Source organism: Helianthus annuus, chromosome 4 (genome assembly GCF_002127325.2).
Source record: "Helianthus annuus cultivar XRQ/B chromosome 4, HanXRQr2.0-SUNRISE, whole genome shotgun sequence".
In the NCBI taxonomy this organism is placed as follows: domain Eukaryota; kingdom Viridiplantae; phylum Streptophyta; class Magnoliopsida; order Asterales; family Asteraceae; genus Helianthus; species Helianthus annuus.
In genome coordinates this window covers 145,857,333-145,929,421 of record NC_035436.2, presented here as the reverse complement: position 1 = coordinate 145,929,421, position 72,089 = coordinate 145,857,333, and the positions used below count along the sequence as shown (strand labels likewise).

The 72,089-nt window shown below is 42.3% G+C and overlaps 2 protein-coding genes and 1 non-coding gene across 3 annotated transcripts; all 3 read left to right on the top strand.

The window, feature by feature from the left end:
- The first annotated feature begins 44,356 nt into the window (after positions 1 to 44,356).
- Positions 44,357 to 44,462, top strand: LOC118491769. Its single transcript, XR_004892214.1, has one exon. It is a non-coding gene; the product is annotated as a small nucleolar RNA R71 (small nucleolar RNA).
- Positions 44,463 to 51,590: 7,128 nt separating this feature from the next.
- LOC110933616 lies at positions 51,591 to 55,010 on the top strand. The gene is made up of 4 exons (XM_035989421.1): positions 51,591 to 52,178; positions 52,221 to 53,822; positions 54,194 to 54,352; positions 54,402 to 55,010. Exons 1-4 carry the CDS (start codon positions 51,591 to 51,593, stop codon positions 55,008 to 55,010), a joined length of 2,958 nt encoding a protein of 985 aa, XP_035845314.1.
- A 707-nt stretch (positions 55,011 to 55,717) lies between these two features.
- LOC110933617 lies at positions 55,718 to 56,410 on the top strand. The gene has a single exon (XM_022176831.1). It carries the CDS (start codon positions 55,718 to 55,720, stop codon positions 56,408 to 56,410), a length of 693 nt encoding a protein of 230 aa, XP_022032523.1.
- Positions 56,411 to 72,089: the final 15,679 nt, after the last annotated feature.

The window sequence follows — 72,089 nt, the reverse complement described above, 5'->3', positions numbered from 1 at the left end:
TACACCACACTCAAAGCCAAAAACCCACTCTAAATCTCACAGCAAACCACCCTCAACTCCGTCTAAGCCTAAGAAGGACGACGATGGGCACTCATCCAATGAGAATAGTGTCCACCCTAAGAAGAAAGTGGTCGATGACGCACCTCGCGCCAGGGGTTGCATGTATAAGTATTTTGTATCTTGCAAACCCCGAGATTTCACTGGGGAAAAGGGCGCGGTGGATTGTATGACCTGGTTAGACGAGATGGACACTGTTGTGGACATCAGTGGTTGTGCCGAGAGAGACTTGGTGAAGTTTGTTTCACAGTCGTTCAAGGGAGAAGCCCTAGCGTGGTGGAGATCTCTGGTTCAAGCCTCTGGGAAGGCTGTTTTGTACAGCATGACATGGGAGGAATTTATGGCTCTCATCAAGGAAAATTACTGCCCTCAGCACGAGGTTGAGAAGATAGAGTCTGACTTCTTATCGTTGGCCATGATGAACCTGGATTGCCAGGCATATCTCACAACTTTCAACACTCTGTCGAGATTGGTTCCGTATCTTGTGACACCGGAACCCAAACGGATTGCGCGCTTCATTGGGGGTTTGGCCCCAGAAATAAAAGCTAGCGTAAAGGCTTCTAGGCCTGCTACCTTCAGGTCCGTGGCAGATATATCTCTGTCTCTCACGCTAGATGCAGTGAGGCAGAGATCGTTGAGAAATGCCGATAGCGAGAAGAGGAAACGTGAGGATGATGATTCACGTAGATCCAGCAAGAAGCATCGGGGCAATCGTGACCACAAGAGGGGGTCAGAGAACAAGAAAAATGACCGACAGTCAGGCGACAAGCCCTTGTGCAAGGTTTGTCAGAAGCACCACTTTGGAAGGTGCAGGTTTGAAAAGAAATCCCCACCAAAGGCGTGTGGGATATGCAAGTCCTCTGAGCATAGGACTCTTGAGTGCAAGAAACTCAAGGATGCAACTTGCTATAGTTGCAACGAGAAAGGGCACATCAAGACTAACTGCCCGAAGATAGCAAAGAAGGCTGAAGAAGGTAAAAAGACCAATGCGAGGGTCTTTCAGATGGATGTTAAAGAGGCTATCCAGAACGACAATGTCATAACCGGTACGTTCCTTATCAATGATGTTTTTGCAAGAGTATTATTTGATTCTGGAGCAGATAAATCCTTTGTGGATGATAAGTTCTGCGAGTTATTAAAATTGCCTGTTAAAACCTTGAATGTAAATTATGAAGTAGAACTAGCTGATGGGACTATGGGGACAGTTTCAACTGTTTTAGATGGATGTGTTATATCCATTAGGAATCACTCATTTCCTTTATCCCTGTTACCCTTTAAACTCGCTGGTTTCGACGTAGTATTGGGTATGGATTGGTTATCACATAACCAAGCCCAAATCATGTGCAACCAGAAACAAGTGGTAATCAAGACTCCGTCTGGAGAACAACTTACCATCCAAGGAGATACTTGACATGGATTGCCTGCACATGTATCTATGCTAAAGGCATCCAGATGTTTGAAGAAAGGATGTGTCATTTATATTGCACAGGTAATCATCGGTGAGGAGAAACCCAGAATTGAAGACATCCCAGTCATCTCTGACTATCCTGAAGTTTTCCCAGAAGAACTGCCTAGTTTGCCACCAGACAGACAAGTAGAATTCAGTATCGACATCATTCCAGGAGCCGCACCTATCGCGAGAGCGCCTTATAGATTGGCACCCACGGAAATGAAAGAATTGAGGACACAGCTAGATGATCTGCTGGCCAAGGGTTTTGTTAGACCAAGTTCATCTCCTTGGGGAGCGCCAATCCTGTTCGTCAAGAAGAAAGATGGTTCGATGCGTCTATGCATCGATTACAGTGAGCTGAATAAAGTTACGATCAAGAATAGGTATCCTTTGCCCAGGATCGACGATCTGTTCGATCAGTTGCAAGGAGCGAGCTACTTCTCCAACATTGACCTAAGGTCAGGGTACCATCAATTGAAGGTCAAGGACGAAGACGTGCATAAAACTGCATTTAGGACTCGATATGGTCATTTCGAGTTCCTAGTGATGCCTTTTGGGCTCACTAATGCACCTGCCGCATTCATGGACCTCATGAGTCGCGTTTGCAAGCCTTATTTGGATAAATTTGTCATTGTCTTCATCGATGACATCCTTATCTACTCGAAGAGTCAAGCTGAACACGAAAAGCATCTTCGATGTATTCTTAAACTGCTTCATCAAGAGAAGCTTTATGCCAAGTTCTCTAAATGTGACTTTTGGCTACGAGAAGTCCAGTTCCTTGGGCATGTAGTCAGCGAGCGTGGTATCCAGGTGGATCCCGCTAAAGTTGAAGCCGTCATGAACTGGCAGGAGCCAAAGACACCTACGGAAATTCGCAGTTTCCTAGGTCTAGCAGGATACTACAGACGCTTCATCGAAAATTTTTCAAGAATTGTTGCACCCCTAACTTCTTTAACTAGAAAGAAGATAAAGTTCAATTGGGGTCCCAAGCAGCAAGAAGCTTTTGATATCCTCAAACAAAAGCTGAGCAATGCTCCAGTGTTGACATTGCCAGACGGAATGGAAGAATTTGTCGTATATTGTGATGCATCGCACACCGGTATGGGTTGTGTGCTTATGCAGAGGGGCAAGGTGATTGCCTATGCTTCGCGACAATTAAAAGTGCATGAAAAGAACTACACCACCCATGACTTGAAGTTGGGTGCCGTTGTATTTGCACTAAAGCTTTGGAGGCATTACCTTTATGGCATTAAATTTGTGATCTATTCTGATCACAAAAGCCTTCAGCATCTGTTCAATCAGAAAGATCTGAATATGAGGCAGCGACGTTGGATGGAAACTCTGAACGACTATGACTGTGAAATAAAATACCATCCAGGCAAGGCCAATGTAGTCGCAGATGCCTTAAGCAGGAAAGAAAGGGTGAAGCCAATAAGGATAAATGCCAAGAGTATTGAAATCAAGAACAGTCTGAATGAGCGATTGTTAGCTGCACAGAAAGAAGTTGTGTTGGAAGCTAACTATCCAAACGAAAAGCTGGGGGTAACTGAAGAGCAGTTATCTTATGGCAAAGACGGAATTTTGAGATTGAATGGAAGGATATGGGTTCCTGTTTATGGAGGTCTTCGTGACGTTATTCTTCAGGAAGCCCATAGTTCCCGATATTCCGTTCATCCTGGTGCTGATAAAATGTACCAGGACTTAAAGGCAAATTTTTGGTGGATAGGCTTGAAAAAGTCTATAGCCACCTATGTAGCAAAGTGCTTGACTTGTGCACAAGTGAAAGCCGAGCATCAAAAGCCGTCAGGCTTGCTACAACAGCCCGAGCTTCCCGAGTGGAAGTGGGAGATGGTGACGATGGATTTCATCACCAAGTTGCCAAAGACAAAGAAGGGAAATGATACAATATGGGTAATAGTTGATAGACTGACCAAGTCAGCACATTTCCTACCCATAAAGGAGACTTATAGCTCCGATATATTAGCCCAGTTATTTGTAGACAAGATTGTAGCCCTTCATGGAGTGCCTGTGTCTATCATCTCTGATAAAGATACCAGATACACATCACACTTTTGGAGAAGCTTCCAACAATCTTTGGGTTCACGTTTGAATTTCAGTACGGCTTACCACCCTCAGACAGATGGACAGAGTGAGCGTACAATCCAAACGTTAGAAGACATGCTTCGTGCATGTGCAATCAACTTAGGTGGTAGTTGGGATAACCACCTACCCTTGGTCGAATTCTCCTACAACAACAGCTACCATACAAGCATTAAGGCTGCACCTTTTGAAGCCCTATATGGTAGAAAATGTAGAACGCCCGTTTGTTGGGCAGAAGTTGGAGATGTCCAAATGACAGGACCTGATATAATATTCGAAACAACGGACAAGATTGTCCAAATTCGCGATCGATTGAAAGTTGCCCGAGATAGGCAGAAAAGGTACGCAGATTTGAAGCGTAAGCCTTTCAATTTCGAAGTAGGCGACAAGGTACTGCTAAAAGTATCACCCTGAAAAGGGGTGATGCGATTCGGTAAGAAAGGAAAGCTAAGCCCGAGATATATTGGACCCTTCGAAGTAATCGAACGTGTGTCGGATCGGTTGCCTACAAATTAAACTTACCGGAAGAGCTCAGTGGTATCCACAATGTGTTCCACATCTGTAACCTGAAGATGTGTTTCGCTGACGAATCACTGGTTATACCGCATACAGATGTACACATCGACGAGAGCTTAAAGTTCGTTGAGAAACCTGTGTCGATCGAGGATCGACAGGTTAAGAAACTTTGCAGGAAGTATATACCGATTGTGAAGGTGAAATGGGATGCCCGTAGAGGTCCCGAGTACACGTGGGAGGTAGAGTCCACGATGAAGGAGAAGTACCCTCATCTATTCCAATAAATCTCGAGGTCGAGATTTCTTTTAAGGGGGTGAGGATGTAACACCTCGAAATTTTGCGTCCAATAATGTATTGACACGTGTCTTGAGTTTACACGTGGTGTTAAATACTAAATAAAGGACTAAAGTTGACAAACATTGAAAGTATGTAAAATTTGAGGGTTAAAAATGTCAACGAGGGATAAATATACTGTACAGTAACCCTAAATGATGCTCGTACCTTCAAACGGATAAATCATGGATCGTACGGAACGAAATGCGGAAGAAAGTGAGAGATTACAAGCTACAGGGGTAAATTGTGTCGACATGTTTAAGTTATACCTCTGAGTGACCCTTTAACATACCTGAGGCTTGGGTTACGGTATATAAATTACCGCTTGTTCGGGCATTAAATCTTCCATCATATGGTGGTTAATTGAATTATTTAATCGGCCCGTTTAAATACGTTTTGTTGGCTTTACGCCTTTGGGAGCTTAATGACCATGTCCCAGATATCCTTGGCATCATTTTACGAAATGGCCACGACCCCAACACAGGGTGTAGGCGTACACCCGTAATGTGTCTATATTATTAAAGGTATAACCGTTGGTTTTCCCGCCACGGCTTTATGCTTTGTGGCATGTCTATTAACCTTAAACCCGGCACGACCCGGGCGACCGAACGCATAGTGAACATGTAATTCTTTTACAAGATTTAATTATAAATTATCCCAAGTTATAAAGAGTTCGTGCCTTGTGCATTCAAATCAATTTTATCAAACATTTTACAAAAGTGTCGGTTGAATGTATTACCAGTGTAAACTAACGTATTTTCCCCAAAAAGATTAATGCAGGTTCTACTCGTAATAGGCCGGCTACTCCTTAGCATCGTTAGAGTCTCGCAAGCTTGGGATGCCAATAATCTGTTGAACAATTATTTTTCTATCTTATTTTGATCCGCTGTGGATTTGTTTTGACTACTCGTGATACTTGGATATTACATTCAGTGGTTGAAATATAATTTATCTTTATGCTTCCGCTGTGCATTCATATATTGTGTGGTTTGACTATATTGTTGCCAACTACGTCACGGTAATCCCCCACAGGGCCCACTGGTGAAACACGTGGAAATCGGGGTGTGACAAGAAATCACTCAAACTCGGCCGAAGGTGTATTTTTAGTGAATCACTCGAGAGCGGCGTGGAACTTATTTCTACCATAAGCTTGCCAAGCAATCAATCCTCCTCCTTTTTAACTTTATACCTTTGTAAATATCAAGAGGACTTTTTGGGTGAAGGGTTAGGCTTGGGCTAAAGGTGGGTGATTGGGTTAGTGGTTAGTTGAAAAAGGGCGAAAAGGCGTAAAAAGCGTTGGTTTTTGTAAAACATTTTGTTTTTGTGACCTTTTATTTTCAATGAAGTATTTATTCAAACAAGCTTTTGTTTGAGGAGCTTTGTTTGTTTATTTCCAACTTCATCATCATTCGTTAATTTTTTTTAAGAGTCACATGAAAACCAAGCTTTGTTACTAAAATAAGGAAAAAAAATGAAAAAGGGGTTTTGGTGGGTAAAAGGTTTTGGGTTAAGAAATGAAAAGGTTTAGGCTCAAAGAGGTTAAGTAGGGGGAATTTTTGGGTAGGTGAAAAGAAAAGTGAAAATAATGGTGTTGAAAGAAAAAGGGTTAGTCCTAATGCCTCTATCATTTACTTACTTGGGTTTAAGTTGGTAAGGACCGGGAATGAATTGTCGTGGCAAGTTCTAGAGTCATAAGAACCAAGCGGCTATTCACACAAGAAACGAAAAAAGAGCATTTAGTGTAAAGATATGTATTTGTATGCTCTATAAAGGCTCAAAACTCACTTTTGTGGGAATGGGTTTTTACGTGATCAAGTATATATAATCAAATTTTAACTAAGCTTGTCATGCCGTTTCATAATTTTCTTATGTTGGTTCTTTTTATCACGACGCTATCGGTTGTAAATTTGTAAAAATATAACCTTGTTAGAATTAGAATTCCCAACTTAAACTTAGACAAGTAAAAAAAATGCAAATTTTTGAAAAAAAATTTGGGGTGATTAGCGATTCCAAATAAAGTTTTGTGTAAGGCTTGTTATTAGAACTTGCAAAATTCAAGGTTTTAGCATCCCCCCACACTTAAATTACACATTGTCCTCAATGTGTCCCAAATATAAGTTTTTAGGTTGATTGAATGTGTAAAATGGTGTTAAAAGCATAATTTTATGTTACTGGCAGTCTGGACACGGCCCCGTGGTGACCGGGCACGGCCCCGTGTTCAGGTGCCAGTAACAAAAATTAAAGAAAAGAAACAGAAGCCTGGACACGGGGGCGTGTTCAGTGAACACGGCCCGTGTCCAGTTACCTGAACTGGGCGCTTTTCTGCAGGATGTTCAGCACGGGGCCGGGTTGACGGGACACGGCCCGTGCTGAGCTTACAGTAATGAAGAAATTGTTGTCGGATGGCCCTGTTTTCGTGCATGGGCCATGTTTCTCGTTTCCCTTGTTATCCTTCACCATCCAGAGTGTGTTTTATTCCTGAAAATTAAAACTAAAAGATTAGACTAAACTTAGGATAGTTCCGCGGAATGCCTCCGTGGTGCGCCACGTTTATAAGGGTCCTTGGCTAGACCCAAGGTGAGGTTATATGTTTTCCGAGCGGGATGTTTTGCATCCCATGTTGCACCGTCGGAAAGCATCATCCAAAATCGAATCAATAACCTTCATGTAATTGACCGGGTCATCGTCCTCTATTCTCTTCCCAACCCCGAACTTCACTTCCTCATCACCATATTTTAAAGTGAGCGTTCCGTCATTCATGTCTACCACTGCTTGTGCGGTGGCTAGAAATGGTATCCCTAGTATGAGGGGGACTTCAGTGTCTTCTTCCATATCAAGGATGACAAAGTCGGCCGGCGGGTAGACGAAATTATCAACTTTAACTAGCAGATTTTCAGCGACACCTTGTGGGAATTTGACGGATCGATCAGCAAGCTGTATACTCATCTTTGTAGGACTCGTCTTGCCTAAACCGAGTCTTTTGAACATTGATGCTGGCATGAGGTTGATGCTAGCACCAACGTCGGCTAGCGCATTTCAAATGGGGGAGTCCCCAATTGAGCAAGGAATTGTGAAGCTTCCGGGATCAATCTTCTTTTGGGGAAGTTTATTGAGCACGAGGGCAGAGCATTCTTCGCCTAAGTTAACTAATTGCAATGATTCAATTTTCCTTTTATGAGTGAGAAAGTCCCTCATGAATTTTGAATATTTAGGCATTTGGGTCAGGACGTCAATGAAAGGAATGTTGACATGCAATTGTTTTAGTAGACTTTCGCATTTAGCGAATTGCTCATCGGTCTTCTGGCGGATTAACCTACCGGGGTACGGAACTCGAGGAGCCTTGGTAGGCTCTGGTGAGGGAGGAGAACCCTTCTCTTGTTGGGGCGGTGTTGCGGTCTCCTTGGTAGGCGGCGGGCCTTCCGCAGGACCCACGGTACGGTTCCGTAGTGTTATGAGATGAACTTGTGCCTTTGGGTTTGTTTCGGTATTACTTGGTAACGCGCCTTGTGGTCTCTCGGAGAAATTTTGGGCTAGTTGACTTATTTGTTTTTCGATATTTTGAATACTAGCTTGTTGATTTCTAAAATTTGATTCTAATTGCAGAAACCAATCCGAGTTTTTCTTTTCAGTGTTGGAGATGAGGCGAGATATAGTATCTTCAAGCCTCTCTCGTCCACCTTGTTGTTGAGAAAAGTTTTGTGACTCATTCCTTGGTTGTTGAAAGTTTGCTCGTTGATTTAGGTTTTGTTGGTTACTACTATTGCCGGGTTCTCTCCAACCAAGGTTAGGGTGGTTACGCCATCCTTGGTTGTAGGTGCCCGTTGGGGGACCCGACGGCCTAGGTCTATTATCAATGTAGTTTACCGACTCTGTTTGATCATCTGTTTCTTTCATACAACTCCAATTTTCATGTGGCCCACCACACCCTTCACAAGCCATAACCGAGACTGTTTTTGTCATTTCTAGCTTTTTAATTTTTGAAGAAAGGGCCTCGATTTGGGCTTGTAAAGAAGTGCTTTCATCAACCTTATGGGTGCCCGGGGCAATAGATTTATTGCCTCGGGGAGTGTGCCATTGAAAATTGGTTTGAGCAATTTCCTCAATCTGATTATATATTTCTTGCGGGCGGCGATTACCTAAAAGTCCCCCGGAGCTAGAGTCAAGTGTTTGTCTAGTATGTGGCAACAATCCATTATAGAAGGTGGATACTTGTTGCCACACTGCAAGACCGTGATGAGGACACTTTCGTAATAGCTCCTTAAATCTTTCCCAAGTTTCATATAAGGATTCCCCCTCGTCTTGCGAGTATGTATTAATTTCAGTCATTAATTTAGCCGTTTTAGCGGGAGGGAAATACTTATATAGTAATTTTTGGGCTAGTTCATCCCAGGTGTTTACCGAACCAACTGGGAGGGTGTTAAGCCAAGCTTTTGCTCGGTCTTTTAGTGAAAATGGAAACATTCGAAGGCGAATGGCATCATTTGATGCTCCATTGATCAGAAAGGTATCACATATTTCTAAGAAATTAGTAATATGTAGATGGGGATACTCGTCTGCAAGCCCATGAAAGGTTGCAGAGTTTTGAAGCATCTGTATCAAATGTGGCCGAAGTTCGAAGTTATTGGCTTCGACATTCGGTGCATTGATAGCGGCGCCAAGGTTACCTACGGTGGGTCGTAGGTAATCCATGAGGGTACACTGGTCCGCCATTGGAAGTGGGTCCCCCGAAACCTTCTCTTGGTTTTTAGCTTTTAGTCTTTTTCTGAGAAAGCGTTCGGGTTCTTCTAGAGGTTCTTTTATGTCTTTATTAGAACTGGAGCTCATACACTACGTAGAGGTGGCGTCGGGTTCCAAGTTCTGCAACAAAACAGAAAAGAATGTTGGTCAGAAGGTTCACCACTGCCCCGTGCTCCGTGAACACGGCCCATGGTCGGAGTTACAGTGATTGTTTTCCAGATCCCTGTTACTAGAAAGTTGGACACGGCCCCGTGTTGCACCGACACGGCCCCGTGCTCAGCCTTCTGTAACTCGGAAAATAAAAACTGCCAGTACCAATGCTGGGCACGGCCCGTGTCCGACCAGGCACGGCCCGTGCTGAGCTCTGCAGAAGCTGAAAAACTAAGAAAATACTAAAAAAATAAAAAGAAAATAAAAAAAATGATTAGGCTGTTGATTCCTAACTTTCTTAAAATCCTTGTGTCCCCGGTAACGGCGCCAAAAACTTGATGCGTGCAAGTGTGTATATGTTTTAGGTGTATATTTTAAGCCCTTTTTACACTTTTTAGCCAAGTTTTAAATTTATAAAACACGATATTTACTAACACTACACACACATATGGGCAAGTGCACCCATCGTGGACGTAGTATAGTGTTGGTAAGATACCGAGGTCGTCCAAGGACACAAGAGCTTTTAGTACCGGTTTATCCTAAACGTCTAATCAAATCAGAATGTTAGAAAATATTTTTAAAACTAAGAAAATAAAACTAACTAAATGCTGAAAAATAAAAATAAAAAATAAAAACAGATAGACAAGATGAATCACTTGGATCCGACTCATGTATAGTGTAACCTTTGATTATTTTCGCACTTTTGCACTTGTTTAAGAGATTATCTTAATTATTGTAGTAGTCCCCTCTTTTGAAGGTGACGTTACCCTCAACCTAGTAGTTTGGGTCAACAAGGATACAATCCTAAAGGTCGGATTATTGAAAGATAATTAATTAAGTTATTAATGCAAATTATGGTAGGCCCCTCTTATTGAAAGATATTTGGTTATATTATTAATAGTAGTTTACTTATGAGGGGGTCAAAGAGTTTGGATCCCCGCCATCCAATACCTTTGGGTATTGAAGGAGATCCTACTAAATTTGACCCAGGTCCCTTGCAGGACCTCTAAACGCTGAACAAGGGCAAGACTCTTACCAAACCGTTCCCTTAACCCCCGACCAGGTAGCCAACATACCTCCATATAGACCGTGGAGATATGAATGGTGAAAATCTTTTATTTTATATAGACAGTAAAATAATGTCAAGACACTACGGACAAACGATAAGGAAGAATCACCTTCAACATAAGAAACTAGTTATTAAAGTCATTAATACAAAACCAAATAAAAAGTGCAAAAGATTAAAAATAAAAAGTATTACACTAGACACTTGTCTTCACCAAGTGATGTAAGAGACTTAGGCAAACATGGCCTTTGACTGTCAAGAACTCTTACGATCAATCTTGGATACCGAGACGACTCACACACTCTATGATGGACAATGGATGATAGTGGTGGATGATGGTGTTATGGTGGTGGTGGGTGGTGGGTGAAGTGTGAGAGAGGTGGTGTGCCAAGGGATGAGTTGAAATGGCTCCAAGCACTCCTATTTATAGGCTGAATAGAAGCCTGGGCACGGCCCCGTGGCCGTCTGACACTCTCTTTCTTCATTAATTGTAATTCGCAATTACAATAAATGCGCATGCAGTACTCTGACCACACCCCCGTGTCCGCTGGGCACGGCCCCGTGGTGGTCAATAGAAGCTTCTATTAGTTTGTCTTTTCTGCTGCTTCTTGGGCACGGCCCCGTGCTCGCTGAGCACGGGGCGTGTTCAGTCTTCTGCTTTCTTTGTTTTGCTTGGGAGGATGCTGTCGAGGGGTCGGGCAATCCACTTTTGTCCCTTTTCTTGTATTTATGTTAGATTTTGCTGTGTTTTTGCTTCTTTTGTTAATTTGAGCTCATTTAATCCTGAAAATACAAGAGGAAGACAAAAACACACTTTTTCCAACAGTAGTACTAAAAAAGGGTTAGTTTTATGCCATATTTGATATAATTTATATTTTGCATTTTGCGCGTATTAGTGAGTATACTCTAACCCTTTTTGCTTTACACACTTTTGGGTGTTACATACGTTACTTATTCTAAATCACAATCGACACACAACGCAAACACTATTTATACGCTGACCGTTATTGCATGCTACGTGTTATTCGATGAATGCGTGTATGTTATGTTAACACAGTGATTGTTGCCTGACACCTTAGCAACGATAGTACTATAGTTTGGACTCAGCACCTGTCGTGGACAGGGGTTGTTAAGGGCTTTACTTCATGTGTCCCAGGGGGGATATGTGTTGCGCATTCTACAACTTGCAGTCACGTCTGTGCATATTTCTTTGTCGATAACCTACTTGCCTTCACTTTGTACATGTTACATGCTGGTTATGTGTAAACGATTTTGAACTCCATTATACTATATCAAACTTGTATGCTCACCTTCACACTATGTGTATTGACCTCTATTTTTAACGTATGTAACAGGTGCCTAGGATGTTGTGCTTTACCTGCTTTTGTGGAATCAAGTAGGGTGGAGTCTAGACACAAACAAAAACAATTTATCTATTTAAATCTGAGTTGTCGGAACGTTTGATCTGTCTTTGAGAAAACAATGTCTGTAATAACTGCTTTTATTTGATATATATTATGGTATGGGACATAATGATAAATATTCGGTAATCTTAGTTGTTATGGATCTCTCCTGGACAATCTGTTTCGCTCAGTGCCGCGCCCCGATGTTTCCGTCATCGGTTGGGGTGTGACAGATTGGTATCAGAGCCATAACTATAGGGAATTAGGCAAGACTCGACCTAGTCCGGGTCAGTGTCTTAGGAACGACATAGTCTATAGTCTAAGTACCAACAGACCGACTTGTGTATGCCCTTTAAGGGTTTTTACGAGCTTACTTGCTATTTCTCATTCGCCCCGCTGAACACTAGACTATCACTGCACACTATTTTCAAAGATGAACGAGTGATTAGGTCGAGATTAGGTGTGAAAACCGCAAACTCTTGACAGAATCGCCTATTCGACCCGCATTTTATTATAAAACAAGAGAATTTGCGTTGGATTAGGAGTGAAATCCGAACTTCGACGCAAATTTTCCTCACTATTTTATCAAAACAAGAACGAAACTGTTAAGTCAGGGGTGAAACCCGAACCTTGACGACTCGTTCCGTTCTTCATTTTGGTTTTTCAAAACTCTCACCAAAGTCTCGATGGGTTCCAACGACTTGAGTTGCGTAAGTAACCGAAGGGATGCGTGCCATTCACCGTATGTCGGTGACAGAGCACAGTCCATTAGGCCAAAACGTATATTATAGTCATTGAGAAGTTGAATCACTTTGGGTAGTCACTGTCTATCAAGCCTAAGACAATCTATCCACGATTTTCAAGCTCGCAATCACTGATTTTATGTGTTTCGATTCTGAGCCCACAACTGCTGACTCTGATATTTGCCATTTTATGTGGAATTTTGTGTGTTTTATGTGATTTTACCTGTCGAGATGCTTCGATTTTGGTGATTTATACGCTTTTTGTTGTTCGCTTTGATCGACACACACAAATCGCACTGCACATCTATCTCAATACGCTAACAAATCGTTGCTACTTGTGAATGATCGTATTGCTATGTTACTCGCTTATGCTATATTACTTGTTGTGTACTCGCTAATCGCAATCGCTATTCTCGAACGCGCGAACTTTGAATAATAGGTTTCTGTGATCTGACTGCCTCATGTGCTTCTGTGCCTTACGTGCTTACGCGCTTCTACGTGCTTATGTGTTCTGTGATTATGTGCTTATATGATTATGTGTTTGTATGGTTGATGTGTTCTTGCGCTTTAGTAGTAGTACGTGTGAGGTGAGATTCGATTATATATAGCGTTTTGAATCCTATGGCACTGTCTGTTGCAGACAATGTCGTCATTTGGATCGTTTAACTCGTGCTCAGCTCGCCGCAATCACGATGACAAACGCATCGCCGCCCTCGTCGCTAAGCAAATGGCGAAAGTTATCCCAAAAATTGTTAGCGAGCTGAATGAAAATGCTAGCAAAGCTTCTGAGGAGTCCCGGGCCGATTCTCCCAAAGCTACATTTAGCTTCAAGCAGTTTAAAGCCTGCGGCCCGAAAGAATTTACCGGAGAAGATGGTCCTACGGCCATGTTTCAATGGTTCGATTCGATTGAAGTCACCCTGCGCCAGATCAACTGTCCTGAAAATTTCCGAACTATTAACGCCACCAGCGTCTTCCAGTCCCGCGCTTTAGACTGGTGGACGACCGAGAGAAACAAAAGTGGGAATGATGCAGCTTACGGATTGACGTGGGATGAGTTGAACGACCTGATGATGAAAGAGTTCTGCCCTCCCCACGAGCTCTAAAAGTTGGAGGACGAGTTCTGGCATCTGAAGCAGAAGGATGATGACAACTCTGGTTTGACTGCTCGCTTCAAGCAGCTAAGCATAATCTGTCCAGGTCAAGTCTCTACGCCTGAAATCACCATCAAAAAGTATATCCGTGCTCTTCCGAATTGCGTGGCTGATTTCGTTCAAGCTGCAAAGACGTCAACCATCGAGGAAACTTTTCTACTCACTGCTGAGACAAAACGGCAAGCGAGTTAAGGCTGGGTATTGGGAAAAAGCCTCCAAGAATCTGCATCAAGCCACCACCGCTGCAACCGCTGAAACCGCCGCTGCTCCGCAGTCTTCAAAGTCCTCTCGTTGCAAGAGGAAGAACAGCAACAGTAGCAACAAATTGCTCTGTCACCACCGTTGCCCCGCTCCAATCAATTCCAGCTCAACCGCAGCCTCAACACCGCCAAGTAGCGGCACCGGTCACCAACGCATCGCCAGCCAAGCGCGCGTATACTGGTCCTCACCCGGCTTGCCCTACTTGAACCTACCACCATCCAGTGGGAATCGCCTGCAGATACTGTGTGCATTGCAACATGTAGGACCACTTCACTGCCAACTGCCGTACAGGTCCACGTAAAGTTCCAGCTCCAGCTTAAGGTCAAGCTCCTGCTCAACAAGCTCTACTTCCTGCTCCTCAAGGCCAACAAGCGGCTCCTGCACACTCGATCCACGCTAGAGCTTGCTTTACGTATGGTGATCTCAACCACTTCGCAAATATGTGCCCGAATCGAGTCGTGAAGCAAGAGCCACAACCGCAGCAGCCCCAGCAACAACAACAGCTGCCCCAGCAACAGCAACAGCAACAGCAGCAGCAACAGCAAGCAGCTCGCGGACGTACTTTCAACATCAATGTCCGTCAAGCTCAAGCCGATAACAACGTGGTCAATGGTACATTCCTTGTGAATGGTATATATGCTTCGTGTTTGTTTGATACTGGAGCCGATAACTGTTTTGTGTCGTTTGAATTCGAAAAGCTCCTTAATCGAAGTGTCACACCCCCAAAATCCACTCGCGGAGTACCACCGCTTGGAGGCGTGACATGACCAGGATCAAGCCACCAATCATATTGAACATGTAAGTAATAAGTAAAAGTAAATGTAATTCAACCAAACCAATGTGAAAGGTGTTCATAACATAAGTGCAATATCAATGTTTAGCGGAAGCATAAAAATAAACCCAACATAAGTATGAATATGTAATGTCAAAATGTTTAATCAAAGCATTCACGATCCTTGTCCACAATGACCGCGCCTCCCAGTGCAAGCTCCATATATACCCAACGACCTGCAAGGCATGTAACAGAGAGTCAACAACTAGTTGAGCGAGTTCACAGTGGGTTGTTTAGTAATAGTGTTCATTTCATAAAACGTTTGTTTGGTTAGTAACCCATGTATCGTTTATAATTACATCGCGGCCCTCCAGGCATGTTTGCGAAGATTAGTGGGGGTTTCCCATGTATTGTAGACTAGTTTTATTTGTATTGCGGCCCTCCAGGCATGTGTGTGAAGTTTAGTATCAGTATCCCGGCCATTCCAGGCATGTGTGCGAAGATCAGTATCAGTATCGCGGCCATTACAGGCATGTGTGCGAAGAGTAGTGGGGGCTTCCCCATGTATCACTAGTCTAGCAGTATCTATAAGTGACCTTTCCTAACCGAGGTCAGTAATTCATAATTCCCAACAACAACGTAAATACAGATAATCATCCAATCCCATTCCCTACCCCGGGAATCCCATGCCTTAGTAAGGGTGTGAACTCACCTTGGTTTGCTCGGTTTGTTATTGTGCTTCTAGTGTTAATTAATGGTTAGGTCCGTTACACACGACCTAGGGTACATTGCACATAAACTCGATGTAAGTGTTTACGTTCAATTAGGGTTTACAATTCCTTGATGTCCAAACAACTGTGTTCCGTGTGATAATTGTGTACAAAATGACATGACATAGATTGTTCATACATACAGTATCATCCAGTAACATACCGAAACATATAGTAACATACATACAATGGCATGCAAGGTGTTCTTCATACAACCCTAAGAGGGTTTTAAACTTAGCATTTAAACAATAACTAATACTCAGACCCAAGGATCTTCTAATAAACTCGGATCATGTATTATTCATAAAACTCAGACCATGTATCACATATGAAACTCGGACCATGCTTCACATATAAAACTCAGACTATACAAGCATCATAAAACTCGGACCATACAAGGCATCAGAAGTCGGACCAAACACCCCCTTATAAAAGTCGGACCAAACACCCCCTTATAAAAGTCGGACCAAACACCCCCTTATAAAAGTCGGACCAAACACCCCTTATAAAAGTTCGGACCACCCATACTTAACAAAATTCGGACCTTACAAGCTTAACAAAATTCGGACCATTACAATCTAAACAAAATTCGGACCATTACAATCTAAACAAAATTCGGACCATGTATCAATGAAAAGTCGGACTATACAATTATCAAAAGGTTGGACCATACATTACATCTCAAAAGTCGGACCATGTTTTCCCTTCACAAAATTCGGACTTGTGACTTCACAAAGCCCTGACACAAATCTCCGGACTAACAATCATGCGTAATTTTCAAAAACCAAATCACAGTTTTCAATGGAACAGTTATGCTGCAGGTTACGATCAAAAACCCTAATTTTCATACATTGGCAATGCTGTAATCTAATCAACAATCAAACACCTCTAACATATCAGGCATCTTAGTGTAGGCAAGTGATTACACAACTAATCATAAACCATTTCACAATAATCAGAATGATCAATAAACACAGAAACATTGTTTGGAGAACTAGGGTTTGCATGAATCAAATAACCAATGATTAACTACAAATAATCATTAAACGTTTACCTTAGATTGATTCTAGATGAAGAGAGAGATCAAAAGTGATGATTGAGAGCTTGTGCCACCAAGAATGATGAAAAGATGATTGCAGGAGATGATTGTAGAGGAAGATTGAAAATGCGTATAATGATTTGTGAGAGAGATTAGGGTTAGGGGTTATTAAGGTTTCACTAACTACTCTACTCACCCTTAAGTATCATCTTTTACATAAAACACCACACCACATATAATTTACAGTTTCATCATCAAGTTCATGTATTTGTCAAATCATATGTAAAATAACACATAACCATGCAACAATCACAATACACTTTATCATATCACAACGTATACAGTTACAAAGCGAACAAATTGTGTAAGTAAACAACTAGACAAACAGTTAACGTGCAATAAATGCGAAAGTGGAATCTCGAAAACTCGAGTTGTCACATTATCCCCAACTTGAAAGAAATTTCGTCCCGAAATTTAGCATGCGGTTACTGAGGAAGCTAATTAAGTTGTATCGTTTACTGGTTTTCCTGGGGTGTCACATCATCCCCCCCGTTGATTTGGAATTTCGTCCCGAAATTCTGTAGTAGCTTCAGCCTCAGTAGTAGTTGCATTGTTCTGGATAACTGGGGATATTTGAGTTCCATTTGGTCTTCTCGTTCCCAGGTAAACTCTGGGTCACGACGGGAGTTCCAAAGAATTCGTACAAGAGGTATTCTAGTGTTCTTGAGGACCTTAACATCCCGGTCCGTGATTTCAACAGGTTCCTCGACGAAATGCAACTGTTCGTCGATAGTGAGTTCCTTCAAAGGAACTATGAGGGTCTCATCTGACAGACACTTCTTCAGATTCGACACGTGGAAAACGTTAAGAACTGCACCGAGTTCTGCTGGTAGGTTTAGTTTGTAGGCCACTTTGCCTATTCTTTCAATGATCTCGAACGGTCCAACGTACCACGGATTGAGCTTGCCCCGTTTACCAAAACGAACTACACCCTTCCAGGGTGAGACTTTGAGTAGCACTCGATCCCCAACTTGGAACTCGAGCGGTTTCCTGCGCTTATCAGCGTAACTTTTCTGACGGTCACGAGCTGCCGCCATGCGTTGTCGTATCTGTGCAATCCGTTCAGTAGCATCAACTACCATTTCTGGACCTGTGATCTGACTATCACCCACCTCTGCCCAACAAAGAGGTGATCAACATTTTCGTCCGTATAATGCCTCGAATGGAGCGGCTTGAATGCTGGTGTGGTAACTGTTATTGTACGAAAACTCCACTAACGGGAGATGTTTTTCCTAGCTGTTGCCGAAATCGATAACACACGCCCGAAGCATGTCTTCTAGAGTCTGGATAGTGCGCTCAGACTGTCCATCTGTCTGAGGGTGGTACGCTGTGCTCATGTCTAACCGAGAGCCAAAAGATTTGTGCATTGCTTGCCATAGTTCTGAAGTAAATCGTGCATCACGATCTGAGATAATAAAGGTTGGCACTCCATGCCTCGAAACAACTTCTTTCAAGTATACGTCTGCTAATGTAGAGAACTTGTCAGTTTCCTTGATAGCCAAGAAGTGAGCAGACTTTGTGAGTCGATCCACGATTACCCAAATAGTATCGTTCACACGCTGGGATCTAGGCAGGCCAGTAACAAAATCCATGGAAATTTCCTCCCATTTCCATTGTGGTATCTTTGGTTGCTGGAGTAGGCCTGATGGTTTCTGATATTCCGTCTTGACCCTCGCGCAGGTCAAACACTTGCCGACGTAAGTTGCTATGTGGGCCTTCATGCTAGGCCACCAGTATGTAGTTCTGAGATCGTGGTACATTTTATCCGAACCTGGATGTACCGAGTAGCGGGACTTATGAGCTTCATCCATTACCAGCTCGCGTAAGTTGTCATAATGTGGAACCCAAATGCATCCTGTTACATAGTAGGCGCCGTCTTCCCTTTGTTCTAACCGTTGCCTTGAGCCGCGTAGGGCTTCAGCCCTGACGTTTTCTGGTTTCAATGCTTCTACCTGAGCATCTCGTATCTGTGCAGGAAGACTAGACTGAATAGTAAGCTGCAATGCTTGTACACGTCTAGGTGTCGTATCCTTTCGACTAAGAGCGTCAGCCACAACGTTGGCTTTGCCTGGATGGTACTTGATGGCACATTCGTAATCATTCAGTAACTCGACCCATCGTCGTTGACGCATCTTCAATTCCTTCTGCTTGAAGATATGCTCGAGACTCCTGTGATCGGTGTAGATAGTGCACTTGGTACCGTACAGGTAGTGTCGCCATATCTTAAGCGCGAAAACAACAGCTCCAAGCTCTAAATCGTGTGTCGTGTAGTTCCGTTCGTGAACTTTAAGTTGCCGCGAAGCGTAAGCAATGACTTTATCCCGTTGCATCAATACACAACCAAGACCCTGTATTGATGCGTCACAATAAACCACGAAATCGTCTGTGCCCTCTGGCAAAGAGAGAATAGGTGCACTACATAGTCCATCCTTTAAGTGTTGGAAAGTTGTTTCCTGTGCATTGCCCCAACGATAAGTAACACCTTTCTATGTCAGTAATGTAAGTGGCTGTGTGATCTTTGAGAAGTCTTTGATGAAGTGTCTGTAATAACCCGCCAAACCCAAGAATTGGCGTATTTCCGTTGGTGTACGCGGTGCAGGCCAGTTCCTGATCGAATCTACCTTGGATGGATCAACATGAATCCCATCCTTGTTTACCACATGGCCTAGAAAGTGAACTTCACGAAGCCAGAAGTCGCATTTTGAAAACTTGGCGTACAGTTGTTTCTTTCGAAGAAGTTCCAAGATAAGTCGTAGATGCTGCTCGTGTTCCTCCTGACTCTTGGAGTAGATCAGGATGTCGTCGATGAACACAATCACAAACTTGTCTAAATAAAGCTTGCACACCCTGTTCATAAGATCCATGAAAATTGCAGGCGTGTTCGTTAGCCCGAATGGCATGACTAGAAACTTGTAGTGGCCGTAGCGAGTTCTGAATGCTGTCTTAGAGACGTCCTCATCCCGGACTCTCAGCTGGTGGTAACCTGACCTCAGGTCAATCTTGGAGTAGTAGCTCGACCCTTGCAGCTGGTCGAACAAGTCGTCAATACGTGGCAGAGGGTAGCGGTTCGTCACTGTCACCTTGTTGAGTTCGCGGTAATCTATGCACATCCTGAAGGTTCCATCTTTCTTCTTCACAAATTGTACTGGAGCTCCCCAGGGCGAAGAGCTAGGACGTATAAAACCCTTATCCAAGAGCTCTTGCAATTGCTTAGACAGTTCTTCCAGTTCGGTTGGAGCTAAGCGATACGGTGCACGAGCTATTGGTGCTGCTCCAGGAGCTAATTCGATTTGAAATTCGACCTGGCGGTGAGGCGGTTGCCCAGGTAAATCTTCAGGAAACACTTGAGGAAAATCACGTACAACTGGGATATCCTCTAATCTCTTCTCTTTCGTTGATGCGTCTGTAACAAGTGCCAAAATGGCAGTGTGACCCTTTCGTAAACATTTCTGAGCCTTTAGGAATGAGATGATGCCAACCACAGCACCACTCTTGTCGCCTTGAACTTCGAGAGGTTCTTGACCAGAACGAGGAATACGAACGATCTTCTCCTTGCATAAGATCTCTGCTTGTTGCTGGGATAACCAATCCATACCAATAACGATGTCGAAACTACCCAGAACTATAGGAATGAGGTCGATGGAGAAAGTCTGACCGGCTAAGACGATGTTACAACCCTTGACTACGTGTGTGGCCTCTAAACTTTTACCGTTGGCTAACTCTATGACATGTTTGGTGTTTAAGGGTGTTGGTGTACGTTTTAACATTTGACTAACTTTTAGAGACACATAACTGGTATCCGCACCCGAATCAAACAATACAGTAACATAAAAGTCGTCGAGAAGAAACTTACCCATAACTACGTTAGGATCATTCCTTGCATCACCCTGCCCTAGCACGAACACGCGTCCCCTAGCATCGTTGCCATTATTGTTTCCCCCGTTATTGTTGCCATTGCCCTGATTGTTGTTATTGTTGTTGTTCTAGTTCTGGTTTAACTGGGGACAATCACGTTTGAAGTGGTCTTCAGCACCACATTGATAGCATCCTCTGTTGCCTCGTTGCTGTTGTTGCTGCTGGTTTCGTGGAGCAGGTGGTTGTTGTTGCTGATTCTGGTTCGCAGGTCGTGAGCTTCTACAATCTTTAGCCTCATGACCTATCTTGAGGCACCGCTGACAACGACCCTTGTTGCACTGGCCGTTGTGGTGCTTGTTGCAAGTATTGCACCTTGGGAGATTTCCCCGATATCCACCCTGTCTTTGATTGCCCGAAGATTGCTGACCAGGGCTCTGGTAGTTATCAGTCTTGCGCTGCTGAACCTGAGACTGAGTTGTAGCTGAATCTTTGCTGGAATCCCCATCCCATTTCCGCTTGTTGTCACTAGGAGTAGCGGAAGTAGTAGCATCGGTAGCGCTGATACGTTTAGGCAGCCTGTTCTGTTCCACTGCCTGATCTGTGAGGCGATGAGCAAGACGCTGGATATCCTGGATGTTAGCAAGGTTGGCCGATGTCACGTGGGTTTGAATTTCTGGTGTCAACCCTTTCAGATACAACTCAATACGTCTGATAGGAGGGTCCACCATAGTTGGACACAGAACGGCCAGCTCGTTTGACCTTTTAGTATATGCCTCAATTTCCGACCCAGACATCTTCAAATGAAAGAACTCCACCTCTAACTTGTGGATGTCGTCACGTGTGCAGTATTCCCGTTTAATCAGCTCCTTGAAATCATTCCAAGGAGTGGCGTTAGCAGCTGCCAATCCTAAAAGTTGAACTTGCGCATTCCACCAAGTCAGCGCGATTCCTTCTAGTGTGCCATTGGCGTACTTCACCCTGCGAGCCTCGGGGCATTCACACATCTCAAACACCGACTCGAGCTTTTCAAACCAATGGAGGAGTCCCACTGCTCCCTCCATGCCACTGAACGTGCTTGGACGACAGTCCATGAAATTCTTGAAAGTGCAAACAGGTGGCTGAGCGTGTTGACCTGCTGTGTATAAGAACTGGACAAGATTAAACACAAGAGTGGGTCTAGAAGTGTAGGATCTAAAGATCCTAACGTGAGTTACGACTGCAGGGTATACCTCCTGCTTGAGCGGCTGCAAGTGGCGCAACAACTTGTTCGTTAATGAGAGCCGTCAACTAGGCTTGTGTCAAGTTAATGCGTCCAGCCATGATCTTCATAGCAAAGGTAACATAAGTGAGAGAGCGTTCGCGAATAGTGCGATGACAGAAGAGAGTAAGCACACAAGTGTTCTCAAGCAATAATGAATAGTAGGCAATGTAATCTAAGCATACCACGAGCAAAGTTCTATGTAATTCTAGCAACTAGGTAAAGTATACATGAATAGTAGTACCTATGATGTTGAGCCTTGCACGTGGAGCGATGCGTCGTTGTGGATCGTTGAGCACTGTACTGGTTATAGTCTGGCTTTAATAAAAAACGTTTTCCCCATATTAAAACCAAGTTCTCTATAACCAATGGCTCTGATACCAATCTGTCACACCCACAAAATCCACTCGCGGAGTACCACCGCTTGGAGGCGTGACATGACCAGGATCAAGCCACCAATCATATTGAACATGTAAGTAATAAGTAAAAGTAAATGTAATTCAACCAAACCAATATGAAAGGTGTTCATAACATAAGTGCAATATCAATGTTTAGCGGAAGCATAAAAATAAACCCAACATAAGTATGAATATGTAATGTCAAAATGTTTAATCAAAGCATTCACGATCCTTGTCCACAACGACCGCGCCTCCCAGTGCAAGCTCCATATATACCTAACGACCTGCAAGGCATGTAACAGAGAGTCAACAACTAGTTGAGCGAGTTCACAGTGGGTTGTTTAGTAATAGTGTTCATTTCATAAAACGTTTGTTTGTTTAGTAACCCATGTATCGTTTATAATTACATCGCGGCCCTCTAGGCATGTTTGCGAAGATTAGTGGGGGTTTCCCATGTATTGTAGACTAGTTTTATTTGTATCGCGACCCTCCAGGCATGTGTGCGAAGTTTAGTATCAGTATCGCGGCCATTCCAGGCATGTGTGCGAAGATCAGTATCAGTATCGCGGCCATTACAGGCATGTGTGCGAAGAGTAGTGGGGGCTTCCCCATGTATCACTAGTCTAGCAGTATCTATAAGTGACCTTTCCCAACCGAGGTCAGTAATTCATAATTCCCAACAACAACGTAAATACAGATAATCATCCAATCCCATTCCCTACCCCGTGAATCCCATGCCTTAGTAAGGGTGTGAACTCACCTTGGTTTGCTCGGTTTGTTATTGTGCTTCTAGTGTTAATTAATGGTTAGGTCCGTTACACACGACCTAGGGTACATTGCACATAAACTCGATGTAAGTGTTTACGTTCAATTAGGGTTTACAATTCCTTGATGTCCAAACAACTGTGTTCCGTGTGATAATTGTGTACAGAATGACATGACATAGATTGTTCATACATACAGTATCATCCAGTAACATACCGAAACATACAGTAACATACATACAATGGCATGCAAGGTGTTCTTCATACAACCCTAAGAGGGTTTTGAACTTAGCATTTAAACAATAACTAATACTCAGACCCAAGGATCTTCTAATAAACTCGGATCATGTATTATTCATAAAACTCAGACCATGTATCACATATGAAACTCGGACCATGCTTCACATATAAAACTCAGACTATACAAGCATCATAAAACTCGGACCATACAAGGCATCAGAAGTCGGACAAAACACCCCCATTAAAAGTCGGACCAAACACCCCCTTATAAAAGTCGGACCAAACACCCCCTTATAAAAGTCGGACTAAACACCCCTTATAAAAGTTCGGACCACCCATACTTAACAAAATTCGGACCTTACAAGCTTAACAAAATTCGGACCATTACAATCTAAACAAAATTCGGACCATTACAATCTAAACAAAATTCGGACCATGTATCAATCAAAAGTCGGACTATACAATCATCAAAAGGTCGGACCATACATTACATCTCAAAAGTCAGACCATGTTTTCCCTTCACAAAATTCGGACTTGTGACTTCACAAAGCCCTGACACAAATCTCCGGACTAACAATCATGCGTAATTTTCAAAAACCAAATCACAGTTTTCAATGGAACAGTTACGCTGCAGCTTACGATCAAAAACCCTAATTTTCATACATTGGCAATGCTATAATCTAATCAACAATCAAACACCTCTAACATATCAGGCATCTTAGTGTAGGCATGTGATTACACAACTAATCATAAACCATTTCACAATAATCAGAATGATCAATAAACACAGAAACATTGTTTGGAGAACTAGGGTTTGCATGAATCAATTAACCAATGATTAACAACAAATAATCATTAAACGTTTACCTTAGATTGATTCTAGATGAAGAGAGAGATCAAAAGTGATGATTGAGAGCTTGTGCCACCAAGAATGATGAAAAGATGATTGCAGGAGATGATTGTAGAGGAAGATTGAAAATGCGTATAATGATTTGTGAGAGAGATTAGGGTTAGGGGTTATTAAGGTTTCACTAACTACTCTACTCACCCTTAAGTATCATCTTTTACATAAAACACCACACCACATATAATTTACAGTTTCATCATCAAGTTCATGTATTTGTCAAATCATTAGTAAAATAACCCATAACCATGCAATAATCACAATACACTTTATCATATCACAATGTATATAGTTACAAAGCGAACAAATTGTGTAAGTAAACAACTAGACAAACAGTTAACGTGCAATAAATGCGAAAGTGGAATCTCGGAAACTCGAGTTGTCACATTATCCCCAACTTGAAAGAAATTTCATCCCGAAATTTAGCATGCGGTTACTGAGGAAGCTAATTAAGTTGTATCGTTTACTGGTTTTCCTGGGGTGTCACAGTAAGCACGCCCATCTCCCCTCGTCATTCGATGTCGAAGTTGCCACGGGATGAACCGTTGCTGTCAATTCTGTTCTTCGTGATTGTACTCTCGAACTCAACAATCACATCTTTCCTATCGACCTTATTCCGATGCAGCTCGGTAGTTTTCACGTCATAGTAGGCATGGATTTACTTTGTGAGAATCGTGCTGAAGTTGTTTGTTTCGATAAGATGATTCGCTTCTCGCTTGCTAATGGTGATTTATTGTGTGTCTACGGTGAAGTCGTGTCGAAGAAACTCCAACTCATGTCGTATGTCCAAGCTAGCAAGTATCTCCGCAAGGAATACCAAGCTTTCTTGGCTCACGTAGTAGTAGCGGAGAAAAAGGAAGTTAAGGCAATCGATAAGGTGCCAGTAGTTCATGATTTTTCGAATGTCTTTCCTGATGATCTACCTGGTTTACCCCCCCGAGTCGTGATATTGATTTTCGTATTGACCTCATTCCTGGAGCCAACCCTATTGATAAATCTCCTTATCGCCTCGCTCCGTTCGAAATGCGCGAACTCTCAAGTCAACTCCATGAGTTACTTGACAAAGGCTTTATTCGCCCTAGCACCTCTCCTTGAGGCGCACCAGTCCTTTTCGTCAAAAAGAAGGATGGATCATCCCGAATGTGCATCGACTATAGGGAGTTGAATAAGCTGACAATCAAGAATCGCTATCCCCTGCCTCGAATCGATGATTTGTTTGATCAATTGCAAGGTGCTACATGTTTCTCGATGATCGATTTACCCTCAGGTTACTACCAGTTACGCATTCAGGAGGAAGATATTCCGAAAACCGCCTTTCGAACCCGCTATGGTCATTATGAATTCGTCGTAATGCCCTTTGGTTTAACCAATGCACCTGCGGTTTTCATGGATTTGATGAACCGTGTGTGCAAACCATTTCTTGACCGCTTCGTCATCGTGTTCATCCATGATATCCTTATTTATTCGAAGTCAAAAACCAAACACGCGCAACATCTACGTTTGGTTCTCGGGTTACTCCAGGGGCATCGACTCTATGCCAAGTTCTCCAAGTGTGAATTTTGGCTAGAGGAGGTTCAATTCCTCGGTCACATCGTCAATAGTCAAGGTATTCACGTCCACCCCGCGAAGATCGAAGCTGTTAAGAGTTGGGTTACTCCAAAATCACCATCCGATGTTCGTTCGTTCCTCGGATTGGCAGGCAATTACCGTCGATTCATTGTTAACTTCTCGAAAATCGCTGTCCCGCTTACTTCCTTGACGCATAAAGACACGCCTTTTGTTTGGGGAACCGAATAAGAGACTGCCTTTTAAACTCTCAAGCATATGCTCTGCATCCTCCCGTCCTCGCTTTACCCAACGGAAGCGATGACTTTATTGTCTATTGTGATGCCTCAAACCTTGGTCTTGGTTGTGTTCTCATGCAACGAGATAAGGTTATCGCTTACGCATCTCGTCAGCTCAAGATTCACGAGAAGAACTATACAACCCACGACCTCGAGCTAGGCACAGTTGTTTTTGCGTTGAAGATTTGGTGACACTACCTTTATGGTACTAAGTGTACGGTCTTCACCGACCATAGGAGCCTACAACACATCTTCAGCCAAAAAGAACTAAATATGCATCAACGCCGATGGGTAGAACTTCTCAACGATTACGACTGTGAGATTCGTTATCATCCTGGCAAAGCAAATGTCGTTGCCGACGCCCTCAGCAGACGAAACTACTTGCATAGTGTTCGTAATGTTCACGCCCAGCATCATCTCGAAACTCTCATCCGTGAGGCGCAACATGCTTGTTTTACCGAACGCACTTTGAAGAAGGAAAGGATCTATCATAACGACAAGCAGTTAGTGAATAAATCGAATGGGATATTCCATTATTTGGACCAAACTTGGATTCCCAAACGTACTAACTTGCGACAAATCCTGTTGGATGAAGCCCACAAGTCCCGGTATTCAATTCATCCTGGTGCCGACAAGATGTATCATGACCTTCGTCAACGATACTGGTGGCATGTAATGAAGAAGGATATCGCAATCTACGTTTCGAAGTGCCTGACTTGCTCGAAAGTCAAGGCCGAACAACAAAGACCATCTGGCTTGCTTGAGCAACCCAAAATCCCGATGTGGAAATGGGAAAGCATAGCCATGGACTTTATCACGAAACTCCCGCGTACAACCTCAGGTCACGATAGCATCTGGGTTATCGTTGACCGTTTGACTAAATCTGCTCATTTCCTGCCGATACGAGAAGACTTTAAGGTGGAAAAATTAGCCTGAATCTACACCGACGAAGTTATCTGTCGACACGGTACACCTCGTGACATCATTTCTGACCGCGATGGTCGGTTTACCTCGTGTCTTTGGGAAACGTTTCAATCTGCTCTCGGTACTACGCTTAATCTAAGTACCGCTTTCCATCCCCAAACCGACGGTCGGACTGAAAGAACGATTCGTACTCTTGAAGACATGCTTCGCTCGTGTGTCATAGATTTCGATGGTAATTGGGATGCTCACTTACCTTTAGTCGAATTCTCGTACAATAACAGTTATCATTCTAGCATACAAATGGCACCATTTGAGGCATTGTACGGAAGAAAATGTCGATCGCCGATTGTGTGGCATGAGATCGGAGATGCGCAACTAATCGATCCTGAGCTACTGCAAGAAACGACTGACAAGATCCTCCAAATTCGAGATAACCTACTGAAAGCTCAGAGTCGTCAGAAAAATTACGCCGATAGACGACGCAAACCCCTTGAATTTGACGTTGGCGACCATGTACTCCAAAAGGTATCACCTTGTAAGGGTGTGGTCAGATTCGGCAAGAAAGGAAAGCTCGCGCCTCGATATGTTGGACCCTTTAAGATTCTAGAAAGGATCGGAAAAGTGGCCTACAGACTCGAACTACCGGAGGAACTTAGCAACGTTTACCCGACTTTCCATGTATCGAACCTCAGAAAGTGCTTAGCCGAGCAGGATTTACAAGTTCCGCTAGAGGATCTCCGAGTGAACGAAACATTACACTTCGTGGAGAAGCCTGTCGAGATCATGGATCGAGAGACCAAGAAGGTCAGGCGCTCACACATTCCCCTTGTGAAGGTTCGTTGGGAAGGCAAATGAGGCGCAGAGTTCACCTGCGAACTCGAAAGTGACATGAAGGCAAAGTACCCGCAGTTGTTTGTTACGGCCAAAGCCTAATTTCGGGACGAAATTACCTTAAGTAGGGGAGGCTGTAACACCCCATGTTACGGAAGTCAAAGTCAAAGTCAAGATTGAAGTCAAACGAAGAAAAGATTGCTAAATGCGATCTGTCACTCCTTGCTCAACTACTGTTTTGACTTCTTTGACTTGTAAATGATCTATTTATTTTATCGCTTTAGTTTTATTATGTGGAGTATCTATTAATTATCGAGGTTTAATCGCTATTTATCGCATGTTTATCACTTTATCGCTAATCGCATCACAATGGCGCTTGCACTTTGATTGATTGATTCGGAATATTGCTTTACGTGTGTGTGTTACTTGTATGTTACTTGTGCATGTTTACTTTATGTTTGTGGTGATTAGTCGAAACGCAATCGCAACTCTATCGCATCGCAAATTAATCGCAAAACGCTAAACGCAAGTTATTTATAGTGATTGTATGTTAGACATAGTAGTTAGGTTATTTGTGTAACTAATGGGTAATTCTATCGCATCGCTCGCTCGAAACACATCGCAACGCTCAACATGCGAATCGAAACGACAAAACTCAACACGTTGGACACATGGATCGAGTGGCCAACCGATCGAGTGGCCATCCGATCGGATTGCCATCCGATCAGTGGCCAATCCGACCCTTGTGCACTTTCCTCTTTTGGAAACCCTATAAATACCCTCTTGTCACATCATTTGTGATGTGACAGCTCCTCCACTCGACCAGACACACTTAAGTACTCATTTCTCTCGATTTCTCGCGATTCTTGTAAGTTTTCAACCTAAATCTTGTACTTCTATGATCTACACACACTTCTTCATCATTTTCTCTTTTGCATCTTAACTTTTAACTATGAAATCAGTGGATTTGAAGTTCTTATGAACTTTAAGCTTTTGCCTCATTCCACCGAGAACAACTCAGATCTGAAGGATTTCCACAAGATTAAACAATGTTTTCACTTAGATCTACACATATTCATGGTGAAAAGGGTTGAAAGATGGTTTTCTAACTTTCTTTCAACTCTTTTACACTCGATGCACTCAAAACCGATGGAATCGGAGCTTGTTCTGGTCTTCTACTCCTTCTTAGTGATGCGTTGGTTCAAGATTTGGTTTCTATCAAAGAGACTACCGATTTCGAGTTAAACATGAACCACCGTCTCGAACAGTGAACTGATCGGACTAGGGTGATTCCTGTTCAATCGGATCACTTGGGTCGTGATGGGGTTTCTGTTGTTTAGCACGTTATCACACCATCTCGATCAAAACTGTGAGAACTTTCAAAATAATCAAGTTCGAAACGATCAGATGCATTGGGACAGATTGTCGTCCGATCGGATTGCCAACCGATCAGATTGCCATCCGATCGAACAGCCACCCGATCGGCTTGCACTTGGTTCCACACTTAAACTTTTATTTCAACTTTTTCAAGGATCTGAACGTCGAACGGATTGCCGTCCGATCGGATCGCCATCCGATCGAACGACCATCCGACCATGTGACATTTGGAACTCCGACACTTAATCATTTTTCATAATTTTCAAAGATCATCAGTAACTAACGGATTGCCAACCGATCGGATTGCAATCCGATCGAGTGACAATCCTGTTGTGAACTTGTTCTCACTAAGTGTCCTGCCAATCGATCGCGATCCAATCGAACGGATCGACCTGAAGGGTAGAGATACCTCTCTGTTTTCAAAATGCTACAACGAAAACTTCAAAGCCATCATACACAAACACATCCTTACCAAACGAATGTCAATCCAATCAAATGGCATCCGATCGGATGACCATCCGAACTGATTGACATCCGATCGACTGGCCATCCGATTGGATTGCCATCCGATCGGATTGCCATCCGACGCTTAATCACATTTCACCGTTTAACGCGCCCCTTATCGTTTATGCTATCGTTAACTATTCAGGCTAATCTCTCTCAGCGCTCCCTTCAATCCAAGACAGTGTTTACTTGTTAAACGCAATATCTGAGTATACTCTAACCCTTTTTGCTTTACGCACTTTTGGGTGTTACATACATTACTTATTCTAAATCACAATCGACACACAACGTAAACACTATTTATACGCTGACCGTTATTGCATGCTACGTGTTATTCAATGAATGCTTCTATGTTATGTTAACACAGTGATTGTTGCCTGACACCTTAGCAACGATAGTACTATAGTTTGGACTCGGCACCTGTCGTGGACAAGGGTTGTTAAGGGCGTTACTTCACGTGTCACAGGGGGATATGTGTTGCGCATTCTACAACTCGCAGTCATGTCTGTGCATATTTCTCTGTCGATAACCTACTTGCCTTCACTTTGTACATGTTACATGCTGGTTATGCGTAAACGACTTCGAACTGTTTTATACTATATCAAACTAGTATGCTCACTTTTACACTATGTGTATTGACCTCTGTTTTTAACATATGTGACAGGTGCCTAGGATGCTGTGCTTTACCTGCTTTTGTGGAATCAAGTAGGGTGGAGTCTAGAAACAAATAAAAACAATTTATCTATTTAAATCTGAGTTGTCAGAACATTTGATCTGTCTTTGAGAAAACAATGTCTGTAATAACTACTTTTATTTGATATATTATAGTATGGGACATAATGATAAATATCCGGTAATCTTAGTTGTTATGGATTTCTCCTGGACAATCAGTTTCGCTCAGTGCCTGACGTGATGTCGTGGTCACAATCAAATTTAATCCAAATACAACTAATTAGCTAGCGGTAAGTGGGTATCGAACACAGGGAGTTTGTGGAATATGTGTGATGTGCGTTAGGTGTAATATATTTTTGATGTATAATTTAAGCCCTTTTTACACTTTTAGCCAAGTTTTAAATTTATAAAACACGATATTTACTAACATTAAACACACATATGGGCAAGTGCACCCATCGTGGACGTAGTATAGTGTTGGTAAGATACCGAGGTCGTCCAAGGACACAAGAGCTTTTAGTACCGGTTTATCCTTAACGTCTAATCAAATCCAAATGTTAGAAAAGATTTTTAAACTAAGAGAAATAAAAACTAACTAAATGCTGAAAAATAAAATAAAAATAAAAACAGATAGACAAGATGAATCACTTGGATCCGACTCGTGTATTAGTATAACCTTTGGTTATTTTCGCACTTTTGCACTTGTTTAAGAGATTATCTTAGTTATTGTAGTAGGCCCCTCTTTTGAAGGCGACGTTACCCTCAACCCAGTAGTTTGAGTCAGCAAGGATACAATCCTAAAGGGTTGGATTATTGGAAGATAATGAATTAAGTTATTAATGCAAATTATGGTAGGCCCCGCTTTTGGCGGTGACGTTACCCTCGACTAAGTAGTCTGAGTCAGCAGGGATACAGTCCTAAATAGCCGGGTTATAGTATTAATAGAAGTTAACTTATGAGGGGTCAAAGAGTTTGGATCCCCGCCATCCAATACATGTGGGCATTGAAGGAGATCCTACTAAAATTGACCCAGGTCCCTTGCAGGACCTCTAAACGTTGAACAAGGGCAAGACTCTTACCAAACCGTTCCCTTAACCCCCGACCAGGTAGCCAACATACCTCCATATAGACCGTGGAGATATGAATGGTGAAAATCTTTTATTTTATATAGACAGTAAAATAATGCCAAGACACCACGGACAAACGATAAGGAAAGATCACCTTCAACATAAGCAACTAGTTATTAAAGTCATTAATACAAAACAAAATAAAAAGTGCAAAAGATTGAAAATAAAAAGTATTAAACTAAACACTTGTCTTCACCAAGTGATGTAAGAGACTTAGGCAAACATGGCCTTGATTGTCAAGAACTCTTACGATCAATCTTGGATCCCGAGACGACTCACACACTCTATGATGGACAATGGATGATGGTGTTATGGTGGTGGTGGGTGGTGGATGAAGTGTGAGAGAGGTGGTGTGCCAAGGGATCAGTTGCAATGAAACCAAGCACTCCTATTTATAGGCTGAACAGAAGGCTGGGCACGGCCCCGTGTCCGCTGGGCATGGCCCCGTGCCTGTCTGACACTCTCTCTCTTCATTAATTGTAATTTGCAATTACAATTAATGCGCCTGCTGTACTTTCGCCACGCCCCCGTGTTCACTGGACACGGCCCCGTGGTGGGCAATAGAAGCTTCTATAGGTTTACTTTTCTGCTGCTTCTTGGGCACGGCCCCGTGCTGGCTGAGCACGGGGCGTGTTCAGTCTTCTGCCTTCTCTATTTTGCTTAGGAGGATGTTGTTGAGGGGTCGGGCAATCCACTTATGTTCCTTTTCTTGTATTTATGTTAGATTTAGCTGTCTTTTTGTTTCTTTTGTGAATTTGAGCTCATTTAATCCTGAAAACACAAAAGGAAGACAAAAACACTCTTTTTCCAACATCAGTACTAAAAAGGGTTAGTTTTATGCCTCATTTGATGTAATTTATATGTTGCATTTTACACACATCAAATACCCCCACACTTGAACTTTTGTTTGTCCTCAAGCAAAACTCTTTAATATGTGGCTTACACTCCCAAATGGAATGGGTAGAAGAGAAGGTTTTGGCTTGTCATAGAGTGTCGGAAATCCAAGATCTTTTTGGGTTTTATTTTTATTTATTTACAATCCTATTCGTTATGATTTGTTTGGAACGTTTCATAGGAGAAATTACTTATTTGGGCATAGCATGGCTTTTTAAAATTCCATTTATATACAAGTTCACATACTTCAGGGGAGAAATCACTCACACTCGGCCGAAGGTGTATTTTTAGTGAATCACTCGAGAGCGGCATGGAACTTATTTCTACCATAAGCTTGCCAAGCAATCAATCCTCCTCCTTTTTAACTTGTTACCTTTGTAAATATCAAGAGGACTTTTTTGGGTAAAGGCTTGGGCTAAAGGTGGGTGAATGGGTTAGTGGTTAGTAGAAAAGGGCGAAAAGCGTAAAAAGCGTCGGTTTTCGTAGAACACTTTGTTTTAGTGACTTTTTTATTTTGAAGTATTTCTTCAAACAAGCTTTTGTTTTAAGAGCTTTGTTTGTTTATTTCTAACTTCATCATTTTTTTTTCAGTCACACGAAAACCGAGCTTGTTACTAAAATAAAGGGTAAAAAAAAATAAAAAGGGTTTTTAGGGTAAAAAAAAAATGAAAGGTTTAGGCTCAAAGGGGTTAACTAGGGGGATTTTAGGTAGGTGGTAAAAAAAATGAAAAATAATGGTGTAGAAAGAAAAAGGGTTAGTCCTAATGCCTCCATCATTTACTTACTTGGGTTTAAGTTGGTAAGGACCGGGAATGAATCGTCGTGGCAAGTTCTAGAGTCGTAAGAACCAAGCGGCTATTCACACAAGAAACGAAAAATGAGCATTTAGTCTAAAGATGTATATTTGTATGCTCAATAAAGGCTCAAAACTCACTTTTTGTGGGAATGGGTTTTTCTATGTGATCAAGTATGTATAATCAAATTTTAACTAAGCTTGTCATGCCCGTTTCATAATTTTCTTATGTTGGTTTTTTTTTTCATGGCGCTCTTGGTTGTAAATTTATAAAAATATAACCTTATTAATCTTAGAATTCCTAACTTAAACTTTAGACAAGTAAAAAAAATGGAAATTTTTGAAAAAAATTTGGGGTGATTAGCGGTTCCAATAGAGTTTTGTGTAAGGCTTGTTATTAGGACTTGCAAAATTTCAAGGTTTTAGCATCCCCCCCACATTTAAATTACACATTGTCCTCAATGTGTCCCAAAAATAAATTTTTAGGTTGATTAGATGTGTAATATAGTGTTAAAAGCAAAGATTTATGTTACTGGCAGTCTGGGCACGGCCCCGTGGGGACCGGACACGGCCCCGTGTTCAGGTGCCAGTAACGAAAATTAAAGAAAAGAAACAGAAGCCTGGACACGGGGCGTGTCTGGTGAACACGGCCCGTGTCCAGTTACCTGAACTGGGCATTTTTCTGCAGGGGGTGCAGCACGGGGCCGTGTTGGTTGGACACGGCCCGTGTTGAACCTTCTGTATCGGAGAAATTGATGTCGGTTTGCCTTGTTCTTGTGCATGGGGCCATGTTTCTCGTTTCCCTTTTCATCCTTTACCACCATAAGTGTGTTTTATTCATTATGGACCATTCAAACCATCATTTCATTGAAATCATAGAGAGATCTTACATAATATCCTAAAATAAGATAAAATAAAAACTTAACTAAATAGGTCAGGAGGTACACGAGGTTATCATAAAGAGTTCTACCTTTTTTAAGAAAATTTTGAGAGTAGTTTCCCGATATAGTAGGAATTCCGGCCGAAGGTTTTCTTCCCTAAATGTCTTTTAAAGCCATTCTTCTATCTCCCTTGGAAGGAAGAAGGCGGCTTCATTTTCCTCAGTAATTTGTGGCTGAGGGGGAACATTCACCGGGACTCCTTGCACCACCCTTTGCGGAGGCTCTTGGTGCATGGCGTACCACTCGGCCGGAATGATGACCTCGGGCACCACGTTCCACGCCCTTTGGGTTATTATAGGCACCAAAGGCGGGGAGGCGAGAAGGTTTAACCTCTGGAGCAAGAGGTTTACCTCTCGGAGACAACCCTCCAGCCCCACTGTGAGATGGTTGATACGGTCGACCAATGCTTCCTCCACTCCCGTCATTTCATCAATAGCCTCCCTTAGGGCGTAAACATAGTTTACAAGAGAGTCTTCTGCCGTTGATGATCTCCTCCCTTGTCGGTTATTTCTTGAAGATGTTCCGCTTGTTCTGCTTGCCATTTTCTGAGAAAGAAACCGAAGAAAGCTAAATTTTTACGAAACAGTGCCTCGGACACGGCCCCGTGCTTGCTGAGCACGGCCCCATGTCCACTTGTCTGCAGGATTTTAGGCTAAGGAGTCTTGGAGTTTTAAATTATTTTCATGATTTTCAGCTGGGTTTAAGCATAGATAATTTAAAACAAAGTTATACAACTAACTTTAAACAAGAATCCTTAGCATATAATCTTATAAACTTCTCATAGAAGGTTGGAATCATGGAGTTTCCAAGCTTCCATGGAGGAAATGTTGAAAACTTTGAAAGAAGAGGAAATGAATAAAAGTGGAAGGGACAAGATGGTCCTTGGGAACCTTCTTTTAGCACTTACCTAGGATGGTATGAGTGAAGATCCCAGGAATCTCTGTCTTTTGAAGTGGTCAAAAATGAGCAGGAATCAGGCTGCATTTAAAGAAAACGACAGCGCACTGGACACGGCCCCGTGTTCGCTGAACACGGCCCCGTGTGCAGAGGAAATCCTGACACATTTTGTCCGTATTCTGACAAAATCAGCAGAGAATATTTTAGATGAGCACGGGGGCGTGTTGACCTGGACACGGCCTCGTGTCTGGAAGCTGTCTTATGGAGTTTTGTTTCTTCTAAGGACCTCATTGCTATCGGGTGGTTCCTTACTGGTTGGAACAACCCCAAAGTGCCTAAGATACCTTAATTGTCCTAGACTAAGGCGAGAGCGCAAGAGGTTGTCGGTGAGGGTAATTCCTATTTTCATTCTAGGTGGACAAGTCCAACCCTTTCCCGGGCTCTCGTTAAAGAAGGTGTATGCCGAATCGCTCAGGTCTATGTATGCACCGAACGAAGTCGATGGAGAGTCCTTCACGGCACAATCGGCACAGGGACGACTATCGTCCAAGTCATCGCTAGGTATGAAGGTATTTTTGGGAGCAACGAGGTTGTTGGAATGCGTTCCCAATATTTCTTCATGATCATCGTCTTGGGGTGGATCAATAAAACCCTTCCTAAGCTCTTTTGACCAATTTAGAATTAGCTCTTCTAGTTGAAATAACTCGTAAAGGAGCATTTCTCCTAGAATATCTGGCTGGGCGCATTCGAGTGAGAGATAGTGATTATTTTTACTTTCGCCCCTCTTAAGGTTATAAGGAATAGGTGGGTCTATGTAGTGGGGCCTATAATTTAGAAAGTAACATTCTAATTCTTTATGTTCGCCTCCACATAATTGACACCACGTACCATAAGAGTGCCGAAAGTAAAAAGAAATATTATCACTCATGTTTGTGTCAGAAATTACCAACCGCCGGGATCTAACGGTTCTGTTTTCAGTAAGTGAATCTTGGGCACAGGGGCGTGTTGAGTGAGCACGGCCCCGTGTTCAGCTTACTGTCTGACTTAAAACAGGATTGCCAGTTCCAATGATTGAGCACGAGGGCGTGTTCAGCGGGCACAGCCCGTGCTGAGCTCTGCAGAGGCTGAAAAACTAAAAAAAATCCTAAAAATTAAAAAGAAAAAAATAAAAAGATGATTAGGCCGTTGATTCCTAACTTTCTTAAAATCCTTGTGTCCCCGGCAACAACGCCAAAAACTTGATGTGCGTTAGGTGTAATATATTTTTGATGTATAATTTAAGCCCTTTTTACACTTTTAGCCAAGTTTTAAATTTATAAAACACGATATTTACTAACACTAAACACACATATGGGCAAGTGCACCCATCGTGGACGTAGTATAGTGTTGGTAAGATACCGAGGTCGTCCAAGGACACAAGAGCTTTTAGTACCGGTTTATCCTCAACGTCTAATCAAATCAAAATGTTAGAAAAGATTTTTAAACTAAGAGAAATAAAAACTAACTAAATGCTGAAAAATAAAATAAAAATAAAAACAGATAGACAAGATGAATCACTTGGATCTGACTCGTGTATTAGTATAACCTTTGATTATTTTCGCACTTTTGCACTTGTTTAAGAGATTATCTTAGTTATTGTAGTAGGCCCCTCTTTTGAAGGCGACGTTACCCTCAACCCAGTAGTTTGGGTCAGCAAGGATACAATCCTAAAGGGTTGGATTATTGGAAGATAATGAATTAAGTTATTAATTCAAATTATGGTAGGCCCCGCTTTTGGCGGTGACGTTACCCTCAACTAAGTAGTCTGAGTTAGCAGGGATACAGTCCTAAGTAGCCGGGTTATAGTATTAATAGTAGTTAACTTATGAGGGGGTCAATGAGTTTGGATCCCCACCATCCAATACCTATGGGCATTGAAGGAGATCCTACTAAAATTGAACCAGGTCCCTTGCAGGACCTCTAAACGCTGAACAAGGGCAAGACCCTTACCAAACCGTTCCCTTAACCCCCGACCAGGTAGCCAACATACCTCCATATAGACCGTGGAGATATGAATGGTGAAAATATTTTATTTTATATAGACAGTAAATTAATGCCAAGACACCACGGACAAACGATAGGGAAAAATCACCTTCAACATAAGCAACTAGTTATTAAAGTCATTAATACAAAACCAAATAAAAAGTGCAAAAGATTGAAAATAAAAAGTATTAAACTAAACACTTGTCTTCACCAAGTGATGTAAGAGACTTAGGCAAACATGGCCTTGATTGTCAAGAACTCTTACGATCAATCTTGGATCCCGAGACGACTCACACACTCTATGATGAACGATGGATGATGGTGGTGGATGATGGTGTTATGGTGGTGGTGGGTGGTGGATGAAGTGTGAGAGAGGTGGTGTGCCAAGGGATCAGTTGCAATGAAACCAAGCACTCCTATTTATAGGCTGAACAGAAGGCTGGGCACGGCCCCATGTCCGCTGGGCACGGCCCCGTGCCTGTCTGACACTCTCTCTCTTCATTAATTGAAATTTGCAATTACAATTAATGCGCCTGCTGTACTTTCGCCATGCCCCCGTGTTCACTGGACACGGCCCCGTGGTGGGCAATAGAAGCTTCTGTAGGTTTGTCTTTTCTGTTGCTTCTTGGGCACGGCCCCGTGCTGGCTGAGCACGGGGCGTGTTCAGTCTTCTGCCTTCTCGATTTTGCTTGGGAGGATGCTGTTAAGGGGTCGGGCAATCCACTTATGTTCCTTTTCTTGTATTTATGTTAGATTTAGCTGTCTTTTTGCTTCTTTTGTGAATTTGAGCTCATTTAATCCTGAAAATACAAAAGGAAGACAAAAACACTCTTTTTCCAACATTAGTACTAAAAAAGGGTTAGTTTTATGCCTCATTTGATGTAATTTATATGTTGCATTTTACACACATCAATGTGTTATTTAAAAGATTATCTAACTTGACTAAAATTAATCTAATTGCAAATAAAGTAAAATTCAAGAGTTGATTTGATTGGATTGGTTTTAAAACTAAATTAACTAATTAATTTGCAAGAGAAAAGTTTTGGATGTAAACAAATTAGAGACAAATGACCGTCCTAGATTTCCGGTTTCAATTGACATTCATGTTATCATTCCACTAGAAAGAACTACATAGACATAGCTCATGTGCGACTACTTGCAGTGATGAAAGGGAACTAAGTACTCAGATTCCTAGAACGTGAGGTTGTTACCCGATGATCAATCAACCCTTACCCAAGCCTAACTATACCCATGATATCTCGATTGCCAACGGCACCAAGAACGTATGGTTTCTAATTAGTTCAACGCAAGAATTAACAAGTTACTAACAAGCAATCACACACCATAACAAACAAACCATTAAGATGAAGATTGTTATTATAGAAATTAGGAAAACAAACATGAAATGTCTCAAACAAACCTTCAATCCAGGAAGATCACAAAGTGTTTAGCCACTCATGGCTCGCATCAACATCATAACAAAAGTATTATCGTTCATCAATATCAAAGACAATAAACTAATGATTAAGAAAGTGTTCTTCAAGCTCAAGGTCTCCAAAAAATTTTTTTACTAGACATCAAACACATTTATACCCATACATTCAATGGTTCAACAATTTCCTATCATCTATCACATACAAGCAAGTGTGCAAGCAAAAACATAATGAAAACTTACAAACCTCAATGTACATAAAAAGTGAATTGAAATTGCATACCTTAGTGTTGTTGAAGATGAGAATAACAAGCTCTTCAAGTTCACACAAAAACCCACAAAAACCCCCCAAATTTTCGGCACCCCTATGCTTAAATCCGACCCAAAAATGATGGAATCTTTGAAATACAAATGTAAATCTGGATTCCTTGTGAAATTTCACCCAAGATGGACTCAAGAATCACTAAAATCGGACCAAATATGAGGGAGCTATGAAGATTTGAAGTTTTGGGTTTTAGGGTTCTAAAGAAAGAAGATGGAGAAGAAGAGTAAGAAAGATGAATGTGTGGTTGGGGTTGATAGATCGATTTGTGTGGTTGGGGTAAAGTTAGGAGTTTTGTTTTTATTAAAAAGGTTATTATTATTATTATTATTATTATTATTATTATTATTATTATTATTATTATTATTATTATTATTATTATTAACTTTCGGTTTTTTTATGTGTGTAACCGACAAAGGGGAGCCCCAAAAGATCAGCACCGTGTCGTAGCCTACGGCCCTTGACGTAGGTTACGGCGAGACCTGGGCAAAAACTCACCGCTGTACAATAGACCCTTGACGCCGTAGGGTTTATTTTTCATAACTAACCGCCATAAGCTACGCCCCCCACCGTAGCTTACGGCGGGCACTGGGCATAGGGGGTGACCAAAAGCCTTTAGTTTGCAAAAAAAATTTTATGTTTTATGTTTTTTTTAGCTTTTATAAATTTTTTACAATTTATAGTTTATAAATTTTTTCGAAAACATGAGACTTATCCCTACCCTCCATTAAAAACCCGTGTTGTCCTCAACACTGTGTTCGGGAAATTCGTAAAAATTTCCCCACACTTGTTTCAAACACCGGTTTAAAACGGAACTTATTCACACCAAAACAAACTAAACTAAATATGTATAAACACCAAACCTCGGCCTCTTTCAAGTTTCTTCGTCATCCAATGGGCGTAGAATGTAACCCACTTTGTCAAGCTCGAGATTGTTGATCTCGTTACCTTCCAAATACGGTTTGAGTCGATGCCCGTTCACCGTTTATTGTTTATTTGTTTGTTCATCTTCTATATCGACATCACCAAATCTTCCCACTCTTCGGATGATGTAAGGACCCATACACTTGCTCTTGAGTTTGCCCGCGAACATTTTCAACCTCGAATTGTACAACCACACCTTTTGACCCACTTCGAAGTTCTTTTTCCTCAGCTTTGCGTCATGAACTTTCTTCAGTTTGTCTTTGTATGCGGAAGCACATTCCTAAGCTTCATCTCTAATCTCTTCAATCTCATTCAATTGCAACTTTCTCACTCGACCCGCTTCATCATAATCCGCATTAATAGTCTTGATGGCCCAATGTGCTCGATGTGCTAACTCCATTGGTAGATGGCACCCCTTCCCATACACCATTCGATAAGGGGTAGTACCAATAGGAGTTTTGTAGGCCGTCTGATATGCCCACAACGCATCGTCAAGTTTACTTGACCAATCTTTTCTATCCGTTCTTACCGTCTTCATGAGGATCTCTTTGATTTGAGGGTTGGACACTTCAACTTGTCCACTTGTTTGCGGATGGTATGGTGTAGCCACGCGGTGGTTCACATTATATCTTTTTAACAATTTCCCAAAATTGAAGTTCTTGAAATGTGAACCGCCATCACTTATTATCACCCTTGGTACACCGAAGCGAGCAAAAATATTGGATTGCACAAACTTACACAACACGGAATGATCATTGGTTCTTGTAGCAATGGCTTCTATCCACTTCGTCACATAATCTACCGCAACCAATATATATAAGAACCCATTCGAGTTAGGAAACGGACCCATGAAATCTATTCCCCAAACATCGAACACCTCAACCACCAAAATTGGTTGTAGAGGCATTTCATCCCGTTTTGATAAACTTCCAACTTTTTGACAATTTATGCAATTTCGGGCGAACTCGCAAGAATCTTTGAAAATTGTGGGCCAATAAAACCCACATGACAACACCCGATAACCCGTCTTGTTCCCACTAAAATGTCCCTACATGCCGAATAATGAGCATGGGTCAAAATCTCTAGTACTTCAGTTTCGGGAACACACCTTCTTATCACTTGATCGGGTCCGATTTTGAACAAATCCGGTTCATCCCAAATATATTGTTTTACTTGACTCAAGAATTGTTGTCGTCTCTTCTTCGTCCAATGATTCGGAATTGCACCCTTGGCCAAATATTTCACGTAATGGTCATACCAAGGTGCAACAAAAGTAGAAACAGCTAACAATTGTTCATCGGGAAACCGTTCATTAATTTCACTCGGGTCATCAACACCTTCCAATGGGATCCGGGACAAATGATCCACTACAACATTTTCACACCCCTTTTTGTCCCGAATCTCGAGATCGAACTCTTGCAATAAAAGCATCCAACGAATCAACCGGGACTTTGCATCCTTCTTCTCCATTAAGTATCGGACCGCGCTATAATCCGAATACATGATCACCTTGCTCCCCCAAATGTAAGATCTAAACTTGTCCAAGGCATACACCACCGCTAATAATTCTTTCTCGGTCGTGGTGTAATTCAGCTGCGCCTCGGACAAAGTTTTACTTGCATAATAGATTACCACCGGCTTCTTATCGACCCTTTGACCCAAAACTACTCCAATGGTCGTGTCACTAGCATCACACATAATTTCGAACGGCTTCGACCAATCCGGTGGTTGCAAGATAGGAGCCTTCACCAACTGTTCTTTCAACACATGAAACGCTTGCAAACATTCGTCAGTAAAATCAAGTGGAACATCTTTCAATAATAAGTTACATAAAGGTTTTGTAATTACACTAAAACCCTTAATAAACCTTCTATAGAACCCTACGTGTCCCAAAAATGATCTCACCCCCTTAACATTCTTTGGTGGGGGTAGAGATGAAATTACCCGAATTTTTGCTTTGTCTACCTCCATTCCCCGGTCCGATATCACGTGCCCCAACACAATACCCTCTTGAACCATAAAATGGCTCTTTTCCCAACTTAGCACCAAGTTTGTCTCAACACACCTTTTTAAAACTTTTTCTAACTCATCGAGACAAGAGTCAAAACTTGGGCCAAAGATGGAAAAATCTTCCATAAACACTTCAACAGATTCCCCGACCATGTCCAAAAATATACTCATCATACATCTTTGGAATGTGGCCGGGGCGTTACATAGTCCAAATGGCATTCGCCGAAAAGCAAATGTACCATATGGACATGTAAACGTGGTTTTGTGTTGGTCGTCCGGGTGAATAGCAATTTGGCTATATCCCGAATACCCATCCAAAAAATAGTAGTATTTTTTACCAGAAAGTTTTTCAATTATTTGGTCAATGAAGGGTAACGGGAAATGGTCTTTGGAGGTAGCAGCGTTTAGTTTTCTATAATCAATGCAAACTCGCAACCCGGTGACCGGGCGGGTGGCGATTTGCTCACCTTGTTCATCTTTTATTACCTGGATGCCGGACTTTTTAGGCACTACCTGAGTCGGACTTACCCATGCACTGTCCGAGATGGGATAAATGATCCCCGCATCCAACCACTTGATCACCTCTTTCTTGACCACCTCTCTCAAGTTTGGGTTCAATGTTCTTTGTGTTTCACGGGTTGGCTTTGCATCTTCACTTGTAATGATTTTATGCATCACAATGGATGGACTAATACCTTTCAAGTCGGCTAACGTCCACCCAATTGCCGCTTTGTGAGCCTTCAACACCCGTATCGATTCCTCCTCTTGAGCTACCGCCAAATTAGAAGCAATGATCACCGGTAAGGTGTCATTCTCCCCCAAAAATGCATATTTTAAATGCTTTGGTAGCTCTTTCAATTCCACACTTGGTGGACATTCCAAAGAAGGCTTTGTACCCGAATCAATTTCCACCGGTAGAGTGTCCGTTTGGTGGGTCCATGGCGGCCTTCCTTCTTTCACCACAAGAGCCTCTTGCTCCTTCTCTTCCATTTCCAACTCACATGCATGAACCTGCAAAGACACATCACAAACACAAGAACCCAAAATCTCTTCCTCGAACTCCTTTGGGTCGTATCCATCTATGAAATCTGCTAGAAAACACTCATCACCATAAACGTTAGTACCGTTAGTAAAAACATTTAATCTCATCTTCCTATTACCGAATTTCATGTCGACCGTACCATATCGACAACAATAACGGCATGTGCGGTGTTCAAAAATGGCCGACCCAAAATAACATTTTGTTGTTGAATTGGGTCCGCGGATGAGTAATCTAGCACAAGAAAATCCACGGGATAATAAAACTCATCAACCTTAACTATCACATCCCGTACAAAACCCCGAGGAAGTTTGTGAGACAAATCGGCTAATACCACCGTTGTCTCAACCCGTTTCAGTGGACCAAAATCGTATTGGTCATATAATCCCCCCGGTAGGATACTTACTCTGGCTCCAAGATCCAATAACGCCCTTGCAGTTTGAAAATTTCCCACTTGGATGTTTATGAGAGGCGTTCCCGGATCTTGTAGCTTAGGAGGAAGATCTCCTTTCAAGACCGCACTTACCCGCTCCGTCAAGTCAATCAATTTAGGCACTTTTTGTTGCCTCTTTTGGGTACACAATTCTTTTAAAAACTTGGCATAAGCGGGTACCTGTTTGATTGCTTCAAGTAAAGGAAGATTGATTTTAACCTGTTTAAAAACCTCCCACATTTCCTCTTTTTAAGGACCCCGTGTTGAAATAAATTTTTTCTTACCCGAATCTAATAAAGCCAAGGGAAATGGTACTTGATTAGATCCCTCTTCCTCATTTTTCTTTTCTTTTTCTTTATTAATTTCGGGTTTTTCAAAATTGGGTTTTTTAGAAGAAATAATAGTTGGTTCATTTTCTTCCTCACTATCTTGACCCGTTATATCTTCAACCACCCCCTCAACCAAATCCGGTGAAGGATTGGTTTTATACTCTTTCCCACTTCTCAAAACACTTACATGATGAATATTTACATTGTTACCTCTAGACTACTCTGAGATGGGTTTACCTTAGTGTCGCTTGGTAATTGACCTTTGTTTTTCTTCAATTCCGACACTTCAGTTGCAAGTTGACCCAATTGGGTGGTCAAAGTTTGAATTGCTTTGTCTCGGGCCTCATCTTTTTGTATGCGAGCGTCATCCATTTGGTTTCTCTTTTGCATCTCCGCTTGCATGCTCTTCAACATATCCATCATCTCATTTCCACCTGAAGACCCCCTTGTTCTTGACCCGTTTGATATTGCCTTTGATACCCTTGGTTGTTCCCACCTCGATATCCACTTTGATTGTTATAAGGTTGGCACGAACCAAAGTTACCTTGGCTACCTTGAAAGTTCGGGTTAGCTTGATTCGAAGGGTTCCCATACCGAAAATTTGGGTGGTTCCTCAACCCGGGGTGGTAAGTGTTAGAATTCATGTTGTAATTCCTACCACCCCCTCCTTGACCTTGTACCGCATGAACTTCTTCATATTGCCCTTCCACCATTCCTTGGCAATTCTCAGCCGCATGACCTATTTTATTGCAAATAGCACAAACATCATAAATTTGATTAGAGGTTTGAACATTACCATCATCAACCGCATGCACTTGTGTTCGGGTAACGGCCGGTCATGCTCTCCTTGATGCTTGAGCTTTCCTCTTTGATGTAATTGCCATTTGTTCCAAGAACTCCCAATCGTCATTCTCGTAATTTGTGCCAAAAGACATTTGTAATGGACATTAAATCACGAGCATCTTCGGCACTTAACCCCTCGTGGAAGGCATTCATCAACTCCCAAAGTTCAATTCCATGATGAGGGCAATTCTTAATCATCATGTTGAAACGCTCAAAGGCTTCATGAAACATTTCGCCTTGTTGTTGTTGAAAACTCCTCAACCCCTTCCTAGCATCATTGGTCTTTTGGGCGGTATAAAATTCGTCAAGGAAAATTTGTTGCATTTCCGCCCAAGTATAAATAGATGCCGAAGGCAAAGTGTAGAACCACTTCTTTGCCTTATCCTCCAAAGAAAATTGAAATAAGACTAACTTGACATCATCGGCCAAAAAACCTTGACTCCCAAGAGTATTGCAAATTGAGTCATAGGCCTCCAAATGGAAGTAAGGTTCCTTCGTTGCTAGACCCTTACATTTCGGCAAACTTTGTAATGAATTAGTCCTTACTTCAAAAGTTCTTCCTTGGTTGTTGTGAGGAATAACCACCAGTGAAGCATTATGAGTAATCACCGGCCTAAAATGCGCTTCAATACCCCTCACATGTTCTCTAAGATGCCTTCTTGGTACACCAAACCGACCTCTTGGACGAACAGGACCCATTGGTCTTGGTATATGCCCTTGTGGTGCAAATGGTTGTTGAAATTGTTGTTGTGGCATCGGTGGGTGTTGAATTGGCCTTTGGAATTGTGGTTGTACATTCTATGGACGAGCTTGTTGCAACGGTATGGGACATCGCACCTGTGGCCCTTGTGGCCTCGGCCTAATGTGTTGTGGTATGAGTTGTTGTTGTTGTGGCACTCCACCAACACTTGGCATTCCTTGAGGTTGGCCTTGCACATAACCAAACTCTCCTTGATCTCCTCCACCCCTATAAGCATAACCGTCTTCATCGTAACCCTCAAAATCTTCATATCCCTCATCATATCCATCTCCCCCTATACCCGAAGATTGCCCAAATGGAAGAGTCGAATATTGAAACCCCAACTGGTTTGATGGTCTAAAAGTAGAAGTAGCATGGACAATGGTTGAGTTTGGTGCTATGGTATAGTTTGAATAAGATTAACTTGCACTTGGGAAGAAATGGATGAGAGGTGGAATTGTAGTAGAAGGGTTAAACGTAATAGTTGGTTCTTCTTGAGTGGTAATGGGTTGTGTGGTATTAGTTGGTGTAACATTATGAAGTAAAGTAGGTTCGGTAGTGTTGGTAGGCATGGTAGTATTTGGTGAAGGTTGGGTGGATGTTGGTATAAAAGGTGGTACAGGTTCACCCGTAGTGGGTAGTGGTGGTGGTGGATCCATATATGGAAGTGGTGTAATTGGTGTTGTTGGTGATCCGCTGATTCTGTTTTCCCTTAGCACAATTCTGTTTCCTCTTAATGTTCGCTCAATTTCCGGATCAAACGCCAATGGTGATAGCTTGTGAGAGCTTCTAGTACACATGCACCTGTAAATACCTGCACACTAACACACCCAGCGTAAACCAGAACAAATAACAAACTTAAAAAGAACAAAAATAACACACGTTGCGCACTACTCCCCGGCAACGGCGCCAAAATTTGAGGTGATGTCGTGGTCACAATCAAATTTAATCCAAATACAACTAATTAGCTGGCGGTAAGTGGGTATCGAACACAGGGAGTTTGTGCAATATGTGTTATTTAAAAGATTATCTAACTTGACTAAAATTAATCTAATTGCAAATAAAGTAAAATTCAAGAGTTGGTTTGATTGGATTGGTTTTAAAACTAAATCAACTAATTAAATTGCAAGAGAAAAGTTTTGGATGTAAACAAATTAGAGACAAATGACCATCCTAGATTTCCGGTTTCAATTGACATTCATGTTATCATTCCACTAGAAAGAACTACATAGACATAGCTCATGTGTGAATACTTGCAGTGATGAAAGGGAACTAAGTACTCAGATTCCTAGAACGTGAGGTTGTTACCCGATGATCAATCAACCCTTACCCAAGCCTAACTATACCCATGATATCTCGATTGCCAACGACACCAAGAACGTATGGTTTCTAATTAGTTCAACGCAAGAATTAACAAGTTACTAACAAGCAATCACACACCATAACAAACAAACCATTAAGATAAAGATTGTTATTCTAGAAATAAGGAAAACAAACATGAAATGTCTCAAACAAACCTTCAATCCAGGATGATCACAAAGTGTTTAGCCACTCATGGCTCGCATCAACATCATAACAAAAATATTATCGTTCATCAATATCAAAGACAATAAACTAATGATTAAGAAAGTGTTCTTCAAGCTCAAGGTCTCCAAAGATGCCCCAAATTCATGTGTCAAGACAGGTGTAACCGAATCATATGATAAGACACCATAAAAACATCTTGAAAGAGACATTAAATGCATAAGTTACTTTTTGGGGTAAGTCGGTGCCGTAAGCTACGCACCCGCCGTAGCTTACGGCGGTCAGCAAAGCAGCGCATCAGCATAAGGCGCCGTAGCCTACGGCTGGCGCCGTAGGTTACGGTACCGAGTGGTTCTTTTCGGCGATCAAGTATTGTCCTACGGCGGTATCTTTTTGAAAGTGTTGGAGCCGTAACCTACGGCAGCAGCCGTAGGTTACGGTGCTGAATGTGGTTTTCCTTTTGTTTCTTCATCAAATGCTTGACTTCTTCACATCTTGATGGTGCCATCTTCCCACATCCATCCAAGCTTCCTAAAACCCGCATCTTGGGCACTTTAACACCTACAACAAGCAATCATCTAGTGGTTACCAAGTTCAAGAAATTAACCATAATAAGTATAGAATGTGCATTGTATTAAACCTTTTAAGGGTTGTCCTACAGACCACCCGTCAGTGCCGCGCCCCGTTGTTTCCGTCATCGGTTGGGGTGTGGAAATAATTACCCTCATGTGCAAGTCACATGACAAGATTTAACAAAAAAATCTAACTGGGTTAGGTTTAAAGGACAAAACGTGTAACAAAATTCCCTATAAAGGGCAAAACCTGTTAATATTCGTTGAAAAGGACACCGCCAGAAAAAGGGCATCAAGATAAATGACAAAACGTGTAATTTTTCCTATTTTTTCCGCTATACGTGTGTGTTTTCCTTTTCATTTCGTCTGTTGTCATGTATGACAGTAATTTTATTATATTCATCATACTCAGAAAATCTCACTAATAGCAAAGCTAAGGTAGGGTCTGAGGAGGATAAGATGTAGACAGTCTTACCTCTACTTCGTAGGAATAGAGAGACTGCTTTCAGCGAGACCCCCGGCTTAATTGTGGTTTTGCATCAAGCCTTGGACATAAGTCACATAACACTCGACAATCGGGACAAAGGCCGATTAGTGCATGTACCCCCTTGTCTTTCGGCTATCAACGCCACCACATGATGCATTATTAACCGTCCCCTACTTTAACGTTATTTTCACGAAATTAGTAAAATAACGTTAAAATTAGTGCATGTGACAACCCCTAACCACACCTAGGACGGGAGCCCTGAACTTTCAAGTGGTACCGGTGTTTTATTAAATTCGCAGCGGAAAAATATCATCAGGATCGTAGTTAGAAAAACTTAAGAGTTTGTAAAAAACACCAAAAATTGAATATTAAACAATTGGGATAAAACCCATATTACTAACAAACATTTTTGTAGGGATAAACCCTAATTGATAAAATATAATTTCTTTTCTTGGTAATCATAGCCGCTTTATTTAAGCCTTCAGTGCCTCAAAGCATGCTTCTTTTACTTTCATTACCTGAAACGCGTTCAAAAATATTTTATCAGCGAAAAATACTGGTGAGTTCATTCATTTGTATAAAAAGATACATTGTTATAATTTACAGCATTAAGAGTTTTTACATTTGTTTATATCTATTAATTACTCAATTCAGTATTTATCACAGTGGCAGTTCCAGTGACTGTGGTCATATTACTATTGGCTAACTCTTTGTCCAATAGTAACGCTGGACTAGTAGTGTATACAAAACCCCGCATACCGGTAGTAATTTCAGAATACAAAGACTTAATCATTGTAAGTATAACTAAAAATCATTTTAGGGTTTGAAAGCGTTTGATAAAAAGAGAATGACTCACAATCTTGTGAGAAAAAGAAGAATGACTCACATTGTAGATTTAGGGTTTATTACTGTAGCCTCCTGGTGTTAAGCGTGGGTTCCTAATAAAAACACAATGCAACACATATTAGTGCATTAACCCAATTCAAACTTTAATGATAAATCACAAGATCAAAACCCCAACATAGTTAACCAAGTATAGCCTTATTCAGGCAACACTTTGACATCCGTTGATGGCTTTCAGATCGATTGGACAAGGTATCGTACCAGTAATCAGGGTTAAAACACCGAATACGTAGCTGAGTTTAGGGTTTTGGGGTATCGGATATAATAACTGAGCAGTACAGAAGCAAGCAAGAGAGAAAGTAAGAAATTAAAAGTTGTGAGCAGATTCTGAATGCAGGTTCACGTCCCTTTTATAGCCGAAATTTGACCAGGTCGCGTCACGCGACTGATGTATTGTAAAATACATCTTTATTCGCGTCCGGTTTTAGTCATTAGATAGTTGTTTTTGTCCGTTTTTAGCGTAGAATGTATATACTTTTGATATTTTGTGTTTTCCAGGTCTTTACAGCCAAAAGGAGCAAAAACGAGTTAAAATCTGAAAAGGCGAAAGGCTGGAACGGAAATCGAGGACTCGGGAGCAAAAACGAAGCGAAAATTCAATTCTGGAGCTTCCAGGCGGGCCGCGTGAACTTACATGAACATTTACGCGCCCCGCGTCAACTTAAAAGAAAATTTCAGGATTTGGATATCCGGGCGGGCCGCGTCAGCTTATGAGAACTATTTATGCGGGCCGCTAGAACTTAAGCTAGTTGTTTTAAAACAGCAGCCATGAAACGGGCCGTGTAAGCTTGCCCTTATATATTACGCGGGCCGCGAGAGAAGTTAAAACGTGCAACCGACTTGAAACAGCTAACGGCTAGTAGGGTTTCTTGTTTATTTAACAACATCATCATCAACAGCCGTAAGGATATACGAATTTTGGAGTTCTTTGGCACCATTGAAGGCTGTTGAAGCATCTTGAAGCATCTTGGAGGCGTGGAATCATTTGGGTAACATCTTGGAGCATTCGGGAGTGAATATTCGGGTTTTATCATCCTTGTTCCTTCGTTTTTGTTTGTTTAAACCTTGTTGCACAATGAATTCAGAATATATAATGATTTTGATTATGTTCTTGACCATGTTTTCCAGCTAAACTTCATAAACTACCTAGGCTAATGATAATAGTATAGCAAGGTTCGGATTTTTATTTGATTTTTGGCGTGGTTGTGGATTTTTCTTGCATTGTAAAAGCTTTGGGAATTTACTTGGTGCGTTTGCGTGCTTGTGACTATTTTATTATTGATTATTGCTTCGTATAATCCTTGGTGATGGTCTTTATCACATAATAGGGTTGTGCTAGGGTTCTTGATTTAGGTGAGTGTCTATATCACGTAATAGATCATTAATCCTTTAGGGTGAAAACGCGTAAGTAACCTTAGAAATAATATTCGGTAATTTAATAAAATCAAGTGTTCTGCTAATCTCGTCGCTGTGAGGCTCGAGGGTATTAATAGGTCTCGGTTTAGTTATAAGTCCTTAACATTCCATTGTCTATTAAACCAAGATTAAAACCCGTAGTTGCTTTAGACGTTCGCGCTGTGAGGTAGAGCGTCTTATATAGGCACTTTCAAGAAACTAGAGGACTGTGAGGAAATCTAGAAAACCGGTAAGCGTAACAGCCTAGGTAGTGCCACAAGAATCGCCTTGAGAGTGTTTGAGGGGCTTAGTGGTATCTTAATAGGTTTAGTATCTAAAGATCCTGGTTCCACACCACAAAATCATCAAATAGAAATCCATTCTGAGTTTAGCTTGCGTCTAGGCTAGGTAGTCTTCATCATCTCTGGTCAAAGTCTTCGTTCGAGTTCGTGTTAGTTATTTAGCTAATCTAGTATTCATTATTTGCATTCTTAGGATTTTTAGAAACCCCCCCCCCTCATCAATAAACAAATAGTTTGAGTCGTGTCAGTCTTAGTCTTTATAGAGTCTTAGTGTAATCTTTAGAGTCTCGTGGGTTCGATACTCGGACTTGCTTTAGCTTTACTACATTGATCGGTACACTTGCCGGTTGTGTGGTTTAGGGTTTAGATCGAGTCTTAGTTTATAAATTTAAAGCTTAGAGTGTCTAAATTAGGGTTAATTTTAGTTGTTTTTGTTAAACCATTTTCGGCACATCAAGTTTTTGGTGCCGTTGTCGGGGACTCTTTGGCGATTGCGTTGATTACTTTGTTTGGACTTGCTTGACATATTACGTGCTAGTTGTTTATTTTGTTTGAGTCATAGGAGTCTAAGTAGTCTAGTGTCTTTTATAGTTAGTCGAGTCGTTTAGTAGAGTCTTCTTACTTGTTTGTTCTCGGTTTTTGCAGTGGATGCCCCATACGTGCTCGCAAGGACCGCCGCCGCTTCCGTTTACACTCAAGTCATCCTTCTCGTCTTCTGCGTCCGAGGTAAGTGCTTCCATCTCTACTTCGTCTTCACATTTCACCCCAGCGTTCGATTTTACCCCAAAGTCTTCACCCCACAATTCTCTGCCACCCACCCGTCCACCTAGTCCGCCGCCCGTAGCTCAAATGGCTCGTAGGACAGTCTACGATCAGGCGACCACCGGCTTCGCCGGTGGGAATTCACCCATCACCCTTCCAGACATCCCAAATGATCGTTCCTGGCAGATTCCTTCCTACATTATGACCGCCATCACAAATTCTTGCTAGTTTCATGGTCGTGACGACGAGGATGCCCCCGCTCATATAAATCGCATCACTCGCCTCTGCAGCACCTTCTCCATTGAGGGTGTCAATCTTGATGCTAGGTATCTTCAGGTTTTCCCGTTCTCACTCGCTGGACGCGCAGCCGTCTGGTTCGATTCTCAGCCAGCTGGCACCTTCACTACTTGGGCAGGACTTCGCGATGCATTCTTAGCCAAATACTTTCCGCCTGCCAAGGCATCTCGCCTTCATGACCAGATCCACTCATTTCGTATGGAGCATGATGAGCCGTACCACTTAGCTTGGGAGCGTTTTCAGACCCTGATATCTCGTTGTTCTCAGCATGGTCTATCCGATTGGGCGTTAGTCGAGAAATTCTACAATGGTCTTACTCCTGAGATTAGAGCTCGCTTCGATACTTCAGTAGAGGTCAGCTTATGGGAAAGAAGACGGTGACTGAATGCAATGACCTGTTTGAGAGCTTTGCCCACTCTGATATGGATTACAGCACTACCAACAGGACTTCCATTCCTGTGCGTACCACCTCGGCCGATCAAGGGGTAAACCAAGTTGGCTTGGATTCATCGGTAGCTGCTATGGTCGAGAGAGTTAGGGAAGAGTTGAGGCAAGAGATGAGGCAGGAGTTGAGTGAGATAAAGAAGAAAGTTGATAGGTGCGAGGTTTGCAGAGGAGGTCATGATACTATTGAGTGTCCTACGCTTACGCTCGAGGAGGTCGAGTACATATCCGGTCAGTATATGGGTCCCACGAATCCGTTCCATAATTATAACTCTAACTGGCGCGGTAGTGGTAATACGAGTGGTTATCGTTCATCTGGAAATCCTCCTGGTTTTCCATCTGGTCAGTATCGGAGTCGAGGGCCTGGTATTTACACGAGTTCTGGTTCAGGTCAGGGTGGGCAGTTTAGTGGATCAGGTTCGAGTGGGCAGTTTACGAGTGGGGGATCGACTCAGGAGAGTCAAGGTAGTGGAAAGGCTCCTGAGGGTAGTATGAGTAGGGTGGAGGAGATGTTCGCCCAGATGATGTCACAAAATCAGGCGACACAGAAGTCTCTCACTGATTTCGTTAAAAATCAGGAGTAGATTAATAAAAGCCACGAACTTCAGCTCAAGAGTAAGCAGTCCACTCTTCTCGATCTTCAGAGAACAGTAGGTGGACTTGCTAAGCAGTTGCAGGAGCATCCGCCGGGTCAGTTTTCGGGAAACACTTTCACGAATCCCGCGAATCATTCAGCGAAGGCTATTACGACCCGCAGTGGGAAGAGTTTGGGAGAGGTTGTGAGAGAGAGAGTTGAGGAAGAGGAAGAGGATGAAGTCGATGAGGAGATCGAGATGGAGGCTCCAGGAAAGGTGCACATGAGGCTAGACCCGGCAAGTACCGCACACGCCGAGGAGTCACCAGTAGAGAAGAAAGTGGAGAAGCAGCCGACGAAGGTTCGGCCATCACCAGTGATTGATTATTCTCGCCTTCCGTTTCCCGCCCGCGCTAAGCAGCAGAAGTATGCTCAGGAATACGGGAAATTCCTTGAGATGTTCACGCAGTTGAAAATCAATCTTCCGTTTATCGAGGCGATTCAATCTATGCCTAAGTATGCTAAATTTCTCAAAGATCTTTTGAAGCGCAAGGAGAGGATTGGTGAGCTTTCGAATATTCCATTGACAGGAGGTTGTTCCGCGGTAGTCTTGAATAAGTTGCCAGAGAAATTAACCGATCCTGGTACTTTCACGATTACATGTTTCTTTGGGGGAGACGTTACCCCCGCTCACGCTCTAGCCGATTTAGGGGCCAGCATCAATCTGATGCCGTTTTCGTTGGACGAGCGGCTTGGTTTAGGAGAGTTGACACGCACGCGTATGTCGTTGTCTTTGGCTGACCGATCAGTCAAGTATCCTCGTGGGATAGTGGAGAATTTGTTGGTTAAAGTGGATAAGTTCGTGTTTCCAGTGGATTTCGTTGTGCTCGATATGGAGGCTGATGAGAGAGTTCCTATTATTCTGGGCCGTCCATTCCTTAGAACCGCCAAGGCGATCATCGACGTCTTTAACGGTAACATTTCTCTTCGAGCGGGTGACGAGATTGTCACATTCGAGATTGATAGAGCGATGCAGCATCCAGGAGGTCGAGATGATGATATCGGGCCGTGTCATTCTGTTTACTTTCTAAATTCTTTCATATCTTGTGTCGACACGTGTTTCGAGTACATCAGTGGAGCTGATTTAGTAGGCGAGGGAGTTGTTGACGAGCATGATGAGGAGAAGGTTGAAGAAGTTGAGGAGGAGCAGTTAGATGAGGATGATGAGTTGTGTGTTCCTGAGCCGTTGGAGCTCGACGCGATTAGAGATGAGAGTACTCCTGTAGAGATTCCACCGCCTTTAGAACTTAAGGTTCTTCCATCACATCTTGAGTACGCATTTCTAGGAAAGAATCCAAATATGCCTGTCATCATATCTTCGAAATTGACAGAGGAGGAGAAAGTGAGGTTGATTGAGGTGCTGAGAGAGCACAGTGATGCGATTGCCTGGAGGCTATCTGATATCAAGGGCATCAGCCCTACTTTTTGCACGCATCGCATTCTGATGGAGGATGTTTACAAGCCTGTAGTGCAGCCGCAGCGTCGTTTGAATCCGAATATGCAGGATGTCGTTAGGAAGGAAGTGATGAAGTTGTTAGACTCTGGTTTGATTTACCCGATTTCCGATTCAGCTTGGGTGAGTCCTACGCAGGTCGTCCCGAAGAAAGGGGGATGACAGTTGTTCTGAATGCGAAGAATGAGCTTATTCCGTCTCGTACTGTTGCGGGTTGGCGTGTGTGCATTGACTATCGAAAGTTAAATGACGCCACTCGTAAGGATCATTTTCCGCTCCCATTCATTGATCAAATGCTTGAGCGTCTCGCGGGTCAGCAGTTCTATTGCTTTCTCGACGGGTTTTCGGGTTATTTCCAGATTTCTATTGCACCAGAGGATCAGGAGAAAACCACTTTTACATGTCCATATGGCACATACGCGTACCGACGCATGCCGTTTGGCTTATGTAATGCTCCTGCTACATTTCAGCGTTGTATGATCGCGATCTTTCAGGACATGGTCGAGAGTTCGATGGAGGTATTTATGGACGACTTTTCAGTGTACGGTAGTTCTTTCGATCAGTGCTTGATGAATTTGGAGAAAATGTTGAAGAGATGTGTGGAGACGAAGCTGATGTTGAATTGGGAGAAGGGTCACTTCATGGTGACTGAGGTATTGTGCTAGGGCACAAGATTTTGAGAGCTGGTATTGAGGTTGATAGGGCGAAGATAGGTACGATCAGCCAGCCCCTCCGCCCACTAGTGTCAAGTCGGTTCGTAGTTTTCTCGGTCATGTGGGATTTTATAGGCGCTTTATCAAGGATTTTTCTAAAATTACAAGCCCCATGACGCGATTGTTGGAGAAGGACATTCCTTTTGTCTTTGACGAGGATTGCCTCAAGGCGTTTGAGTTTCTGAAGGAGAAGTTGGTGACTGCACTGATTCTCGTGTCACCTGACTGGAGCTTACCATTCGAGCTTATGTGCGATGTGAGCGATTACGCAGTTGGTGCGGTGTTAGGGCAGAGACGGGAGAATCATTTTCACCCGATTTACTACACGAGTAAAACTTTGAATGATGCCCAGGAAAATTACACCACCACGGAGAAGGAGTTGTTGGCAGTTGTCTTTGCGTTCGACAAGTTCCGTTCGTACCTTGTTCTTTCGAAAACCGTTGTGTTTACCGACCATTCCGCTCTGCGTTATTTGTTTCAGAAGAAGGACGCGAAACCGCACCTTATACGATGGATTCTGCTTCTTTCCGAGTTCGATATTGAAATTAAGGATAAAAAGGGGCAGAGAATGTGGCGGCAGACCACTTGTCCCGCTTAGAGGATCCGAAGAGAGAGGAGATTCGTGAGGAGGCGATAGGGGACTAATTCCCTCACAAGTCTATTGATGCTGTTACGGCAGGGGCCGTGGATTTACCGTGGTTTGGCGATATAGCCAATTATTTAGCCGGAGGATTTGTGATGGAGGGTATGCATTGCCAACAAAGGAGAAAGCTTTTGAATGATGCGCGGAAGTATATTTTGGACGAGCCTTACCTTTTCAGGATAGGAGGTGATCGAGTTTTGAGGAGGTGTGTGAGTAGAGAGGATGGTTGGGACATTATTCGGCATGTTCATGAGGGTTTGACAGGAGGACATCACGGTGCGCATGTGACTGCGCAGAAGGTGTATGATTGCGGATTCTTTTGGCCGACCGTAGTAGATGATGCGGCCGAGTTTGTGAGAAAATGTGATCGTTGCCAACGGACCGGCATCATCTCATCCAAGGATGAGATGCCCCAGAATCCTATTCAAGTATTGGAAGTCTTCGACGTTTGGGGCATTGATTTCATGGGACCGTTTCCATCTTCGAGTGGAAATCGGTACATCCTCGTTGCGATTGACTATGTTTCGAAGTGGGTGGAAGCTTAAGCTTTGCCTACGAATGATTCACGAGTGGTGGTGAGATTTTTGAAGAAGTTATTCACGCGATTTGGTACCCCGAAGGCAATCATTAGTGATCGCGGTACGCACTTTTGCAATACCATTATGGAGAAGGCGTTGGAGAGGTATGGAGTTACGCACCGCTTGTCTACCGCGTACCATCCGCAAACGAGCGGTCAAGTGGAGAACGCGAATCGAGGTATGAAGAGGATTTTAGAGAAAACGGTAGGTAAGAGTCGAAAGGATTGGTCCGACAAGTTGGACGATGCGTTATGGGCATTCCGCACCGCCTTTAAGACGCCATTAGGAACTACGCCATTTATGATCGTTTATGGGAAAGCGTGCCATTTACCGGTCGAGTTAGAGCATCGGGCTCTTTGGGCACTCAAAACGGTGAATTTAGATTTGACAGAGGCCGCTAGGAAACGATTTTTCCAAATTCCTGAGTTGGAGGCGCTTTGTGACGCCGCGTATGATCGTTCGTGGAGTATCAAGGAAAAGTCGAAAACTTTGCATGATAGAAGGTTGCGGAAGTTGAAGGAGTTTAAAGTAGGCGATCAAGTGCTTTTGTTTAATTCGAGACTGAAGTTGATTGCCGGAAAGTTGAAGTCGAGATGGTCCGGGCCGTATGTCGTGAAGGAGGTTTTCCCGTACGGCACTGTGGAGTTGTTTGATGAAAAGAATTCGAATGCGTGGAAAGTGAATGGACATAGGTTGAAGCACTACTTAGGGGGTCCCATCGACACCGCCGAAGAGGAAACCGTTCCTCTTTCGGACCCGCCTAGCACCACCGCGTAGTTTCTTGAGTGAAAACTCAAGTGTATAGTTTGTACATTGAGTCGTTGTTTGTGTCGCGTCGTTAGTTAGAGTTTTCGTATCTTTGCATCGTTTTTCATGATTTTCGTAGTTTGTTGCGTCTATTGTGCGTCGTCAAGTATTTTGCAGGTACATAATCCTTCACATGGCCGAAGTCGACCAACGAGCAGCATCCCAGGTAAGTTTTACATTGAAAACACTAAAATAAGTGCGGGGGGTAATTTTGGGATTAATAAAAAAATCAATTCTGCTGCTAACTGTTACTGCTGTCAAGCATGTTGCTGATATCTGCTGTCCAAACGGCCCGCGTGACCTATTTGTTTACTCTAACGCGGCCCGTTTGGGCTTAAAAAACTTTTTGAAAATATAGGCGCTCGCGGCCCGCCTCAACTTGCCCTTATAACTTACGCGGGCTGTGTGCACCTTGTGTGTCACGACCAGGGTTAAATCCCCAACTTGGGGTCTCATTTGTTAAACCCTAACATCACCATCCCTGGTCCGGCGATTGTTAACCCCCACCACCACCTCTCCTCCGCTGCTAACCACTCTGACCACCACTTTACATTACCGGCGATTACACCCCCCACCACCTCCTGGCTTCCGCCGCTGACAACCACACACCACCCACTGTCCTCCCTTGTCCACCATCATCACCACCTGTACCGGTCATCATCCACACACCGCCGGTCACCCACAGTTCCGGTCGTCGAGTCTGCAGTTGTCTCGAGTCGTCGTGAACGAGGTATGTATTCTGCAATACTTTTGTGTTTGAGTCTATTTGATTTGTTTTTGTCGAGTCGAGTCTGCAGTTGTCTCAGATCAGGTCTCGGTCTTCATTGAGTCTGTGTTTAGGCGAGTCAGGTTTAGATCAGTGGTTGTTTAGAGTCTGTCGAGTCTATATTGACTGCAGTTCTGTTAGTCGGTTGAGTTAAGTTTATTTAGTTTTTAGTGTGTCGAGTTTAATCGAATCGGTAGAGGTTTGCTTGTTTGGTAATAACTGTTTAAATTTTGAGTTTGTTTAACATCTGCAGATCTGTTTTGGAGTACTTACGAGGGTGCGGGTGGCTCGGGTTGGTTTGATTGGTTTGTTGCTTGATTGGTTTGAGCGATGTAAGAATGGGATAATACAAAAAAATAGGGGGGTTGGTTTTGTCCGAATGATAAATTTTCCACACAGAGAACAGGTTGGTTTCTTTTGATTGTTGTTAAGTTTCATGCGGTCGATTGTTTTGGGCGTTATAAAATTCAAGTGTGGGGAAGCGGTTGCGCGTTTTTGACATAAAAGACCAAATTTTTACCAAATCCACGCGCGCCATTTCCGTTGCTTCCACATTGAGTTTTTGTTTATTTGACGGCACATGGGATTGCTCGAGGGCGAGCAAAGTGCCGGGAGGAGGTAAAAGTGTAAATTTTTTGTAGTTTGCGTCTAGTTAGTCTTAGTGTCGTCTTTTGCGTCGAAAGTCTAGTTTTGCGTCATTTAGGGTCGTTTAGGGTGTTTCGAGTCGTATTTGAGTCTTGTAAGTGTCATTGTACGTTCTATCGCATCGCTTGTTTACTAAACCGCTTCGCTCGTACTCAATCTCCATTCGGGCGAAGTTCGGTTTATTTTCAAGTCGTTTTGCGATAAGTCACTTGTTTCGAACAACGGCCGCGAAGAAATGCTATACGGCCGTCGTTTTAGTGTATATTATTATATTTAAAAAAAATCAGAAAAATTCTTAAAAATTCCAAAAAAATTGAAAAACTCAAAAAACTCAAAAATAGCTTGTGTTTACTAACTGTTCACCTGTTTTGCACGTTTATTGAATTGTTTGAACAGGATGTCAGGTGAGGGATCGTCATCAGGAGTGAAGCGCAAGAGGCGCGGCACTAGGGCTCAGGGAGCTGCTCCGGAGCAGCCGGCTGATACACTACTTAGAGAGATTACATATAGGGATGACGGGATCCCACATGGTCAGAGTAATAGGTTGGTGGATAGCCTGTTGTTGTGATTTACTGTCGGGTCGGCTGAGTATATAAAGTTTGATACTATTAAGAAGCTGAGGCTGCTAGAGTTTAGAAGGATCGATTGGGATTTGGTTAGTCAGTTGGGGCAGGTTGAGAGGCTGCAGGAACTATTAGGGCCAAAGTTTATAATAGCGTTGGATTGTGACACGCCGCAGTATTACGAGCTCACCCTGGAGTTTCATTCCACATTTTACTATAGGCATCCAGGGGGTTTTGATGAGCCAGATGTAGTATCATTTGTGTTGGGTAAAGAGATCTTCAACATGAGTTTACCACAGTTCGCAGAGGCAACTGGGTTTTACACAGTTCAGGAGGTCGAGTCTGAGGAGTTTAGGGGTTTGCTGAGGCAGGTAGTGAAGGAGGAAAAGGATTCTTGTGTGTTGAAGGAGGAGTTAGCGTGGTTTTGGCGCATTATTGCTATTTCACCATGTTCAAACAACATGGTGGCGTCTGATATCAGAGATCCTCTTTATCGGTTTGTGCACAAGATACTGGCAGCTACATTGATAGGTAGGCATGAAGGGGATAACAAGGTGAATCAGCACAGTTTGTTTTGTCTGATGTGCATGGTGGAGCGTCGCCCAGCAAATTTAGCGAGCATTCTGGCATGGTCATTGGTGAGGCCAAAGAAGGGAGGAGGAAAGGCAAGGTTATATGGCGGGCCGTATATTACGATGTTGGCAGCGAATTTGGGTATTGTTATGGGTGAAATTCTGAGCCCATATCCTGACTTTGTATCTTGATTTTTTATTAGTTGTATATGATCAGGATACCGGATCAGGATACCGGATCAGGATACCGTATCAGGATACCGGGCCAGGATATTGGTAATATCCTGAGGCAGTATCTTGACTATTACTAACGATTGGCTTGTAAAACGTTGGTTGCAAGGTACCAACGTTAAAAGACTTGATCTACCTGAAGATTCGCTCAAGGTGGTTGAAAAATGGACGTTGATGGTGGAAGAATGGGTCTTGTAACGGTCAGAAAGGCATATTCCGCGAGAATATCGGATGTTGGTCAATGTTATTGACATTGTAACGGTTATATGAGCTAAAGACCCGGTTTTGTAGTCAATAAGCACGTGGAAAACGAGTAGAAGCAGCCCCCAACGTTCAGAATGGAATATTCCAAAGTATCCCGGAATAATAGGATAGTTTTTGGTTTCTTTTACTATAAATATGGATGGCCAAATCTCGTAGGACACTTCACTTCAACTCACTCCACTTCTAACTCTCGAATTCATACACAATTCACTTGTAATCGCACACTAACACTCATCACTTGCAATCATTGTAACACTTAGTAGAGATCTGAGCTTTATCCTGCACTGTATCCTGGTTATTCAAGCAATAAGAAGAACAAGGCAGCTGCGATTGTCAGCTCCCGAGGTTTTATGCCGGCGATCTAGATTGATCAAGGGCTTTCCTCATACATCTCGTGTCATTTACTTTACTTTATTGCTCATTGTTTGATCATAGATACAGCTCAATATCCTGAGCCGTATCCTGAACACTGTTTTTCCAAAGAACCTAACAAGCATATTTTCAACACACTTTTCAGCACACTACCTCACTTAACTAATTTGATCACTAAATTGCTTCGGTAATTTTTGACCAAAACAATTTGGCGCCCACCGTGGGGCAAGTAGTGCTCTCTTTACTAAAAATCTTTGTGAAATCGTTAATCGGTTTTCTGTTTTCAAAACTTTTTGCCACATTGTTTACAATGGCCTCAAGATCAAACATGAGCTCTTCTACTGTGTCTGCTACAACTTCTGCAACAGTTGGTTCGGTGCTTCCACCGCCTCCTCCAAGGATGCCAGCCTCTACACAATCTCAAGATGTTATCCCTACCCGGAGTGTCCAGGGATCTGTTCCTGTTTTAGCTTCTAACGATGAAATTCTAACCTTGTTTGGAAGTGTGCAGGAACAAATGAGGCAGCAACAGGAAACAAACCAAATGCTTTTAAGGGAAATACAACTCCTGAAGTCTGGCTCAAGCAGATCTGCTGAGGATAATGTCACTCCATTACATCCCAGAGTGTTGAATTTTAGTTCAGCTGTGTATGCTGAGGATAACAGGGGGAATATCGTGCCCAGCCTTCCTCAGAATCATACTCCTGAAATACCCTCCTCGGTCAGGATATCGACTGTGAGGAGCTCAGGATATGCTTCAGGATATGGGCAAAATCCTCTAACGGGTAACATATCAAATAATAATAATGCTATTACCGCTAACAGCGTTGGATCTTTGCAGGATACAACTGTAGCGTCGGAATTATCCAGGGAACTTCAGAAATTAAAGGATATGATATCCAGTGTACCTGGGGTGGTGCAGCCAATTCCTGAAGTGTCCCAGGATAGCCACAGGGTATCTCGGTTCGTGCATCCTATATGTGATGCTGAAATCCCAAAAAGATTTCAGACTCCGAACATGAAACTCTACGACGGAACCACGGATCCTGAAGAGCATATTGCCCAGTATAGGGAAAGGATGGAGATCAACCCTATCCCTCCAGATCTCAAGGAAGCCTGCTTGTGCAAGGGTTTTGGTTCAACCTTGACAGGATCGGCTTTGAAATGGCTCCTAAATGTTCCTCCACATTCGATTACATCTTTTGCTCACTTAGTAAATTTATTTAATAGTCAATTTTCTTGTAGTAGAAGCTTTGAAAAATTAACAAGTGATCTCTACAGGATAACACAAGGACCTCAGGAATCCCTTAGGGATTATGTGAACAAGTTCAGCCGGGAATCGCTAGACATTCCTCATCTTGATGTTGCAACGGCTGTGCAAGCTTTCAAGATGGGGCTGCAAAAGGATTCTCAATTCTATCAAGACCTTGTAATGAACCCATGCAGGAACCTGGATGAAGCCCGGAACAGGGCTCTAAGATATATTCGGTTAGAGGATGACAGAAAAATGCAAGAAAAGATGAATGCATCCTCGACATATGAATCGACTAACAGGAAATCAGAATCCTCATACAGACCATATCGCTCTAAGCCATATGGCAGAAATGATAACAAGAGAGTGAATGCTGTTGAAGACGAGGATCCTGAAGAATATCCTGAATTATCTGAATATTGTTTTTCTGTTAATATACCTGAACTAATGTATGCTATGCAGGGTTTGGGAGATAAAGCCAGGTGGCCTCGGAAGAATCAACAAAAAGCAGATTGGAAAGACAAGTCAAAATGGTGTGCTTTCCATGAAGATTTTGGACATGTGACTGAGGACTGCATCGCTCTGAGGAAAGAAATCAGTTACCTTCTAAGCAAGGGATTTTTGAAAGATCTCTTAGGGAAGAAGAAGAATAAGGGTCAGGATACTGAGAAGGATCCTGAGCGAGCGGCATCACCTCCCGCCGATGCCAAGATAATCAACTTCATTTCAGGAGGATCCGACATTTGCGGAACTTCGTATTCGGCGGCCAAGAGACATGCAAAAGAAGCTAAGGCCGAAAGGGGAGACAAACCTATCAGGATGACTACGCTCACAACTGACAAAGTGATCACTTTTGATGCAGATGATAGGGATACTGTCCAGGATCCTCACCATGATGCTCTGGTAATAACATTATATGTGGCTAACCACTTTGTACGCAGGATACTGGTTGATAATGGCAGCTCCGTCAACATCATACAACTGGAGACTCTGAAGAGGATGAATGTGTCTCCGATGGATATCACTTCGAAGTCTACTGTGCTCGTTGGTTTCAGTGGAGAAGCTAGGAACACAGTGGGAGAGATAAGGCTGCCAGTATATGTTGAAGGAGTCAACAAGATGCAACGATTTTGTGTGATGGATTCTCTATCATGCTATAACATCATCCTAGGAAGACCTTGGATCCACGATATGAAGGCCGTTCCATCAACGTATCACCAATGCATCAAGATCCCTACCCCTTGGGGGGTTGTCAAGATCGATAGTGATCAGCAGGAGGCGAAAGAATGCTACTCATCCTCGATGAAATCCTCAACCAAACCTAGTGCAGCATAGCAATTAAAGACGCGGGCCCAGGATATCGTGGAGGATACGGAGCAGGACGTGAAGAAAATTATCCTAGACCAGGATAATCCTGATATTTCGGTGCTCGTGGGAACCAATATCCCTCAGGATATTGAAGAACAATTAATTAACTTTTTGAAATGCAGGATATCAACGTTTGCATGGAAGCATGAGGATATGACAGGCATATCCAAAGATATTATCAGTCACAAGCTTGGAATTGATAAATCATTCAAGCCTGTGCAACAAAAAAGAAGGAAGTTTGCTCCTGAGCGGAACACTATTATCCAGGAGGAAGTTGAAAGACTATTAAAGTCCAGAATGATCAGAGAGGTTAAGTTCCCAAGATGGCTAGCAAACATGGTTGTAGTACAAAAGAAAAATGGGAAATGGAGAGTTTGTGTAGACTACACAGACTTGAACAAAGCCTGTCCTAAAGACCCGTTTCCTCTTCCCCACATTGATGCAATGGTAGATGCCACCGCCGGGCATGAAATGCTGACTTTCATGGACGCATCTTCAGGATTTCAACAGATCCAAATGGAGCCTTCTGACCAGGAGGATACTGCCTTCATGACACCAACAGGTATTTATTGTTATACAGCGATGCCTTTTGGTTTGAAAAATGCAGGTGCAACATACCAAAGATTGGTAAACATGATGTTCAAAGACAAACTGGGGGATACCATGGAGGTATATATCGATGATATGGTGGTGAAATCTAAAAAGGCTGAGGATCACCTCCAGGATATCAAGGGAGCATTTGATATCCTGGATCAATACAACATGAAGCTAAATCCTGCTAAATGCCATTTCGGAGTGGGGGCAGGAAAGTTTCTTGGATATATGGTGACAAAAAGGGGGATAGAAGCAAGCCCAGAGCAGATCAAAGCTATCCAGGATATAAAATCACCCTCAAATATGAAGGACGTACAAAGATTGACAGGCCGAGTAGCAGCTTTAAACAGGTTTATCTCAAGATCCTCAGAGAAGTGCAAAGACTTTTATGATATCCTGAAGAAGAACAAAAGATTCGAAAGGGGGGAGAAGCATGAAGCAGCCCTGCAGGATTTGAAACGATATCTCTCAACCGCACCTCTATTGATGAAGCCTGAAAATGGTGAACCACTATCCCTATACCTTGCTGTATCAGGGAATGCTGTAAGTGCCGTTCTTATAAAAGACCATGAAGGTCAGCAATATCCTGTTTATTATGTTAGTAAAAGTTTATTAGATGCTGAAACTAGGTACTCTCACTTAGAAAAATTAATACTAGCATTGGTCATGGCATCAACGAAGCTTAGACATTATTTCGAGACACATAGGATACATGTTAAGACAAATTATCCTGTCAAAAATGTGCTTAGGAAACCAGAAATGTCGGGCAGGATGGCCAAGTGGTCAGTAAAATTAAGTTCCTATGATTTAGTATATGAACCTAGAAATGCCATAAAGTCTCAGGCTTTAGCTGACTTTGTGGCTGATTTTAGTAGTGACATTCAGGATGAGGTAGACCTAGAAGTTCAACAGTTTGGAGAATCCTCAGGATCCTGGACATTATATACCGATGGTGCATCTAATGTAAGAGGAGTAGGATTAGGAATACTACTAAAATCGCCACAGGGGGACATAATACCCCAGGCTGTTAGATGTGAATTCCCTGCTACTAATAATGAGGCAGAATATGAAGCTTTAATTGCAGGATTAGAATTGGCTAAGAGTATGAATATCAAGAATTTGCAAGTATATGTTGATTCTCTGTTAATTACTAATCATTTTAATGGATCCTATGCAGTCAAGGGTGAGAAACTAATGGAATACCTCGGTATTCTTAAAAAATTAGCAGGATATTTTGATGTTTTTACGCTTGAACAGGTACCAAGAGAGGATAACGCTGAAGCAGATGCATTGGCAAATTTGGGATCATCAATCAGGATACCGGAAGGAATCCCAATACCGATATTACATATCCTGTATCCTGCAACGGATCCTCAGCATAAGGAAGTAGCAAGTATTCAAGATCCTGAAGTGGTGTATCCTGAAGAGGATCCTAAATCCTGGACAACTCCAATTATGAGATATCTCAAGGAAGGACATATCCCCGAAAATGAAAATCCTAAGGCATTTAGGATGAAGGTATCACGATTCACTATTATAAATAATATTTTATACAAGAAATCTCTTGCAGGACCATACTTGAGATGCTTGAAGGATCCTGAAGCCAAAGAAGTACTTCAGGATATACATGAAGGGGATTGTGGTAACCATACCGGGGGCAGGTCATTATTTTCAAAAGTGTTGAGGACAGGATATTATTGGCCAACAATGAGAAAAGATGCTGCAGAATATGCTCGAAGATGTGATGCATGTCAGAGGCATAGTAACATATTGCATCAACCAGCTAAACCACTATATCCTGTAGCATCCCCTTGGCCGTTCATGAAATGGGGGATGGATATAGTAGGGAAATTACCGAAAGCTCCGGGAGGAAAAGTCTTTATGCTGGCAATGACGGATTATTTCTCTAAGTGGGTTGAAGCTGAAGCATTTGTGCAAGTTAGAGACCAGGAAGTAGTTTCCTTCATCAAGAGGAATATCCTGACCAGGTTTGGAGTACCAGCTGAAATTATTTGTGACAATGGATCTCAGTTTATAAGCAAGAGGACTACTGACTTTTGCAAGAGTTGGGGAATCAAAATGATCAAGTCTACTCCGGTACATCCTCAAGCAAATGGACAAGCAGAATCCTCAAACAAGATAATTGTCAATAACTTAAAGAAGAGACTTGGAGCCAAAAAAGGAAGATGGGCAGAAGAATTACCCTTTGTTTTGTGGGCCGATAGAACAACAATAAAGAGTGCAACTGTAACAACTCTCATTAAAATTAATAATTAGAATATTAATTAGCTATTAAGGAAACCCTAATTGAGACACCCAAGTGATTCTACACAAACCCTAAAATTTTCAGAATCAGGATCAGGGCCCCTAAAACTCAGGGGGGGCAAAACCCTAGTAACGATTATCCTCATAACTATGTGTAAAATTCGAAATTTACGAAACAGTTGACACAGCAAGCCTACCTGCACGAAGGGCTACCCTATGAAAATAGGGTGGTCACTCGCGTAGCGCGACGGCTAAGGGGGTACCCCTCGCGCTACGCTACGGTGACAAATTTTCAGTATAAATAGCAGGGGTTGGGACTTGAATTTTGGCACTTGAACGACGTCCAAATTCACTGTGTACGTCAAATTAGAGCAAAAACAGTACAATTAACACACACGGGTCTCGAATTGCTGCCGCAATCAGGGTAATAACTCGATCGCTATTACGATTCAACGTCCGATCGATTATAACTATCCAACGATAGTCCAGGTGCTGCTCAATTGAGCTTGTACTTTGATTATTCGTCGTGATTTCGACTTGAATATTAGAGTGCTGTTCGAATTCGGACTATGCTCTGTTATTCGTTGTGAATCCGATTGAATTATCGAGTATTGCACTGATTAATCGCTGTGAAGGTTTAATCTCGTGAATTGACGTAATTGATGTATTAGTTACTAACCTGTGTGTGTGTGCATTATGTTAAATTAGGTTTAATCAAGGCTAATCAGTAGGCTTATACCTTGCCCGATAAATCTGCAATGTGAGTCATTCTTCTTTTTAAACTGTTTTCTCACAGTTTGTGAGTAAGTATTACAATACCTCAAATTATTTTCAAAGTGTTATAATTACAGGGATTAAGTCGTGGTTATCTTAACCGCTGGTTAGTGGGGTATTGTGCACATTACTAATTTCTCACGGTTAGGCAATAAGCCCTAACATGGGTTAGGCTAATAAGACCTAACAGTGACAAAACGTCACTAATTGGGTGACTGGACCCAATAGTGGTATGACCATCGTCACACGGGTGGCAAGACCAGATATTAATTAAGATACTGCCATAGTAATCGCTCTTATGCTGTAATTTATAACTATGTGTCATTTCTATCAAAATGAATGATTCACTCAGTATTTCCCCGCTGACAAAACCTTTTTACAACATGTTTCAGGTGACCTACTGAATTAAGTACACGTGCTACGGAGCACTATCAAGCTTGAAGTGGTGGCTCAAATAAAATAAATAAACATGTTTGTAAAATAATGAAATTATGATATTTACGGAGTTTATCCTAAATATAATTAAATAATACTCGGGCAAAATTTTCAAGTTTAAAACGATCCTGTTAAGACTTCCGCTATAAAAATAAATACCACGGGATTTTCTGTCCCGCGGCTCCCGAAACGGGTCAAACCGGGTCGGGGGCCGTGACAGCAACTGGCCAAACCCCTTTCTCCTTAGTATTTGGAGCAGAAGCGGTGATCCCAACAGAAATGGTGATACCTACAGCAAGATCCAATCTTCAGGATCCTGGGCAGAATCTTGAAGCAATGTGTGAAGAATTAGATATTGTGGATGAAACAAGGGATGCAGCAAAGCTAAGGATGACAGCATATCAACAGTGGATATCCAGGGCATATAACAAGAATCTAAGGACTAGAAGGTTCCAAGTCGGAGATTGGGTGTTAAGGAAAGCTTTTCAGAATACTACGAATCCTGCTGATGGAAAGTTGGCTCCAAAGTGGGAAGGACCCTATGAGATTGAATCAGAATCCGGAAAAGGAGCATACCAGCTTAAGAATATGGAGGGGGGATATACTACAAAGATCCTGGAATGTTATACATCTCAAAGCCTATTTCAAGTGAGTTTAGAATTTAATTTCTAACTCGGGATGGTATGAATTCTATCTCTTTTAGATATAATTCTATTGTATTTGAACCCAACACTGACTTAAGCATCGGAGAGGTGCTAGCCAGGCTAACACCCACTTTAGTTTAAAGTTGTTTTGCAGTATATGCCTCGGGATATAGCTCCAGGATACACACTCAGGATACTTCGGAAGATTAGAGGATTGGCCCCCTCTCTCACGATTAAGGGATCCTGATCCCTTCAAAGGTTTAAAGGTATTCACCTTTCTCACGAATTGGGTTTAAACACCCCGCCTGGAGCGCAAGTTATCCAGGGATAGTTCAAGGTGGCGGGACCAGTTCATGTAAAAGTGGCTGACAATTTCGTTACTGTTGGCTAAACCCTGGATCCTCAAGGTATATGAGGATTGATCACCCTCTCTCACGAAAGGGTATTTTCATACTCTCTAAGGTTTAAAGGTTTAAAGGTTTTCACCTTTCTAAGTCTTGGAGTTTATACACTCCCGCCTGTAGCGCACGAAAACAAGAGTGTTTTCACACTCTTCCAAGGTTTAAAGGTTTTCACCTTTCTAAGTTTTGGGGTTTCCACACCCTCGCCTGTAGCGCACGAAACGTGGGTAAAATCCCCAGTAAAACTCAAAGACTTAAAGGTTTTCACCTTTTCAAGTCTTGAGGTTCTTATACTCCGGCTTAAATGCGTGGAAAATGGGTTTAGTCCCAATAAAATACAAAGTTTTTGGATAATCCCAAAGTATATTTTCAAAAAAAAGCATAATCATTTACGAGTCTACATAAATTTTTGAAAAAAGATTACTAAGTTTAAACAACTGGTTGAAGAATTGCTAAAGGATCATATCCCTGTACAACATACTAGTCTTGCACAGACAGGGGGCATCCGTGATGGAACATGACGTATGCTGATACTATATCCTACTGGGGACATTTATGCTGGAGCGAGAAGGAAACCTATGCCAACATTATATCCCACTGGGGACATTGCGAATGATTCAAAGGTTTAAGAATGAAGATTATTGCCTAGGTGTTTCTGGTATGGATTCTTACTGTTCCTAAGTTTGAAGGCCTTATCTGAGTAAGTTAAGTTTTTATGAAAATTTGTATTTAACTAAGTTTTTGTCAAACATTTTGATCAAAGGTGACAAAGCAATTAAGTGTCATACCAGTATCCTGATCAGGATATTCAGAACAAATTTTTCAAAATAACATATAACACGGAGATAAGGTCGAAAAGGTTAGTTTATTGTTATTGGTCCAAAAAATTGTATTCTCGGTTTCGTCTCAAAAAGCGACCCATTCACCAAGAACACAATTAAGTTTTTAAAACATATTTACATAAACAGTTGAAGGCTTCGTCCTGAAAACACAGGATCCCTCCACCTTCAACTGTCAAACTATTCTACTTGCAGGAAATTAAAATTGTTCTAAGTGCAGGACGACCAGATAATTTAGACCCTACAAAATATAAGTATCACTGAAGACAAACTAACCAGGATACATGTTCAGTATATGTGTACGGGATACAGGATCTGGATACTTACCTTATTAGGGAAGGAGATCTCCATGAAGCCAAGGTCACCATTAGAGAAACCTTCGGCAGCAGCAGCAGAGGGCTTAGAGCTGATGGCAACATATGGCTCCTTTTTCACCAAGGCAGGCTTAGAAAAGCTGCCAAGCTCCTCTGGATCAAAAGTAGCAGGGTCCTTGATGGAATCTGCGTAAAAGGGAGTAATTCTAATTTCATTACATGATATTATTCTGAAGTAACCAAACCTATGCATGAATATTTAAAACAGATATCCTTACCAGACATGTTGGAATGACTAAAAAATATACCCGTTGGAATCAGGATATCCAACAGTTATATTTTTGGGGACAATTGTTATGGGTGAAATTCTGAGCCCATATCCTGACTTTGTATCTTGATTTTTTGTTAGTTGTATATGATCAGGATACCGTATCAGGATACCGGGCCAGGATATTGGTAATATCCTGAGGCAGTATCCTGACTATTACTAACGATTGGCTTGTAAAACGTTGGTTGCAAGGTACCAGCGTTAAAAGACTTGATCTACCTGAAGATTCGCTCAAGGTGGTTGAAAAATGGACGTTGATGGTGGAAGAATGGGTCTTGTAACGGTCAGAAAGGCATATTCCGCGAGAATATCGGATGTTGGTCAATGTTATTGACATTGTAACGGTTATATGAGCTAAAGACCCGGTTTTGTAGTCAATAAGCACGTGGAAAACGAGTAGAAGCAGCCCCCAACGTTCAGAATGGAATATTCCAAAGTATCCCGGAATAATAGGATAGTTTGTTGGTTTCTTTTACTATAAATATGGATGGCCAGATCTCGTAGGACACTTCACTTCAACTCACTCCACTTCTAACTCTCGAATTCATACACAATTCACTTGTAATCGCACACTAACACTCATCACTTGCAATCATTGTAACACTTAGTAGAGATCTGAGCTTTATCCTGCACTGTATCCTGGTTATTCAAGCAATAAGAAGAACAAGGCAGCTGCGATTGTCAGCTCCCGAGGTTTTATGCCGGCGATCTAGATTGATCAAGGGCTTTCCTCGTACATCTCGTGTCATTTACTTTACTTTATTGCTCATTGTTTGATCATAGATACAGCTCAATATCCTGAGCCGTATCCTGAACACTGTTTTTCCAAAGAACCTAACAAGCATATTTTCAACACACTTTTCAGCACACTACCTCACTTAACTAATTTGATCACTAAATTGCTTCGGTAATTTTTGACCAAAACAGGTATATTTGCTGATTTCCCTCCTGAGAGGATGTGTATAGGACCAGCTCCATCACTTATGGAGCTGAGGAGCTTTCAGCTGGCGAGGATAGTTACATGCGATGATCCGCCAGTATGGTCTGAGGTCTTGCCAGCACCACCCTCACCAGATCCAGCTGCCGAAGAGGCAACACACACTACGATTCCCGAGCGTTACCAGGTGCCACTTCAGAGGCATCAGTTGCCGGCACGAGAGTACCCCGTAAGACAGCCGCGGCCCGAGCCGTTGACGTTAGAGGCAGTTTATGACAGGATGGATAGGTTATCTGATTTAGTGGAGCAGACGCGAGATGGTATGAGAGTGATTATGGATCACTTCCACTTGCAGCCGCCGGCGTCTTGGCAGCCACAGCAGGAGGATCCTGCAGGCGGGCAGCAGGGTGGAGCAGGAGGAGCATGAGGATATGCAGCAGTGCTTATGGAGCTTATATCTTTTGTTTTTATTTTATGCTGTTTTGATCCTCATATTTTGGTCTGTACTGATATTATATACTGGTTGGTAGGGTTTTGGGGTTGGTCGATACTTGGATGATTGTTGATATTTTGATGGTATATATTATGTTGGTTTGGTATGATTTGAGTGTTAGGTCGTTGTTGGTGCCGCTTCCGTTCGCGTGTCCAAGTTAGTACAGTTTGCTGAGCGCGTTTTGGATTGGAGGGCATGTGTGGTATCGACTGGCATACTGACAGTCTCACATATTTATTCAGCTAAGTCGTTCCACTTGTATATTTTGTATATTTTATTTATTTTTCGTTTTTCTCTTTGTTTTTAGGTTTTAGGAGTCATGTTTTCATCCTTGCATTAGGGATAATGCAATATTTAAGTGTGGGGATGGGACATTTGAGTCGTGAGTCGTTTAGTTAGTGAGTCTTGAGTCATAAAAAACCGAAAAATACAAAAAAATTGAAAAATTTGAAAAAAATCCAAAAAATTTTGAAAATGTCCTTTGAAATAAGAAGTTTGCAAACTAAAAACGGAAAATGATAGAAAAGTCGGGTTTTTGATCGGGTTCAAATAATAATAATACGAGAATAAATAATCGTGCTTGTGGGTCTAGTTTGGGATGCGCGGGTAGGCTTGATTCGGTTTCGGGTTCCTTTGATATTAATTGTACCTAATTGTCGATCTACTAGTGGGTTCTCATCTAGGGAGAGTGGGGAAATTGAAACCGCCAAAAATAGTATAAGGGATGCCGTTATAAGCTAAGATCGTTAGAGTTTTTGGTCATTATCTCGTTGGAAAAGAAAAAAAATAAATAAATAAATAAGCGAGCTAGAAACTAAATGAAAGTAGCCATTCTATGTAGTCTGTGGTTGGGGATAGCGACTCTACAGCCGGATTACCACTAGAATGTGTGAAATCGACCTTGCAAAGAAAAGTAAAAAAGTACCGAAGCCTATGTAATCTGTGGTTGGGGATAGTGACTCTACAGCCGGAATGCCTCTGGGATTAGGGAAAGCAACGTCTATGCTCGATAGAAAAAAAATTGAGAAAAAGTGATGAAAAAAATGGAAAGAATAAGATTTGATTTTAAACTCTCTTGATCTTGGTATAAGGCGGTTAGGAAATAACCCAGTGGTGGTTCCTTTTGTCCTATAAGCTTGAGAGGGGATTAGGTGGACTTGCAATTCTTAGCGTGAGACCCTAGGTGGATTGACCGAACTTGAACCTAAATTGCATGATAAGGGTTCGGAACCGGGTTGGGTTTAAGAGGATCATTATACTTGCAATCGCGGCTAACACGAGTGTCGATTTAATAAAATAACTTAAACTTTTGTCCCGATCGACTATTCCGACTATGATTCCGTTTGCACAATTCTTTTTCGAGGACGAAAAAAGAGTAAGTGTGGGGATATTTGATGTATTGTAAAATACATCTTTATTCGCGTCCGGTTTTAGTCATTAGATAGTTGTTTTTGTCCATTTTTAGCGTAGAATGTATATACTTTTGATATTTTGTGTTTTCCAGGTCTTTACAGCCAAAAGGAGCAAAAACGAGTTAAAATATGAAAAGGCGAAAGGCTGGAACGGAAATCGAGGACTTGGGAGCAAAAACG

What these genes read in the sequence shown, in the direction of transcription:
- LOC110933617 (XM_022176831.1), top strand. Translation starts at nt 55,718, where the DNA reads ATGGAGAAGGCGTTGGAGAGGTATGGAGTTACGCACCGCTTGTCTACC.
- LOC110933616 (XM_035989421.1), top strand. Translation starts at nt 51,591, where the DNA reads ATGGATTACAGCACTACCAACAGGACTTCCATTCCTGTGCGTACCACC. An exon ending in AGAAGTCTCTCACTGATTTC is followed by an intron (nt 52,179 to 52,220) that starts GTTAAAAATCAG and finishes CACGAACTTCAG; the next exon opens with CTCAAGAGTAAGCAGTCCAC. An exon ending in CGATTTCCGATTCAGCTTGG is followed by an intron (nt 53,823 to 54,193) that starts GTGAGTCCTACG and finishes GCGATCTTTCAG; the next exon opens with GACATGGTCGAGAGTTCGAT.